The 72089-nt window shown below is 45.3% G+C and overlaps 2 protein-coding genes across 5 annotated transcripts; one reads left to right on the top strand and one right to left on the bottom strand.

Annotated features, from left to right (window-relative positions):
• Positions 1 to 31249: 31249 nt before the first annotated feature.
• LOC100285001 (nucleolar GTP-binding protein 1) lies at positions 31250 to 38189 on the bottom strand. 3 transcript variants are annotated; one of them, XM_035963081.1, is made up of 14 exons: positions 37944 to 38189; positions 37386 to 37468; positions 36936 to 37053; positions 36755 to 36819; positions 36569 to 36682; positions 36328 to 36402; positions 35405 to 35443; positions 35195 to 35266; positions 34954 to 35067; positions 34467 to 34538; positions 34332 to 34368; positions 32105 to 32217; positions 31616 to 31810; positions 31250 to 31494 (listed from the first exon to the last, which is right to left on the bottom strand). In XM_035963081.1, the coding sequence occupies exons 1-14, from the start codon at positions 38095 to 38097 to the stop codon at positions 31390 to 31392; spliced, it is 1356 nt and encodes a 451-aa protein (XP_035818974.1). In that variant the 5' UTR covers positions 38098 to 38189; the 3' UTR covers positions 31250 to 31389. The 3 variants fall into 3 exon arrangements, with proteins under 3 accessions (XP_035818974.1, XP_020400688.1, NP_001357618.1); XM_020545099.3 differs by having other exon boundaries at positions 37386 to 37611; positions 37944 to 38174; NM_001370689.1 differs by having other exon boundaries at positions 31264 to 31494; positions 37386 to 37501; positions 37944 to 38155.
• A 1219-nt stretch (positions 38190 to 39408) lies between these two features.
• On the top strand, positions 39409 to 44547 carry LOC100282280 (Putative MYB DNA-binding domain superfamily protein). 2 transcript variants are annotated; one of them, XM_008663702.4, is made up of 2 exons: positions 39409 to 40526; positions 44184 to 44547. In XM_008663702.4, exon 1 carries the CDS (start codon positions 39549 to 39551, stop codon positions 40500 to 40502), a length of 954 nt encoding a protein of 317 aa, XP_008661924.1. In that variant the 5' UTR covers positions 39409 to 39548; the 3' UTR covers positions 40503 to 40526; positions 44184 to 44547. The 2 variants fall into 2 exon arrangements, with proteins under 2 accessions (XP_008661924.1, XP_008661925.1); XM_008663703.4 differs by having other exon boundaries at positions 39462 to 40521.
• The last annotated feature ends 27542 nt before the right edge of the window (positions 44548 to 72089 follow it).

Here is a 72089-nt window from a genome sequence, read left to right as displayed (position 1 = left end):
CTAGCTTGCACACATAGTTCATTTGAATACCTTTGATCATATCTCTTTTATATACTATGACTAATGTGTTTTCAAGTCTATTTCAAACCAAGTCATAGATATATTGAAAGGGAATTGGAGTCTTCGGCGAAGACAAAGGCTTCCACTCCGTAACTCATCCTTCACCATCACTCCAAGCAACTCTCTATTCTTTGGGGAGAAATGAGCATCAAAGAAAAGGACTTCGTCTTTGGTATAATCCTAACTCATTTACTTATGACCAAAGGGGAAGATAGTACTCGAGGGCTCTAATGATTCCGTTTTTGGCGATTCATGCCAAAAAGGGGGAGAAATGAGCCCAAAGCAAAAGGACCGCACCGCAAAAGGACCGCACCACCACCAATTTCAAAAACTTAGTGCTTTCCAAAAGTATTTATCAATGGGTATCCTATTGTGTTCAAAAGGGGGAGAAAGTAGTATTTCAAAAATGGTATATCAAAACCCTCTTGAACACTAAGAGGTGGATCTCTTTTAGGGGGAGTTTTGTTTAGTCAAAGGAAAAGCATTTGAAACAGGGGGAGGAAATTTCAAATCTTGAAAATGCTTTTGCAAACTCTTATTCATTTACCTTTGACTATTTGCAAAAGATCTTTGAAATGGATTTACAAAAGGATTTGCAAAAACAAAACATGTGGTGCAAACGTGGTCCAAAATGCTAAATAAGAAAGAAACATTCCATGCATATCTTGTAAGTAGTTTTATTGGCTCAATTCCAAGCAACCTTTACACTTACATTATGCAAACTAGTTCAATTATGCACTTCTATATTTGCTTTGGTTTGTGTTGGCATCAATCACCAAAAAGGGGGAGATTGAAAGGGAATTAGGCTTACAACTAGTTCCTATATAATTTTGGTGGTTGAATTGCCCAACACAAATCTTTGGACTAACTAGTTTGCCCAAGTGTGTAGATTATACAGGTGTAAAAGGTTCACCCTCAGCCAATAAAAAGACCAAGTGTTGGATTCAACAAAGAAGCAACGAGGCATCCGAGGGCACCTCTGGCTGGAGGCACCGGACTGTCCGGTGTGCACCGGACAGTGTCCGGTGCGCCCAGAGGACACCAACTCAAACTCTTCGCCCTCGGGAATTCTCGGAAGCCGGCGCGCTATAATTCACCGGACTGTCCGGTGTGCACCGGACATGTCCGGTGCTCCAAGGAAGCGCGGTCTCCGGAACTCGTCAGCCTCGGGTTCGCGCGGCAGCCGCTCCGCTAAAATTCACCGGACTGTCCGGTGTGCACCGGACTGTCCGGTGTGCCAGCGGAGCAACGGCTCCCTACGGCGCCAACGGCTCCCTGCGGTGCATTTAATGCGCGCGCAGCGCGCGCAGATGTCAGGCACGCCCATACCGGTGCACCGGACATCAAACAGTACATGTCCGGTGTGCACCGGACACCCAGGCGGGCCCACAAGTCAGAAGCTCCAACGGCTAGAATCCAACGGCAGTGATGACGTGGCAGGGGCACCGGACTGTCCGGTGTGCACCGGACTGTCCGGTGCGCCATCGAACAGACAGCTCCACCAACGGCCACATTTGGTGGTTGGGGCTATAAATACCTCAACCACCCCACCATTCATTGCATCCAAGTTTTTCCACTTCCCAACTACTACAAGAGCTAGGCATTCAATTCTAGACACATTCAAAGAGATCAAATCCTCTCCAATTCCACACAAAACCCTAGTGACTAGTGAGAGTGATTTGCCGTGTTCATTTGAGCTCTTGCGCTTGGATTGCTTCTTTTCTTTCTCACTTGTTCTTGTGATCAAAACTCCACTGTAATCAAGGCAAGAGGCACCAATTCTGTGGTGGCCCTTGCGGGGAAGTTTTGTTCCCGGCTTTGATTTGAGAAGAGAAGCTCACTCGGTCCGAGGGACCGTTTGAGAGAGGGAAGGGTTGAAAGAGACCCGGCCTTTGTGGCCTCCTCAACGGGGAGTAGGTTTGCAAGAACCGAACCTCGGTAAAACAAATCTCCGTGTCTCACTTGCTTATTCGCTTGGGATTTGTTTTGCGGCCTCTCTTGCGGACTCGTTTCTTATTACTAACGCTAACCCCGGCTTGTAGTTGTGTTTATATTTGTAAATTTCAGTTTCGCCCTATTCACCCCCCCTCTAGGCGACTATCAGAAAGCTCTGCCTCCCAAAGGCAGGGGTACCCCTCGAAGCATCACGCCGCGACTTCCCGATTCGTGCGGGAAGCCTCGGTCCACACCGGGCGCACACGCAACACGGCGCCTGCGGCCCCGGGTCGCCTCGGCAACGAGCACCACCACCGCAACTGTCAAGCCCACCTCGACGAGAGGGTGCGCCGAGGCTACCACCCCAGGCGTGGGGGACGCTACGACAGCGGGGAGGATTGGAGCCCCTCGTCCGAACCACCCGGTCTGCAGGCTTTCAGCCGGGCCATATGACGGGCGTCGTTCCCGACCCGGTTCCGAACCCCGACTACCATCACAAAGTACTCGGGGGAGACGAGGCCGGAACTGTGGCTCGCGGACTACCGACTGGCTTGCCAGCTGGGTGGAACGGACGATGACAACCTCATCATCCGCAACCTCCCCCTATTCCTCTCCGACATCGCTCGAGCCTGGCTGGAGCATCTGCCTCCGGGGCAGATCTCCAACTGGGACGACCTGGTCCAAGCCTTCGCCGGCAACTTCCAGGGCACGTACGTGCGCCCTGGGAACTCCTGGGATCTCCGAAGCTGCCGCCAGCACCCGGGAGAGTCTCTCCGGGACTACATCCGGTGATTCTCGAAGCAGCGCACCGAGCTGCCCAACGTCACCGACCCGGACATCATCGGCGCGTTCCCCGCCGGCACCACCTTCCGCGACCTAGTGAGCAAGCTGGGTCGCAAGACCCCCACCAGGGCGAGCGAGCTGATGGACATCACCACCAAGTTCGCCTCTGGCCAGGAGGCGGTTGAGGCCATTTTCTGGAAGGACAAGCAGCCCCAGGGCCGCCAGCCGGAAGACGTCCCCGAGGCGTCCGCTCAGCGCGGCACCAAGAAGAAGAACAAGAAGAAGTCGCAAGCGAAACGCGACGCCGCCGACGCGGACCTTGTCGCCGCCGCTGAGTACAAGAACCCTCGGAAACCTCCTGGAGGTGCCAAGCTCTTCGATAAGATGCTCAAGGAGCCGTGCCCCTATCATCAGGGGCCCATCAAGCACACCCTTGAGGAGTGCGTCATGCTTCGACGGCACTTTCACAAGGCCGGGCCACCGGCGGAAGGTGGCAGGGCCCACAACAACGACAAGAAGGAGGATCACAAGACAGAGGAGTTCCCCGAGGTCCACGACTGCTTCATGATCTACGGTGGGCAAGTGGCGAACGCCTCGGCTCGGCACCGCAAGCAAGAGCGTCGGGAGGTCTGCTCGGTAAAGATGGCGGCGCCAGTCTACCTAGACTGGTCCGACAATCCCATCACCTTCGACCAGGGCGACCACCCCGACCGCGTGCCGAGCCCGGGGAAATATCCGCTCGTTGTCGACCCCGTCATCGGCAACATCAGGCTCACCAAGGTCCTCATGGACGGAGGTAGCAGCCTCAACATCATCTACGCCGAGACCCTCGGGCTCCTGCGGATCGATCTGTCCTCGATCCGGACAGGCGCGGTGCATTTTCACGGGATCATCCCCAGGAAACGCGTCCAACCCCTCGGACAACTCGATCTGCCCGTCTGCTTCGGGACTCCCTCCAACTTCCGAAGGGAAACCCTCATGTTCGAGGTGGTCGGGTTCCGAGGAACCTACCACGCAGCACTGGGGAGGCCATCCTACACCAACTTCATGGCCATCCCCAACTACGCCTACCTCAAGCTCAAAATGTCGGGCCCCAACGGGGTCATCACCGTCGGCCCCATGTACCGACACGCGTACGAATGCGACATGGAGTGCGTGGAGTACACCAAGGCCCTCGCCGAATCTGAGGCCCTCATCACCGACCTGGAGAGCCTCTCCAAGGAGGCGCCAGATGCGAAGCGCCACGCCGGCAACTTCGAGCCAGCAGAGACGGTTAAGTCCGTCCCTCTCGACCCCAGCAATGACGCCTCCAAGCAGATCCGGATCGGCTCCAAGCTCGACCCCAAATAGGAAGCTGCGCTCGTCGACTTTCTCCGCGCGAACGCCGAAGTCTTTGCGTGGAGTCCCTCGGACATGCCTGGCATACCGAGGGATGTCGCCGAGCCCTCGCTGGATATCCGAGCTGGAGCCCGACCCGTGAAGCATCCTCTGCGCTGTTTCGACGAAGAGAAGCGCAGAGCCATAGACGAGGAGATCCACAAGCTGATGACCGCAGGGTTCATCAAAGAGGTATTCCATCCCGAATGGCTTGCCAACCCTGTGCTTGTGAGAAAGAAAGGAGGGAAATGGCGGATGTGTGTAGACTACACTGGTCTAAACAAAGCATGTCCGAAGGTTCCCTACCTTCTGCCTCGCATCGATCAAATCATGGATTCCACTGCTGGGTGCGAAACCCTGTCTTTCCTCGATGCCTACTCAGGGTATCACCAAATCAGGATGAAAGAGTCCGACCAGCTCGTGACTTCTTTCATCACGCCCTTTGGCATGTACTGCTACGTTACTATGCCATTTGGTTTGAGGAATGCGGGTGCGACGTACCAAAGGACCAAAGGTGCATGAACCACGTGTTCGGAGAGCACATTGGTCGAACGGTCGAGGCTTACGTCGATGACATCATAGTCAAGACGAGGAAAGCCTCCGATCTCCTCTCCGACCTTGAAACGACATTCTGGTGTCTCAAGGCGAAAGGTGTGAAACTCAATCCCGAGAAGTGTGTCTTTGGAGTCCCCCGAGGCATGCTCCTGGGGTTCATCGTCTCCGAGTGGGGCATCGAGGCCAACCCGGAGAAAATCGCGGCCATCACCAACATGGGGCCCATCAAGGACTTGAAAGGCATACAGAGGGTCATGGAATGCCTTGCGGCTCTGAGCCGCTTCATCTCGCGCCTCGGCAAAAGAGGCCTACCTCTGTATCGCCTCTTAAGAAAGACCGAGTGCTTGACTTGGACCCCCGAGGCCGAGGAAGCCCTCGGGAACCTGAAGGCGCTCCTTACGAACGCACCCATCCTGGTGCCTCCCGCTGCCGGAGAAGCCCTCTTGATCTACGTCGCCGCTACCACTCAGGTGGTCAGCGCCGTGATCGTGGTTGAAAGACGAGAAGAAGGACATGCATTGCCCGTCCAGAGGCCGGTCTACTTCATCAGTGAGGTACTGTCCGAGACCAAGATCCGCTACCCACAAATTCAGAAGCTGTTGTACGCGGTGAGTCTGACGCGGCGGAAGTTGCGACACTACTTCGAGTCTCATCCGGTGACTGTGGTGTCATCCTTCCCCCTGGGGGAGATCATCCAGTGCCGAGAGGCCTCGGGTAGGATTGCAAAGTGGGCGGTGGAAATCATGGGCGAGACAATCTCGTTCGCCCCTCGGAGGGCCATCAAGTCCCAAGTCTTGGCGGACTTTGTGGCTGAATGGGTCGACACCCAGCTCCCGGCAGCTCCGATCCAACCGGAACTCTGGACCATGTTTTTCGACGGGTCGCTGATGAAAACAGGGGCAGGCGCGGGCCTGCTCTTCATCTCGCCCCTCGGGAAGCACCTCCGCTACGTGCTGTGCCTCCATTTCCCGGCGTCCAACAACGTGGCTGAGTACGAGGCTCTGGTCAACGGGTTGCACATCGCCATCGAGCTAGGGGTCCGATGCCTCGACGCTCGCGGTGACTCGCAGCTTGTCATCGACCAAGTCATGAAGAACTCCCACTGCCGCGACCCGAAGATGGAAGCCTACTGCGACGAGGTTCGACGCCTGGAGGACAAGTTCTACGGGCTCGAGGTCAACTACGTCGTCCGGCGGTACAACGAGACTGCGGACAAGCTGGCGAAGATAGCTTCGGCACGAACAACGATTCCCCCGAACGTCTTCTCCCGGGACCTACATCAACCCTCAGTCAAGACAAACGACACGCCCGAGCCCGAGAAGGCCTCCGCCCGGCCCGAGGCACCCTCGGCCTCGCCCGAGGCACCCTCGGCTACCGAGGGTGAGGCTCTGCGCATCGAGGAAGAGCGGAATGGGTCACGCCTAATCGAAACTGGCAGACCCCATACCTGCAATATCTCCACCGAGGAGAGCTACCCCTCGACAGAGCCGAAGCTCGGCGACCGGCGCGGCGCGCCAAGTCATTCGTCTTGCTGGGTGACGGGAAGGAGCTCTACCACCGCAGCCCCTCCGGCATCCTCCAGCGATGCATATCCATCGCCGAAGGCCAGGAGCTCTTACAAGAAATACACTCGGGGGCTTGCGGTCATCACGCAGCGCCTCGAGCCCTTGTTGGAAACGCTTTCCGACAAGGTTTCTACTGGCCGACCGCGGTGGCCGACGCCACTAGAATTGTCCGCACCTGCCAAGGGTGTCAATTCTACGCAAGGCAGACGCACCTACCCGTTCAGGCTCTGCAAACAATACCCATCACCTGCCGTTTGCTGTGTGGGGTCTGGACCTCGTCGGTCCCTTGCAGAAGGCACTCGGGGGCTACACGCACCTACTGGTTGCCATCGACAAATTCTCCAAGTGGATCGAGGTCCGACCCCTAAACAGCATCAGGTCCGAACAGGCGGTGGCGTTCTTCACCAACATCATCCATCGCTTTGGGGTCCCGAACTCCATCATCACCGACAACGGCACCCAGTTCACCGGCAGAAAGTTCCTGGACTTCTGCGAAGACCACCACATCCGGGTGGACTGGGCCGCCGTGGCACACCCCATGACGAATGGGCAGGTAGAACGTGCCAACGACATGATTCTGCAAGGACTTAAGCCGAGGATCTACAACGACCTCCACAAGTTCGGCAGGCGATGGATGAAGGAACTCCCCTTGGTGGTCTGGAGCCTGAGGACAACGCCAAGTCGAGCCACGGGTTTCACGTCGTTCTTTCTAGTCTATGGAGCCAAGGCCATCTTGCCCACAGACTTAGAATACGGTTCCCCAAGGACGAGTGCCTACGATGACCGACGCAACCAGACCAACCGAGAAGACTCACTGGACCAGCTGAAAGAGGCTCGGGACGTGGCCTTACTACACTCGGCGCGGTATCAGCAGTCCCTGCGACGCTACCACGCCCGAGGGGTTCGGTCCCGAGACCTCCAGGTGGGCGACTTGGTGCTTCGACTACGACAAGACGCCCGAGGGCGGCACAAGCTCACGCCTCCTTGAGAAGGGCCATTCGTCATCACCAAGGTTTTGAAGCCCGGGACGTACAAGCTAGCCAACAGTCAAGGCGAGGTCTACAGCAACGCTTGGAACATCCGACAGCTACGTCGCTTCTACCTTAAGATGTTTTCAAGTCGTTCATATACCTCGTTTACATATGAAGTCTAACCATCAAGGAAGGGTCAGCCTTGCCTCGGCAAAGCCCGACCCTCCCTCGGGGGCTAGAAGGGGGAACCCCCTCCGTGTCAAAATTTTCCTCGAAAAAAGTCTTTCTGCCAGAATATCTTTCGTGCTTTTCGACTACTTCGGTAGTGGGATCATGAAAACGACGGAGTAGACGTAAGCAGGCAAGGCCGACCGAGCCGAGGGACTCCTATGCCTCCGGGATACGGATACCTCACTCATCACCTTCTGCGAGAAGTAACTCGCGTTCGGATGAGCGATCCTGCTGACCGAACAAGCCTTAACGCTCAAAAGACTTTCTGCCGAAACGGTTTTTCGGGTTTTCTCGGCTACGTCGATAATAGAATCCCGCGGATGAGCAAGAGTACATGTAAGCGGCAAGGCCGACCAAGCCGAGAGATTCCTACGCCTCCGGGATACGGATACCTCACTCATCACCTTCCGTGAGAAGTAACTCTAGCTCGGATAAACGATTCTGCTACCGACGAGCAAGCCCTGATACTCGAAACAAGAGGAAAAGAAACGCAGCTTTACAACGCGACGACAGTATGTTTGGGCCTCGGCGGCCGCAAAAAACATATGCATACTACAGGTGAACCGATCCTACAGGCTCAGACGTCGATGGAGGGGGAGCAGCAGCACCCTCGGCGTCAACTCCACCTTCGGCGAAGTCCGACCGAGCCTCGGACGGCAACACGGTCGGAGGATCTCCGCTCCGAAGGACGACGTCAGCACCACGCCCGGGCCATCGCCGTCAGGGTCTCCTCCAAGAACCTCGCCCGAGCAGACGGCTCGGCCGGCCGCCCCGAAGCCTCAGCCAGCTGTCCCCCGAGGACACCAGCCCGGCTCGTGGCCTCGGCAACTCGACTCCTGCGTTGGTCCCGCCAGTGGACGACCCGGCCAGGCCCCGGCCGACGAAGCTTCCTTTTTCGAGCCAACTCCGCCTCTATCCATGCTGACACCGCTGCCCTCGGCCCCGGCTCACCGCAGAGCGGCCGAGGGTTTCTTCGACTAAGCAAGTGAAGCCTCGGGCGGCAAGGCCGACCGAGCCGAGGGATTCCTACGCCTCCGGGATACGGATACCTCACTCGTCACCTTCCGCACAGAGCAACTCACATTTGGTTAAGCGGTTCGGCTAGCCGACAGGCGAGTTCCAGTGCTCGAAAATGAGGAAAAAACACGGTATTACACCCAAAAATACCTACATGTTCAGGCCCCGACAGCCACGATGAACAGACATCGGCACTCAAGGTGCCATTACAAAGGAACTCCGGTTCCGCCCCCCGCAGGTACGAACAACCCCCCACATTAGAGGGCCTGCGGGACGACAAAACCCCAGGTGGCTCGCCACCGCCCACTCCGGCAGCAGCGACAACGACCTCCGCTCTGGGTGGCCAAACAGCAGCAGCGATGACCTCAGGGTAGATGCTGCTGCGATAAGGCCCTCGGCCACGTCCCCACTCGAGGGGCGAGGACAAGCAGAAGGCCGTAGAGTCGGAGGTCAGTCCGTGGGTGGCTCCGACTATCTCGTCGGTGAAGAAACCTCTTCCGGCTGCCTCGGTGGGAGGTGGCACCGGAAGCAGCGCCGAAGCCGCTTAGGCCGGAGAGCCATGCAGGAACCCGAAGATAAAATTCTTGATGCCACACATCCCCTTTGCGGTTTCGGAGGAAGGCAGATTGTAGCACTCGGCAAAATCTCAATGTCAGTAGCCTTCGGATTTATCAATAACACAAGGACTGAACAAATTGTGTTTGACATTGTTGACATGGAATATCCTTACAATGCAGTCATTGGTCGTGGTACTCTTAATACCTTCGAAGCAATTCTGCATCCAGCTTATCTTTGCATGAAGATACCTTCGGACCAAGGGCCTATTGCTATTCATGGAAGTCAAGAAGCTGCCAGAAGGGCCGAAGGAAATTGGACAGATTCAAAAGCAATCCATAATATAGATGGAACTGAAGCTTGTGAGCAATACAAGTTCAGAAGGGAAAAAGCTGCTTCGGCTGACTAGTCGAAACCCATGCTCCTATGTGAGGATATAGCAGAGCAGAAGGTGCTATTGGGATCTCAATTGTCCGAAGAGCAGGAGAAAACCTTGATAAGGTTTCTGTTCAACAATAAATATGTTTTTGCTTGGTCAGCTAAGGATCTTTGTGGAGTTAACAGGGATGTTATTGAGCATTCGCTCAATGTTGATCCATCCTTCAGGCCCAGAAAGCAGAGGCTTCGGAAAATATCTGATGACAAGACCGAAGGTGCTCGGAATGAAGTGAAAAGACTCCTCAGTGCCGGAGTTATTAGAGAAGTAAAATACCCAGAATGGTTGGCTAACACTGTTATGGTGAAGAAGGCCAATGGTAAATGGAGAATGTGTATCGATTTTACTGACCTTAATAAAGCCTGTCCGAAGGACGAGTTTCCATTGCCAAGGATAGATTCCTTAGTTGATGCAGCAGCTTCATCAAAGCTTATGAGTTTGCTGGATTGCTATTCAGGCTATCATCAAATATGGATGAAGAAGGAGGATGAACCGAAAACCAGCTTCATAACCCCTAGTGGGACATATTGCTACCTTCGGATGCCTGAGGGGCTTAAGAATGTCGGAGGAAGTTTCAGCAGAATGACAGCGAAGGTCCTTCATTCTCAGATAGGAAGGAATGTGCTAACTTATGTTGATGATATCATTGTAAAAAGCACGAAGCAAGATAACCACATTGCTGATTTGCAGGAGACCTTCGCTAATTTTAGACAGGCTGGTCTAACATTGAATCCAGAAAAATGTGTCTTCGGAGTAAAGAAGGGAAAATTTCTCGGTTGCCTAGTCTCAACAAAGGGAATCGAGGCTAACCCAAGCAAAATCGAAGCTATACTTCGAATGGAACCACCAAGTACAAAAAAGGGGGCTCAAAGATTGACAGGAAGGCTAGCGTCTCTCAACAGATTCATATCTAGATCAGCAGAGAGAAACTTACCATTCTTCGAAGTGCTGAAGACAGCCAAAGTCTTTCAATGGGGACCAATCCAGCAGAAGGCCTTCGAAGAGCTGAAGCAGTATTTGATAGATCTAACAACATTAACTCCACCTACGCCAGGGGCTCCTTTGTTATTATATGTGGCAGCTTCGCACTCCGCGGTAAGTGCAGCACTTGTTCAGGAGAAGCTTGAAGGCCAAGTTAAGAGGCAGGCCCCAATATATTTTGTATCCGAGGTTCTTAGTTTATCAAAGAAAAATTATACAGAGTTGGAGAAGGTACTGTATGTTGTTTTGATGGCCTCCAGGAAGCTTCGGCACTATTTTCAAGCTTACAACATAATTGTTCCTTCTTCACAACCTCTGAAGGATATTATGAGGAACCGAGAAGCTACTGGAAGGATTGGAAAATGGGCTGCAGAGCTCAATGAATTTTGTATTGATTATGTTCATAGATCTTCGATTCAGTCCCAGGCGTTAGCAGACTTCATTGCTGACTGGACGCCAGGGGCTCAGGAGGAAGAAACAAATAAAGATGCCGAAGCATGGACAGTGTTTTGCGATGGGTCTTGGGGAACCTTCGGAGCAGGAGCGGCTGTTGTGTTGGTTTCACCTTCCAAAGTTAAAACTTGTTATGCGGCAAGACTTGATTTTAGTTGCACAAATAACATCGCTGAGTATGAAGCTCTGCTTTTGGGTCTTCGGAAATTAAAGGCAATGGGAATCAGAAGGGCCATTCTTAAAACTGATTCTCAAGTTATCTCCGGTCATATTGACAAAAGCTACAAAGCAAGAGACCCGAAGCTTGAAAAGTATCTAGATACAGTCCGAAGGATTGAGGCTTCCTTCGAAGGTTTCTCTGTCAAAAATATTCCTCGTGGAGAAAATGAATACGCTGATCTATTGGCTAAGTCAGCAGCCCAGGGGCTGCCTATACCTTCGGAAGTATTTTTTGAAACAATAAAAGCACCTTCGGTCGAGCTTCTTGAAAGAGCAATCCTTAACATATCCCCTGTTTATAGTGAAGATTGGAGAACTGAGATCATCTCTTTCCTTTAGGGTAATTTTCTTTCAGACGACGAAGCTTATAACAGGAGAATAGAAGCAAGAGCTCGACCATATGTCATAATAGAAGGGGAGTTATACAAGCATGGGGTCTGTTCCCCATTGCTCAAGTGTTTATCCAGATCCGAAGGTATAGAATTAATGAAGGACATACATGCAGGTCTGTGTGGATCTCACATTGGATCTAGGCCCTTGCTTGGAAAAGTTTTTCGTCAAGGATTTTATTGGCCAAAGGCAGCTTCGGATGCAGCGGATTTAGTTCAAAAGTGCGAAGGTTGTCAGAAATGTGCAAAAGATCAAAAACAACCTTCGTCTTTAACTCAATTAATACAACCCACTTGGCCGTTGCAAAGGTGGGGTCTTGATTTGCTAGGTCCATTGCCACCAGCACAGGGGAACTTAAGATATGTGGTGGTGGCAGTGGAATATTTTTCTAAATGGATTGAGGCAAAGCCCTTAGCCACAATAACTTCATTTATTATTCAAAAGTTTTTCTGGCAAAACATTGTTTGTCGCTTCGGAGTGCCGAAGGCTATTACTGTGGATAATGGGACACAGTTTGATTCTGAAGCCTTCAGAGAATTTTGTGATCAAATCGGCACAAAGATCCATTTTGCATCAGTCCGACACCCAGAGTCAAATGGACTTGTTGAAAGAGCCAGTGAGATCATAATGACAGGAATAATGAAGTCAATCTTCAATCAGCCCAGGGGAAAGTGGCCAGACGAGTTAATCAAAGTGGTGTGGAGTTATAACACAACCATGTCAAGATCAACAGGCTTTACACCCTTTAAACTATTGTTCGGTGACGAAGCAATAACCCCAGAAGAGGCCAAAACAGGATCAATAAGGACAGCAGCTTCGGCAGAAGGCGAAAACGAAGCTGATTGCTCTGTAGAAAAAGATGCTATTGAAGGGATCAGACTTCAAGCTGTGGAAAACATTAATAAATATCAAGCTGAAACAATAAAATGGCGTGACAGAAAGGTTAAGCTGAAGAACATTGAACCAGGACACTTGGTACTTCGAAGAGTAGCCAATCCTGAGACAGTAGGCAAACTACAGCTGAAATGGGAAGGCCCCTTTTTAGTAGTATCTTCGTTAAGACCCGGTTCCTACAGATTGAAGGATATGGACGGTAACGACATTCCTAGATCGTGGAATGCGGATGAGCTTCGGCGATATTATGTTTAGTTTGATGTAATTTTTATATTCTTTTTTGTGGCACCCTTTTCCTTTCCAAAGGGGGAGAAAGGTTTTTAATGGGGCCACAACATGTAATTTTCCTTATTTCAATTCTATGAGAATGACATCCCCCAAAAATGTAAATGTAAACGCAAAGGAAAAAAGAAAAGGAAACAGGGAGAAGCTCAAAAGCCGTTCCTAAGGGAATGCAGAGCTTACAGCGAAAAATAAACGCTGATTCCGCTGAAAGTAAAAGGCGAAGAAGCTCCTAAGGGAGGCTTACAGCGAAAAATAAACGCTGATTCCGCTGAAAGTAAAAGGCGAAGAAGCTCCCAAGGGAGGCTTACACCGAAAAGTCAACGCTGATACACCAAAAAGTAAACGGTGAAGCCGAAAAGTAAACGGCAAAAAGATTTCTATCATTCCTAAGGGGATGAAGGGTTGTGCTTATGGTTTTTGAACATGTGTCCCAATATTCATTGGCACAGTACATTTCATCATGTCATTTGCATTCATAAACATTCATTTAGACATATATAGAATCATCATCATGTTACACAAAGAAGACAGATGCTTCAGAAATGAGAAAAAACTTCGAAGGAAAATTTTTATGCTTCGTTGTGTACGAAAAGAAGGGAAGGTGTTTTTCGCCTTCGGCTCAAAAAAGAAGTTTCGTCCACAGCAAAGCAGAATGTATGCGCATAAGGGAGACAGAATATATTACAAGGTATGTACAAATTGACATAAGTTGTTTCATAGCCATATTACAAGAGTTTCTCCAGAATTTTTGCAGGAAAGCATATTGTAAACAACTTTAAGCTTCAGCTTAGGCTTCGTCTTCAGCTTCGTTAAACTTCAGCTTCATCAATCTTCAGCTTCGTCATCCTGTGTATATCAAACAACAGAGTAAGAAAGGTGCAAATTTCAAAGGAGAAGGTAAAAGTAACAAACATAAGTTTCTTACCGGCTTAAGATGGCTTCGAGCTTCGTCGCCTGCCATTTTTCGCCCGCCACTTACCCAGATCTGGGTCATGAATCTATTTCCAATGCTTCGGGCTAGGCTTGGGATATCTATCAAATCTGAAGCTGACAAGCTGAAGTTTGGTCTGTTCACAATGTTTCCATGCGTGTAGCCAGCCTTCAAAAAAGCAGTAGCTGTGCCCCGCGAAGCTACCAGGGCGCAGAAGTCGGCGTGCCCACCAATAACTTCATCAAGGGCATCAACTTCGCCTTCAATATATTCTAATGTTCTCGGCAGATTTTCAGCTGAAGGGGTAAATTTCGCAGAGCTAGCTCCAACAGAGTGAAATACATCCTTCAGCCGCTGCACGCATCGGTTGCCGAAGCTTAAGCATTTCTCCTGAAGTTCCTTAAAGGATTTCTGCAAATTTGAGTATTTATCCACTTCAGTCTTCAGGCTTGCTTCAAGATATTTCTTTTCTTGCTCGAATTTTTCTGACTGTCGGAGCAATTCATCCTTTAATTTGTTATTCTCAGTTTGGACTTCAGCCAAAGAACCCTCCATGGTCTGAATAACAAAATCTTTCTTTTCTAATGCACCTTCGTGCTCTTTGACCATGATTTCAAGGTCTTGGATTGTGAAGTCTTTCTTTTTCAGATTGGCTTTGTAATTTTCAACTTTCTCAGCCAAATCTTGAACGACGGCTTTGTTTTTCTCTTCTTCCAGATCTTGTTGCATTTTTAGAACCTTGCTTAATAATATGCTCTGTCGAAACGATCTTCGTTAAAACACGACCTAAAAGATAATAATAATAATAGTAATAAAATAACAAAAATATTTGTTACCTTGAAGTTAGCATAAAGCAAGCTTCCGGCGATATGGTGTCGTTGATAACGGCACAGGTCCGCTTCTAGCTTCGGCAAGCCAATGTTTTTGCAGAGAGTTCTAACAATTTTGGCTTCGCTGCGGTTTCGAAGGCACCTCAGTTTTCCTTCGTTAACACCGCCGAACAGTGTAGCCCCTGGCTTATATCCGCAGGCTATAGCACATTTTTTAAGTTCTGCTTTTTCAGCGTCTGTCAGTCCTTGCCCAAGTAAATCTTGAAATTCAAAATCTTCTTCCTCCAACATGTCCTTAGCTTGTTCTTTCCCCTTCTCAATAGCTGTGCTTGCCGCAGCCACAACAGATTCCTCCTCAGTCATTTTTAGGAGTATGTTATCAATAACTTCAAGTGTTTCTTCTAGGTTTGGATCTTCTGTGACCCCGATTTCAGCCTCGGCAGCTTCGGCTGTGCCAGTATCAGCTTCGAAAATTTCCGCTCTGGTGGCTTGATAGTCGCCTAGAGGGGGGGGTGAATAGGGCGAAACTGAAATTTACAAATATAAACACAACTACAAGCCGGGGTTAGCGTTAGTAATAATAAATGAGTCCGCAAGAGAGGGCGCAAAACAAATCGCAAGCAAATAAGGAGAGTGACACGCGGATTTGTTTTACCGAGGTTCGGTTCTTGCAAACCTACTCCCCGTTGAGGAGGCCACAAAGGCTGGGTCTCTTTCAACCCTTCCCTCTCTCAAACGGTCCCTCGGACCGAGTGAGCTTTCCTTCTTCTCAATCAACCGGGAACAAAACTTCCCCGCAAGGGCCACCACACAATCGGTGCCTCTTGCCTCGGTTACAATTGAGTGTTGATCACAAGAGCAAAAGAGAAAGAAAGAATGCGATCCAAGCACAAGAGCTCAAAAGAACACGGCAAATCTCTCTCGCTAGTCACTAAAGGCTTGAGTGGAATTGGAGAGGATTTGATCTCTTTGTATGTGTCTAGAATTGAATGCCTAGCTCTTGTAAGTGATTAGAAGTTGGAAAACTTGGATGCAATGAATGGTGGGGTGGTTGGGGTATTTATAGCCCCAACCACCAAAGGTGACCGTTGCTGGCAGCCTCTGTTCGATGGCGCACCGGACAGTCCGGTGCCTCTGCCACGTCACCATTGCCGTTGGATTCCGACCGTTGGAGCTTCTGACTTGTGGGCCCGCCTGGGTGTCCGGTGCACACCAGACATGTACTGTTTGATGTCCGGTGCACCGGTATGGGCGATTCTGCCTTCTGCGCGCGCTGCGCGCGCATTTAATGCACCGCAGGGAGCCATTGGCGCCGCAGGGAGCCGTTGCTCCGCTGGCACACCGGACAGTCCGGTGCACACCGGACAGTCCGGTGAATTATAGCGGAGCGGCTGCCGCTCGAACCCGAGGCTGGCGAGTTCAGGAGGCCGAGCTTCCTTGGAGCACCGGACATGTCCGGTGCACACCGGACAGTCCGGTGAATTATAGCGCGCCGGCTTCCGAGAATTCCCGAGAGTGAAGAGTTGGAGTCTGAGTCCCCTGGTGCACCGGACAGGTACTGTTCACTGTCCGGTGGCACACCGGACAGTCCGGTGCGCCAGACCAGGGGTGCCCTCGGTTGCCCCTTTGCTCCTTTATTGAATCCAAAACTTGGTCTTTTTATTGGCTGAGTGTGAGCCTTTTACACCTGTATAATCTATACACTTGGGCAAACTAGTTAGTCCAAAGATTTGTGTTGGGCAATTCAACCACCAAAATTATATAGGAACTAGGTGTAAGCCTAATTCCCTTTCAATCTCCCCCTTTTTGGTGATTGATGCCAACACAAACCAAAGCAAATATAGAAGTGCATAATTGAACTAGTTTGCATAATGTAAGTGTAAAGGTTGCTTGGAATTGAGCCAATAAAACTACTTACAAGATATGCATGGAATGTTTCTTTCTTATTTAACATTTTGGACCACGTTTGCACCACATGTTTTGTTTTTGCAAATTCTTTTTGTAAATCCATTTCATAGATCTTTTGCAAATAGTCAAAGGTAAATAAATAAGAGTTTGCAAAAGCATTTTCAAGATTTGAAATTTCCTCCCCCTGTTTCAAATGCTTTTCCTTTGACTAAACAAAACTCCCCCTAAAAGAGATCCACCTCTTAGTGTTCAAGAGGGTTTTGATATACCATTTTTGAAATACTACTTTCTCCCCCTTTTGAACACAATAGGATACCAAATGATAAAGACTTTTGGAAAGCACTAAGTTTTTGAATTTGGTGGTGGTGGTGCGGTCCTTTTGCTTTGGGCTCATTTCTCCCCCTTTTTGGCATGAATCGCCAAAAACGGAATCATTAGAGCCCTTGAAGTAAGTTCCTCCCCTTTGGTCATAAGTAAATGAGTTAAGATTATACCAAAGACGAGGTCCGGTCCTTTTGCTTTTGAGCTTTTACTCTCTCCCCCAAGAATAGAGTCCGTTTTTTTTTCTTTTGATGCTCATTTCTCCCAAGGAATAGAGAGTTGCTTGGAGTGATGGCGAAGCATGAGTTACGGAGTGGAAGCCTTTGTCTTCGCCGAAGACTCTAATTCCCTTTCAATATACCTATGACTTGGTTTGAAATAGACTTGAAAACACATTAGTCATAGCATATAGAAGAGATATGATCAAAGGTATTCAAATGAGCTATGTGTGCAAGCTTAGCAAAAGAAATTTCTAGAATCAAGAATATTGAGCTCATGCCTAAGTCTGGTAAAAGATTCTTCATCAAGTGGCTTGGTAAAGATATCGGCTAATTGATCTTTAGTATTAATGTAAGAAATCTCGATATCCCCCTTTTGTTGGTGATCCCTAAGAAAATGATACCGAATGGCTATGTGCTTAGTGCGGCTATGCTCGACAGGATTGTCGGCCATTTTAATTGCACTCTCATTATCACATAGCAAAGGGACTTTGGTTAATTTGTAACCGTAGTCCCGCAGAGTTTGCCTCATCCAAAGCAATTGCGCGCAACAATGTCCTGCGGCAATGTACTCGGCTTCGGCGGTGGAAAGAGCGACCGAATTTTGCTTCTTTGAAGCCCAAGACACCAAGGATCTTCCCAAGAACTGGCAAGTCCCCGATGTGCTCTTCCTATTGATTTTGCACCCCGCCCAATCGGCATCCGAATAACCAAGTAAATCAAATGTGGATCCCCGAGGGTACCAAAGCCCAAACTTAGGGGTATAAGCCAAATATCTCAAGATTCGTTTTACGGCCGTAAGGTGGGATTCCTTAGGGTCGGATTGGAATCTTGCACACATGCAAACGGAAAGCATAATGTCCGGTCGAGATGCACATAAATAAAGCAATGAACCAATCATCGACCGGTATACCTTTTGATCCACGGACTTACCTCCCGTGTCGAGGTCGAGATGCCCATTAGTTCCCATGGGTGTCTTGATGGGTTTGGCATCCTTCATCCCAAACTTAGCAAGAATGTCTTGAGTGTACTTCGTTTGGCTAATGAAGGTGCCCTCTTGGAGTTGCTTGACTTGGAATCCTAGAATATACTTCAACTCCCCCATCATCGACATCTCGAATTTCTGTGTCATGATCCTACTAAACTCTTCACATGTAGACTCGTTAGTAGACCCAAATATAATATCATCAACATAAATTTGGCATACAAACAAGTCATTTTCAAGAGTTTTAGTAAAGAGTGTAGGATCGGCCTTGCCAACTTTGAAGCCATTAGCAATAAGGAAATCTCTTAGGCATTCATACCATGCTCTTGGGGCTTGCTTGAGCCCATAAAGCGCCTTAGAGAGCCTATAGACATGGTTAGGGTACTCACTGTCTTCAAAGCCGGGAGGTTGCTCAACATAGACCTCTTCCTTGATTGGTCCGTTGAGGAAGGCACTTTTCACGTCCATTTGATAGAGCTTAAAGCCATGGTAAGTAGCATAGGCCAATAATATGCGAATTGACTCAAGCCTAGCTACGGGTGCATAGGTTTCACCAAAATCCAAACCTTCGACTTGTGAATACCCTTTGGCCACGAGTCGAGCTTTGTTCCTTGTCACCACACCATGCTCATCTTGCTTGTTGCGGAAGACCCATTTGGTTCCTACAACATTTTGGTTAGGACGTGGAACTAAATGCCATACCTCATTCCTCGTGAAATTGTTGAGCTCCTCTTGCATCGCCACCACCCAATCCGAATCTTGGAGAGCTTCCTCTACCCTGTGTGGCTCAATAGAGGAAACAAAAGAGTAATGTTCACAAAAATGAGCAACCCGAGATCGAGTAGTTACCCCCTTATGAATGTCGCCGAGGATGGTGTCGACGGGGTGATCTCGTTGGATTGCTTGGTGGACTCTTGGGTGTGGCGGTCTTGGTTCTTCCTCATCCTCCTTTTCTTGATCATTTGTATCTCCCCCTTGATCATTGCTATCATCTTGAGGTGGCTCGTCTTCTTGATTTTGCTCTTCATCATTTTGAGCCTCATCCTCATTTTGAGTTGGTGGAGATGCTTGCATGGAGGAGGATGGTTGATCTTGTGTACTTGGAGGCTCTTCGGATTCCTTAGGACACACATCCCCGATGGACATGTTCCTTAGCGCGATGCATGGAGCCTGTTCTTCACCTATCTCATCAAGATCAACTTGCTCTACTTGAGAGCCGTTAGTTTCATCAAACACAACGTCACAAGAGACTTCAACTAGTCCAGTGGACTTGTTAAAGACCCTATATGCCCTTGTGTTTGAGTCATAACCAAGTAAAAAGCCTTCTACAGTTTTAGGAGCAAATTTAGATTTTCTACCTCTTTTAATAAGAATGAAGCATTTGCTACCAAAAACTCTAAAATATGAAATGTTGGGCTTTTTACCGGTTAGGAGTTCATATGATGTCTTCTTGAGGATTCGGTGAAGATATAACCGGTTGATGGCGTAGCAGGCGGTGTTGACGGCTTCGGCCCAAAACCGGTCCGGTGTCTTGTACTCATCAAGCATGGTTCTTGCCATGTCCAATAGAGTTCGATTCTTCCTCTCTACTACACCATTTTGTTGGGGCGTGTAGGGAGAGGAGAACTCATGCTTGATGCCCTCCTCCTCAAGGAAGCCTTCAATTTGAGAGTTCTTGAACTCCGTCCCGTTGTCGCTTCTTATTTTCTTGATCCTTAAGCCGAACTCATTTTGAGCTCGTCTCAAGAATCCCTTTAAGGTCTCTTGGGTTTGAGATTTTTCCTGTAAAAAGAATACCCAAGTGAAGCGAGAATAGTCATCCACAATTACAAGGCAATACTTACTACCGCCGATGCTTATGTAAGCGATCGGGCCGAATAAGTCCATGTGTAGTAGCTCCAGCGGCCTGTCGGTAGTCATGACATTTTTGTGTGGATGATGGATGCCAACTTGCTTCCCAGCTTGGCATGCGCTACAAATCCTGTCTTTCTCAAAATGAATATTGGTTAGTCCCAAAATGTGTTCTCCCTTTAGAAGCTTGTGAAGATTCTTCATTCCAACATGGGCTAGTCGGCGGTGCCAAAGCCAACCCAAGTTAGTCTTAGCAACTAAGCAAGTGTCGAGTTCAGCTCTTTCAAAATCTACCAAGTATAGCTGACCCTCTAACACTCCCTTAAAAGCTATTGAATCGTCACTTCTTCTAAAGACAGTAACACCAGTATCAGTAAAAAGACAGTTGTAGCCCATTTTACATAATTGGGATACGGAAAGCAAATTGTAATCTAAAGAATCTACAAGAAAAACATTGGAAATAGTATGGTCAGGTGATATAGCAATTTTACCCAAACCTTTGACCAAACCTTGATTTCCATCCCCGAATGTGATAGCTCGTTGGGGATCTTGGTTTTTCTCATATGAGGAGAACATCTTTTTCTCCCCTGTCATATGGTTTGTGCACCCACTGTCGAGTATCCAACTTGAGCCCCCGGATGCATAAACCTACAAAACAAGTTTAGTTCTTTGTTTTAGGTACCCAAACGGTTTTGGGTCCTTTGGCATTAGAAATGAGAACTTTGGGTACCCAAACACAAGTCTTGGAACCCTTGTGCTTGCCCCCAACAAATTTGGCAACTACCTTGCCGGATTTGCTAGTAAGCACATAAGATGCATCAAAAGTTTTAAATGAAATGGCATGATCATTTGATGCATTAGGAGTTTTCTTTCTAGGCAACTTGGCACGGGTTGGTTGCCTAGAGCTAGATGTCTCACCCTTATACATAAAAGCATGGTTAGGGCCAGAGTGAGACTTCCTAGAGTGAATTCTCCTAATTTTGCTCTCGGGATAACCGGCAGGGTACAAAATGTAACCCTCGTTATCCTGAGGCATGGGAGCCTTGCCCTTAACAAAGTTAGACAAATTTTTAGGTGGGGCATTAAGTTTGACATTGTCTTCCCTTTGGAAGCCAATGCCATCCTTGATGCCAGGACGTCTCCCATTATAGAGCATGCTTCTAGCCAATTTAAATTTTTCATTTTCTAAGTCATGCTCTCTAATCTTAGCATTTAGTTGAGCTATGTGATCATTTTGTTTTTTAATTAAGGCTAGGTGATCATGGATAGCATCAACATTAATATCTCTACATCTAGTACAAATGGAAATATGCTCAACATTAGATGTAGAGGGTTTGCAAGATTTTAGTTCAACAACCTTAGCATGCAACATATCATTTTTAGTTCTAAGGTCGGAAATAGTAGCATTGCAAACATCAAAATCCTTAGCCTTAGCAATTAGTTTCTCATTCTCATTTCTAAGGCTAGCAATGGAAACATTTAACTCATCAATCCTAGCAAGTAAATCAACATTATCATTTCTAGGATCAATGCAAACATGAGAATCTACCTTAGCAATTAATTTAGCATTTTCACTTCTAAGGTTGGCAATAGTGTCATGGCACATGCTTAGCTCACTAGATAATTTGTTACATTTTTCTACTTCTAGAGCATAAGCATTTTTAACCTTAACATGTTTCTTATTCTCCTTGATTAGGAAGTCCTCTTGGGAGTCCAAGAGATCATCCTTTTCATGGATGGCACTAATTAGTTCATTTAATTTTTCCTTTTGTTCCATGTTAAGGTTAGCAAAAAGAATGCGCAAGTTATCCTCCTCATTTTTGTCATCATCCTCATCACTAGATGTTTCATATTTAGTGGAGGACCTTGATTTTACCTTCTTTTTGCCGTCCTTGGCCATGAGACACTTGTGGCCGACGTTGGGGAAGAGAAGGCCCTTGGTGACGGCGATGTTGGCGGCGTCCTCGTCGTCGGAGGAGTCGCTTGAGCTTTCGTCGGAGTCCCACTCCCGACAAACATGGGCATCGCCGCCCTTCTTCTTGTAGTATTTCTTCTTCTCCTTTCTTCTTCCCTTCTTGTCGTCGCCCCTGTCACTGTCACTAGACATAGGACATTTTGCAATGAAGTGACCGGGCTTACCACACTTGTAGCAAACCTTCTTGGAACGAGGTTTGTAGTCCTTCCCCTTCCGTTGCTTGAGGATTTGCCTAAAGCTTTTGATGATTAGGGCCATCTCCTCATTGTCGAGCTTGGAGGCGTCAATTGGTTGTCTACTTGGTGTAGACTCCTCCTTCTTCTCCTCCGTTGCCTTAAAGGCCACTGGTTGCGCCTCGGAGGTGGAAGGCTCGTCAAGCTCGTTGATCTTCTTGGAGCCCTTAATCATGCATTCAAAACTCACAAAATTCCCGATAACTTCCTCGGGGGTCATTAGTGGATATCTAGGATTCCCACGAATTAATTGTACTTGAGTGGGGTTAAGGAAAATAAGAGCTCTTAGAATAACCTTAACCACTTCGTGGTCATCCCATTTTGTGCTCCCGAGGTTGCGCACTTGGTTCACCAAGGTCTTGAGCCGGTTGTACATGTCTTGTGGCTCCTCCCCTTGGCGAAGACGGAAGCGACCGAGCTCCCCCTCGATCGTTTCCCGCTTGGTGATCTTGGTGAGTTCATCACCCTCGTGCGCCGTCTTGAGTAGGTCCCAAATCTCCTTGGCGTTCTTCAATCCTTGTACTTTGTTGTATTCCTCCTTGCTTAGGGAGGCAAGGAGGATGGTTGCGGCTTGGGAGTTGAAGTGCTCGATTTGGGCCACTTCGTCCGTGTCATAGTCCTCATCCCCTATTGATGGTACCTATACACCATACTCAACAACATCCCATATTCTTTTGTGGAGAGAGGTTAGATGAAATCGCATCAAATTACTCCACATAGCATAATCTTCACCATTAAAAGTTGGTGGTTTGCCTAATGGGACGGAAAGTAAAGGTGTATGTTTAGGAATGCGAGGGTAGCGTAGGGGGATCTTACTATACTTCTTGCGCTCTTGGCGCTTAGAAGTGACGGAGGGCGCATCGGAGTCGGAGGTAGAAGTTGATGAAGTGTCGGTCTCGTAGTAGACCACCTTCCTCATCCTCTTGTGCTTATCGCCTTTCCGATGCGGCTTGTGGGAAGAAGATTTTTCCTTCTTCTCTTTGTGGTGAGAAGAAGATTTCTTCTCCTTCCCTTTGTTGGAGGAGCTCTTCTTCTTCTCCCTCCTTTTGGTGCGGGACTCTTCCGATGAAGTGCTCCCGTAGCTTGTAGTGGGCTTTTCGCCGGTCTCCATCTCCTTCTTGGCGTGATCTCCCGACATCACTTCGAGCGGTTAGGCTCTAATGAAGAACCTGGCTTTGATACCAATTGATAGTCGCCTAGAGGGGGGGGTGAATAGGGCGAAACTGAAATTTACAAATATAAACACAACTACAAGCCGGGGTTAGCGTTAGTAATAATAAATGAGTCCGCAAGAGAGGGCGCAAAACAAATCGCAAGCAAATAAGGAGAGTGACACGCGGATTTGTTTTACCGAGGTTCGGTTCTTGCAAACCTACTCCCCGTTGAGGAGGCCACAAAGGCCGGGTCTCTTTCAACCCTTCCCTCTCTCAAACGGTCCCTCGGACCGAGTGAGCTTTCCTTCTTCTCAATCAACCGGGAACAAAACTTCCCCGCAAGGGCCACCACACAATCGGTGCCTCTTGCCTCGGTTACAATTGAGTGTTGATCACAAGAGCAAAAGAGAAAGAAAGAATGCGATCCAAGCACAAGAGCTCAAAAGAACACGGCAAATCTCTCTCGCTAGTCACTAAAGGCTTGAGTGGAATTGGAGAGGATTTGATCTCTTTGTATGTGTCTAGAATTGAATGCCTAGCTCTTGTAAGTGATTAGAAGTTGGAAAACTTGGATGCAATGAATGGTGGGGTGGTTGGGGTATTTATAGCCCCAACCACCAAAGGTGACCGTTGCTGGCAGCCTCTGTTCGATGGCGCACCGGACAGTCCGGTGCCTCTGCCACGTCACCATTGCCGTTGGATTCCGACCGTTGGAGCTTCTGACTTGTGGGCCCGCCTGGGTGTCCGGTGCACACCGGACATGTACTGTTTGATGTCCGGTGCACCGGTATGGGCGATTCTGCCTTCTGCGCGCGCTGCGCGCGCATTTAATGCACCGCAGGGAGCCGTTGCTCCGCTGGCACACCGGACAGTCCGGTGCACACCGGACAGTCCGGTGAATTATAGCGGAGCGGCTGCCGCTCGAACCCGAGGCTGGCGAGTTCAGGAGGCCGAGCTTCCTTGGAGCACCGGACATGTCCGGTGCACACCGGACAGTCCGGTGAATTATAGCGCGCCGGCTTCCGAGAATTCCCGAGAGTGAAGAGTTGGAGTCTGAGTCCCCTGGTGCACCGGACAGGTACTGTTCACTGTCCGGTGGCACACCGGACAGTCCGGTGCGCCAGACCAGGGGTGCCCTCGGTTGCCCCTTTGCTCCTTTATTGAATCCAAAACTTGGTCTTTTTATTGGCTGAGTGTGAGCCTTTTACACCTGTATAATCTATACACTTGGGCAAACTAGTTAGTCCAAAGATTTGTGTTGGGCAATTCAACCACCAAAATTATATAGGAACTAGGTGTAAGCCTAATTCCCTTTCATGGCTTCGGCTGCGGCGCCTTCAGTTTCGGCAGTTTGGTCAATGGCAATTTTTGATGCTGGTGTTGGAGACGGTGTCCCATGAATTACATCTGCTATTTGAATAATCCTTCGTTTTTTCGGCAGTGCAGGACCTTCGTCTGCCGAAGCTGCCTTGTCCTTCTAAAAAAACTTTGTCAGTTCCAGCGCCAGCGGACTTAGCCTGATAGGCAAGGGTTCAGTCATTACCTTCATAATCTCTTCTACTTCAACAGCAGAAGGAGAAGCAGGAGTATCTTCTTCTCGGACCGGCGTTTCCGGCTCTGGAGATGCACTTTTTCTCTTTCTTGTAGTGGCCACCTTCGGCTCAGGGTTTAACTCTTCAGGGCTAAGTTTTTCAGAATCTTTCTTTTTCTTTTTGGCTACCTTGGCGATTTCTTCGTCAGTAGCGCTGGCAATCCTTTTTCGCTTCGGGCCTCCAGCATCTCCGCTCAGTCGACCATAGTCAGCATATTCAAATCCTATGGCATCAAGCACCCTGTTCAGCCTTCGCTTCGGCCGAGTGCCGAAGGCCGCTGTCATCAGTTGGTCCTCTTTTTTGGAGTAATTCCCAAGAATTTCATTACTCATTATTTCAATTGTATCAAGCCATTCTTGGCAGGGTGCTTTAAAATATTTCTTAAACTTATAATAATAGGGCAGTCGGACGAGTTCCCCCTCTTTCTTTTCCCCTTTAAGCTTCGGCATAGTCCACTCTTTCATAGTTGGAAATACCCCGAAGGCCAGAAATTCTTGCACTAAATCTCTAGTGCCAATATGTTCTGCAATAATTTTGAATTCGCCCAGTGCAGCCCAAGTTGGACCTTCTACTGCCATTTTGCATCGGGGTCTTGTTTCTCCGAAGATTAGTTCAAGAGGGCTCTGAACTAGCTTCTCTTTGTCTTCGTCAACTTTGACATAAAACCATTCTGACTTCCAGCCTGCCGGCCATTTGCTTCGGTAGCTGATCGCAGGAAATTTTGTGGTCTTCCGATAGGCAAAATTATAGCAACCAAAATTTTCATGCAATCCATCTTTTCTGGCCTTAGTCTGGTAATGCAGCTCATGAACTCGACAGAAGCTGTCGGCAAACGGCTCCACCGCCTGGCTTCGGAGGGCCCAGATATAAACACTAAGCCTGACAATGGCGTTAGGAGTCAGCTGATGAAAATAGATCTCAAACCTTTGCAGCACATCAGAAATCATTCTATTCAAAGGAAATCTCAACCCAGCTTTCAGAAAACTCTTGAAAATAACTATTTCATCCTTTTCTGGCTTCGGGGTAGTTTCTTCCCCCCCCCCGAAGCGAAGCAGCTTCTTCTCATTTTCACTGAAATAGCCCGACTTCACCATTTTGGAGAAATCAGCCTTGGAGACAGTCGACTTTCCGAAGTCCAAATGGCTGGGCTTACTTGGTACGACAATATGGTAATCATCATCGGAATCAGCTTCCTCAATATCTCCTTCCTCTGCTTCGGCAGCAACTTGTTCTGTATCGGCAACAGTCTGTTCTGTCTCGGCAGTACGGATTCCTTCCGAGGTCACCAGTCCGGATCGTTGCATCACTTCGGAGATAGGAACAGTCTCCGCCCCTTCGGCTTCGCCTCCTTCACGCTCAACTCTAGCGGTAGAGCGCACTCTGGCCATTTAATTCTGAATTTCTTGAAATACTTCTTGGGAACTAAATAACTTCTTCTCCCGAAGCTTTTCTTCTGACGAAGTAGGCTCTAAGCTGAAGCTTCGTCTGATTGCGAGAGTCAAGCTTCGGCTATGGTTAAAAATTTCGGCAGCAAAACAGTGCAATAGCAATGAATGTTGTGGTAACTTCACACCTACCCGTCTGTTTATATAGTACTGTAGGTAAGAAGGTGAATCGTCAGGATTTCTACACCAGGCAAACAGCTGCTCACACCCGCTGCACGGTGGGCCGCAAAGACCAAATAGTAAACCTGCAGGGTGGGACCGCTACGCGCTCGGAAACTGTATCGTTTCTCGACAACGAGCTCAGGGAAGGTGTTTTTCGGACCTTCGGCTTCCTGAAGCCTAAGAGACTTTTTTCACGGATCAAGCTCGTTACGAAAAACGATCTAGTACCGCGAAGGGGCTACTGTTGGGTTCATGCTTCGTCGCCGAAGGTCCTGCAGAAAGAGACAGCTTCGGCTGAAGCTGCCCGTACGTGACGTCGAAGGTATCATTCATGAAGCTTCGGTATTACAACATATCCGAAGGTGAAGGGACGAACCGACTTAAAGATAGAATGACCTTTTAGTCCATAAAGGTCTGAGTCAATGTTGTAAACTTTTATGAGGGGCATGATTGTAATTCCTCACAGGCTGTGTCCTGTGCCTATAAATAGTGAACAATATTCCTTTACTGTTCACGCATTCCTGTAATTGCAATCGCATCACTCGAAAATTATTCTTTGCCAAGGCAGAGGTATAAATGTATCTAATATTTGAATACATCAAGCTTATATAATACGAAAATGATGTTGTTCATTTATAATTTACTTGTCTTTAATGCTTCATATCTCGCATTGTTTTATATAATCTCTGAGAGTTCAATTACGAAGATTCAACCTTCGTAATTGTTCCGTTTTTAACCTTCGTCCGAAGTTCATTAAATCCTTGAGGAAATAATGCTTCAGCGGACGAAGGGCATTGACATTTAACATTTTATGTTGCCTTGTTCTTAATTCATAGCATTTGAGAACAAGTCTCCAACAAGACCTCCTCCCATCTTTGTGGGAAACAATTTTCCATATTTGAAAATTCATATCATATGGAAGCATAACTTGGGGCATTTGACATAGGAGTTTATAGAGCTTCCACTTAAGGGCTCCCAAAACCTAAGGATTCCACCAATTTAATTGATGATGTAATTTACTATAAGAAATTGAACACTAAGGCCAAAACACCCTTTTAGATGCTTTTGTAAGGACGTTTTCAATAGAGTACATAACCATAAGGATGTTCATGCTCTTTGGTTGGAAATATGTGCGCTTCATGAGGGAACTATGAACAAGCATGAGGAACATTATCATTTTGTAATGAAGATTTAAACTTTTTTTAAATGCTTTCTAATGAGAATACAAATGATATTACTCATGACTAAATGTTCTTATAGAAGAAGTTAATGGATGTGGGCTCACACAAGTTACACAACTAGATGTTGTGAGAAATATCCCGAGTGTTCTCCCAACTAACAAGTAGGCCACATTGTTACCGTGCTTCATCAAATTGGTATATCCACCTCTACTACAACTCAAATCATTTGACCATTACGAATAAAATTTGATGGTTACATAGGAAGGTTCTAGATAGGGAAATAGGGTATCAGATTGGTTCGATAAAAGGTGTTAGACCGCATGAGCATACCCAACAGTCAGTAATGGCTAGTGATGAAATAGTACTAACACAGTAGTCATTGTGATGCATCAGACCATGCTCAATGGTCCAACAATGCTACCATCGGCGGATGGTCCGATGGTGTGTAATGGCGCCTATTGTAGTACTCATTGGGGCTATAAATAGGACTATAAACTAGATATTTGAGATGTGTGAGAGCTAAGAAACATCACAAGATTGTTGGGTCTCATGTCTAGTAGCTCTAGATAACCAAGTGCTTAAAGATCACTTGGTGATTAGCATATGTACTTTATGAAGTGCTTAGGTTAGTTAGACTACTTCTATTAGTGCTTGCTCTAGGACTAGTCCTAGTGTTAGAAGTTAGGATTAAACACTTCTACCCCTTGGTTCTTGCACACATTGGTATTGAGTTGTACTAGGAGGGGCTTGTAGTCTTGCGAGACCACACAAACTGTGTTTGTGGTGTGGCCATAATTGTCAACAATATGTCCAGAAACTCATAGTGGAGACGATGGATGGAGAATATAAGACATAACACAACTGGAGCACCACTTGAATGCTATCTATGGAGTTACCCGACCGGAAGTTTAGCCCTCACATGGGATTTCTTTGCGTGGAGCTCCAACGAGGATTACAAGGAAGCTTGCATGCTTCTTTATACCTCAATAAAAATAATAGAGTCATTGATGGTATTTTGTATCTAACGTATTTAAACTTTCACATTTATATTGTGTTATATTGGTTGCATGCTTTACCTTTCTAGCTTAGCTATCAGTTAGTGGTAGGTTTGTAAGGTTGTATTACTCTTTGCGGTGGAGATAGCAACACTTAGTAAAAACCATAGTTACACATAAGACAGTTTATTTATTGCATAAGTTTTGGCTAAAAGAAAAGTAGAGATCATAGTTTAGAGAGAAACTAGAGTGTCTAATCACCATCGTCTTAAGCATCATTGTTCCTTTCATCCTTGATGACAAGGGGGGAGGTCAAGAGTTTGTAAGATTGGGGGATCGGGGGAGAGGGGGTGTAAGAGATACACTTTGGAATTATTTGCTATTTTCTCTATGTGTGGAACTTTTATGTGCACTTAATTTTACATTCTCATGCATTATATGATACACTTTATGTTATTGCATATGTAGGATATGGTTGTGATGTCATTATTTTCTTTTTTGTGAAAGATGTCATTATTGTCTTGTTTTTACTTCACATTCTATAACCTATCACATACGATTGTTTATGCCTATTCACTTTATATCTATTATAAACAAGGTTCCATTAAAAAAATCATTTCTTTTACATACTTGATATGACGCTTTCATCAATCACCAAAGGGAGGGAGGTTGAAAGCATTGGGCCCTCTATGGTTTTGATGATTTATGACAACAAAATATTATTGTGTATAACATATGTTTTTGTAAAGGTAATTAAAGTTATGTCATAATGACAAAGATTATTTGGGCAATCAATGGTTATCCATGCCCTTGATTATTGATTTTGTTTTGATTTTCAAGGAATGGATGATACGGTTAAGGATGGACAAGTTCTAAGTATCACTTGGAGTTAAGAGACACTTAGAATAGTTTAGGACATTGTTTTTTTCCTTTAACCGTACTATAAAGGGGTGTTAACTAGTAGCTTGACCTAGGAAAGTCTAATGAGTTTAGTATGGTGCACATAATTGTCTTTAGCTCTAAGTAGTTCAAATGAGGCCTAAAATAAGTTTGGATCAAAATCCATTTACATTGCTTTCAAAGCTAAAACTGTAAGAATGGTTTTTGAGGCATTGAACCCTAAAGTTTCAGGGTCATCGAACCAATGTTAACGGTCCGATGTCTCCACGTATACAACCCAAGAGAGCATGATCGTCGAGCCATGCGAATAGTTAAGCATCATACCAATGGTTATGGGTCCGATGGTCTATGTAAAGAAAGCAGAGAGTTCCAAGATGTGTCAAACTAGTTTGACGGTGAGCATAGGACCTGTGACGCAACTATTAAGTTTAGGGTTCTTTCTACATGATCATCACACCTAGGGATGGAAGCGAGCCAAGCTGAGCTCGGCTTGGTACAACTCGGTGACTGAACGAGCTCGGTTCGGTTCGTCCACTTGGCGAGCTGGAGAAAGAGGCTCGGCTCGACATTGGCTCATGAGCCATTTCCTGATACTTATTTTTGCATTATTTAGTAAATTAACATTATATAAATTTAAAATATGGAATCATCATTCAACATTATGAGTAATTTAAATTATAAATTGTAATATATTCACCATCAAAGATTAAGAAACGAGCTATTATCCATAAAATTATCTAATATTAATTATTATTCTATAAATTGATTAATTTGGCGTGGCTCGCGAGCTAGAACGAGTCGAGTCGACTCACTGGAAAAACGAGCTCGAAAAATGGGCTCAACTTGGCTCGTTCGAGGCTCACGAGTCTCAAGCTTATTTTCTAGCCCTAATCACACCATATGATATGAACAGTGGCAGTGTCAGACCAATGAGTTTGGGTCCGGCAACCTATGTTAAGTGATAAAATAGAGTTTTGCGGGTATTAAACTGGTCCGATGGTGAGTGTCGGTCTATATGCTCACAACAATAATTCAAACGACATTGAGGGTGAGGTGATCCAACAATCATAATTTTTTCAAAGTTACTATAATGACGGCTGGTTGGGTCTATAAATATCCCACCAACCTACCCATATAAGTGCTCTTGTTTAATTTAATAGGTGAAGCAACCCATTTAAATTGTAAGAAAGTGCCTTTGCCTAGTGAGCGACTTAAAAGCTAGTATTGGATTGATTTGTGACCTCAGTAATGCATAAAAGAGTAATTAGTGTGCACCCATAAATCTCATAAAGCTTGGTAAAGTTAAGTGAGAATTTGTGCTTGTTACTTTTGATGATCATTATCACCTAGACAGTTCGGTGACGATCGAGACAACAATGATCACCCAGAGATTTTATATGTGATACAAGGTTATAAGTGACTCATTATACCAAGACGATAAAGAATCATCCAATAAAGAGCACTTAGTTCTTGCATAGGTCAAGAATGAGCAACACATATATATAGATGCCCCAACGAGGATTAGTAAAAAGTCTCTCCAAGATCTCTACAAAACATCAAAATATCTTTATTGTACACATTTACATTTGAACAATTTACTTTTTTTAATATATGGTTGAGAACTAGGGTGCAAAACATTGTCATATTAGGTTAGGTACTCGGGTGAAACTGGGCTAGCAATTAGGATTTAGTTTACGCAAAGAAAAATAGAAAAGCTCATTTCAATCTCCTATTAGACATCTTGATCATTTAAATGATTTTTTGTTTCAATAATCTTTTCCCGAGCTCTATCGACAATCTTTCTACCATGGAGAAGACGAACGATAATCTTTTTTTTTTCGGACAGGTGGTGGTACCCTACTAAAGAACGCATAATGGGCAATTTTGACCACCCTTTCCAAATGGACAAAAGGACAACTGATGGAATGTGTTACCATCATCGACATTGAATGTTTACGCGGACACCCAGCATGATATTCGAATCCTTATTATTGTCAAACTTCAGTAAACAACACTAGTCCCTACTTCATGTGTTTCATGCTCCGCCTTGCTAGATTTGATCCGAGCCATCTGAGAGGTCAGCAGCTCATGCACTCTTTCCTTAAGCTGGAGAGACAGAAGCATATTAGCCTAGATTCTTAAGGGCCTGTAAGTCGCTATGATAAGCAATAAGTAGACTCAACAAGCAGTCGCTGCTCAGTATCAGGCTAGCACGAGAATAGCTAACCTGTTTGACGCCGATTTCGGTCTGCACAGATACTTGGAGGGCGCCTTCTGGCCCCAATCTTCTGTACCGTGCTACATCTTCATCAGCATCGTGAAAACTTATGGGCTCTTTCTTTCCCAAAAGATCGCATTTGGAAATAACATCAAGCCATAGGCGGTCACCGAATCTGTCCTTAATATGCTTGTACGTGATGTACTGCCAAAAAACCCACCACGTTAAGTGCAAGCCCTTTGGAGAGAGGGATGTGAAACATGTGATTTGGCACATCTGAACACAAGGTGAAGGACTTTCTTCTAGTATTTCTGGTGTGAAACTTGTGATTTGGCACATCAGAACACAAGATGAAGGATTTTCTTCTAGGGCGTGTTTGGGATCAAGGGAATTAGAGAGGTTTGAGAGGGCTAAAATCCTCAACCCCCTTCCAATGCCCTTGCTCCCAAAACAATCCCTAGTATTTCTGGTGTCCCCTAGAACAAGTAAAACATGTACCTGATCGGCCACTGAGGTCCCACAGTCTTCGGATAGATCATGCACATACAGGACAGCGATAGGTAGATAAGAAAGGACAGCTAGTGTCAATCGCTCTATGTTATTTCTGTCATCTGCAAAAATGCCGAAACAAAAATAGATCAAAGCCTTTTGGTGCAGCAGTATGTGTGTTTTAACGAGCAAAAAAGTAAAACATAAAAAAGGGACACCCTACATAAATGACGATCACTTTCGACTTTAGTACAACCCATATTTGCTACAGTGTTGCTTTATCAAGCACAAAGGAAAATTAATTGTCTGAACATAATAACAAAAATATCATAAATTTAGGGGGGTCCGTTTGGTAGGGCTCTAGCTTTTCATGAAAAGCAGCCTTTTTGGTAGAGCTGAAGCCATTTTACAAATCGTTTGGTAGAAACGGCTTACCCTAGAGAGCTAGAGCCATTTTTCTGTATTAAAGTGCCAGAGCTAGAGCCGGTGAAGCTACTATTTGTGGTTTCTTCTCTATAGTACAAAAATGACTCTTACTTCTAGGTGCTTTTCACAATAAGCCGTTTTTTTTTAAAAAAAAGTGTTTGGTAGGCTCTGGCTTTTTCTAGAAGAAAAGACAGAGCCGAAGCCCTACTGAACGAGCTCTTACACATGAAAGCTACACCATGGTTGTTACGACGGTAAGGCGATCTACGATGGTATGTAACCTTTTTACCATTTAAGCGCCTAAGGCTTGGGGCGAGACGACTACAGAGACATAACAAAGGTGAATAAAAGCATAAAAATGCAATATAATAGATAGATGATATAGGTCAGAATAGGTAGGTTATAGATATATAGATCATAGATGAAATAGGACATAAGTCCTAATGCATAGCATAGTTCACAAAATAATATAGTTTTGCACCGGTGCACCCTAATGCATAGTTCACAAACTAACAACTCCACAAAAGAACACATGATAACATAGCTTTGCACCGGTGCACCCTAATGCGGGCGTCGGAGGGGGTCCGGTAGAATCAAATGAACTAGGCTGCTAGTCCGAGCTCGATTAGGGTCTCCGACTCGACTAGAGCAACTAGGTAGTGATTAGTCGTCCTAGTCGCCGACTAATCGCGATTAGTCGTCCGACTAAGGGTTATGGTCGACTAGTTATGCCTGTCTTGGGCCACTAATCCGGCCTCTATTATGTGGGTCGGCCCACCATCTGTACACAACACAAACACTGTTTTTCCCTACGCCCCGGCCTGTACCAATATGGTACGCACTGTTGCACGTGCGCCCTTCCCCAATGTCGCCACCCCTTCTCCTCTCTTGCCGCCCTCCTCTCTTGCCGCCCTGTTGTGCTCAGGCAGCCCTCTGCTCGAGCAGCAGCTGTGCCCCCTCCATCGAGCGACAGTTGTAGTCTGCAGAGGCCCCCTCCAGCGTGCTCCTGTCCTCCTATGTTGTTTGTTCAGCCGAGACGAGGACCTCTTTAGACAGTAATTGCTCTGATATTTTGGTTGTTCAGTGTTCTTTGTTCACTTACTGAGCAGTATTGTGCCCGCCTTGGCCTCCTCTTGAGTTGTGCTTCACTTGATTGTTGTGCCACTACAGATGAGAATAGGAGGTGGCATAATAATGTTGAAGTCATCTTCCCAGAATCTGTGTTGCCCCAGACCCAGAACTTTGGCAGTGGCACTGGTACAGTCTTGTAGTCCAGCTAGGCAGCTACAACCATATATATTCATATATATATATATATTGATATATATATATATACACACACACACACACACACACAAACATATGGTCCTGTTATAGGTGGACGACTAGGAGTCGACTAGGCTCGACTAATCGAGCAAATCGACGACTAATCACGATTAGTCACCTTATCGGTGCTCAGACGACTAGAGTCGACTAGCCAACTTTAAAACCTTGCCATGGACGATTCAAGAACCAGGAGCGGATCTAGACAAAATAGCTATTGGTGTTATCTCCATTAAGTTATAGTATCATCAACTTATTTAAGCACTAACAAGTATACATTTTAATGGAGATTACTAAAATCTATTGGTGTCACAGGACTCCACAAAAATACCCTGGATCCGCCCCTGTCAAGAATGCCATAGGCCTAAGATCTATGGTATCTGATATGGCGTCCTAGCTGCAGCCATGAGCTACACTTAGAGGACGCCATAACCACCATGAGCTACACTGCCTCTTAGGGAGTGGTTTGAGAACCAGTCTGACTCACCATCATGCCTTGTCAGGAGTCCTGGAGTGTCCGTAACCTTCAGTTGTGACAAAAAACAAAGGAAGCAAAATTGGTGTCAAGTCTAGTGGTTTTATGATCATGTTAAGCAGAAGGCAATTGGTTATTTGGTTCAACCTGAAAACGTTCCTGATTAGATACAATGTGACCCATTAGAATCCCTCTTGTTGTGAATGGGTAGCTGCAGACCTGCAGAAACACAGTAGGATGAGACACAAGAAATTTAGCAATCAGCAAACTGTATATTACAGATAACCATCCACCAATGCTTAAATGATGACATGGAACAAATTCATCATTCAGAACCCATAGTCAGGCATTTTTCCAAGAACGTATTTTCAAAAAACAGAAGGTTATGCTACTAAGTCAAACCACTCATAGATGTTAACTTAAGGTCACTGATGAAGAAGAAACATGTTTTTTACACAGGAACACATTGGATGAAGCATGAACATTAACAAACTACTGATTGGTAAGAACTAGTAACTAATAGTCAACAAATGAAACAAGAGGATCAAAAGTACTTATTACACAGTAGCAATAGAAAATTCCTTGTGAAACTGTGTCTACCATCTACCAACATACAAACTGTGCTGAGCATTACCTCAGGTTTTCCAGATGATAATATCCGGACTAAAGATGACTTCCCTACATTGGGTGATCCAACTAGACATAGTGTTGGAATATGTAGATCAACAACAGGCATAGAACGCAAAGCCTGTAGCAACTCAAAAATTAACCATAAATCAAATTAAAATATTTAGAAGCCTGAATAACAGCAGCAGAAAAAGAGAGACCGAAATCATTTTTCTTATTCTCCAACTTGAAAGAAAGATAGTTAAAACCTTTGCTACATTTACTAAATCATCAATGGCGTGCTTCCCATGCTGGAAAGCCTCTTCGAGTTTCTTTCTGCCCTGGGAAAGTAGATAAGAGGCAACCAAAGCATTAGCAATGCAACTACAAAGTCACTTCCAAAACAATTTTGTCGAGGACAAGACAATGACAAAGGATCAACAACAGCGATTGTTTTATGAGTTGGAACCTGAACAAACCTCAGTGAGGCGCTCCTCTGCTTCACGTTTTGTTGTTGACTGTCAAGGTTAAATATATACATCAGCAATAAAATTCCATACTACAATATGACAAATAAAACAAATATTGCCAATTTTTTCAGCTATGGGAACAATGCCAAGATTGTCCAGAAATAAAATGATACTTCCTCCGTCCCAAATTAAAACTCATTTTAGATTTTTAATGGATTCATACAATAATTGATGTATGGTTTTGTATGTGTCTAGATTCATCCATTTGAATATAGACACAAAAACTAAGAGTTAAAGTGAATACTAATTTGGGACGGAGGGAGTAGTTATTTAATAAATACTCCCTCTGTTCCAAAATAAAATTCGTTTTAGCAAATTAGTGGGTTCATACAACACTTGATGTATATGCGTCTAGATTCATCATCATTCATTTGAATATAGACATAAAACCAAGAGCTAAAACGGCTACTATTTTGAGACGGATGGAGTATTACATATCAAAATATTAGATTTTATCCCCTGTTTTCCTAGAAAATGTTTAATGTGATGTACGTATACTGAGAATAACTTCTATAATTTTATTAGTCACAATTGAGGAAAAAAAACTGGTAGCAATCATATTTTGAAACTGAAACCATGTTCTTGTAACTTTGCCAAGTGAGATCAGACCAAGTAACTAACCCATTGGACTGAAAATGTGGTGAGATGGTTTGAGACAGCATAACTTTTATGTGTCATGACTCATGAGTTTCAAGTATGCACACACAAGAGAGTTCCGGAGGAAATATCTTGACTTGAACGTGGGAGTCAAATTTGATCTTTTTGCTTGTTAAAAACATTATTGTACATCTTATCTCTGTGTGCAGTAAGCCAGTATGCATTCCCATAAGTTGGAGATGTAAATCAATATAAATAAATTGGTATACATTCACCTTAGCACAGACTGAAGCATGTTGCTTTCCAACAGAAGTAATCCTTTTCCTGAGAGTATCTACACGTCCTAGAACCTGGCAGGGTACTACCAACAACATCATAATAACTCAACGAGTAGAAGGGAAAAGTATCATATTAATATATTATTATTCATGCCAAGTTGATAATTTGTTTCTGTACCATTATGAATATCGCATACTAATACTCAATACCAAGAAAACAAAATTCTTAGAACTATACCTGCTCATAATAACCCTCGCCAAAAGTCAACTCAATGAGAGACCTCTCATAAGGATGCAAATCTCTCCTCTTTGGGAAGTTTTCTGTGTATGTTCTCAGCGGTACAGAAAGTTCCTGAGAAACAAAACAGTTCTCAATATCAAATAAATGAACCTACTCAGCAGAAAGACAACATGATCCACTTACTTTCATTAAGGCATCAAGCTGTTTCGCACCTTTGTTCCTTTCACGCTTAGCAATATTTGCTATACCTACATTAGATATGAATCATAAAGCAAACGTTTGGTCATGCTAAAACAAAATGTTAAGAGAACAATATTCCCTCATTTAGCAGAGTGTGAATAATAAATGGTCAGATGAATCATACCCTTTGTTGGTGGCACGTTTCTAGATTTCCTTTGTGCTGACATTAGTATATCAGTTGCAGGCATCACCATTGGTATTTTCTGAAACGCACCAACTGTTTCTAGCTTTCTCTGTTCTCCCTGGAATTAGGTAAAGCAGTAGCAGAATAGGTAAGCATGATAATGAAGTAATATGCTAATAGATCTAGATTTTTTCCAAGAAAATACAGTATTTGTGAGATGATTAAATTAAACAACTTACAAGTGCATCATAAGGTCAGTGCTTGAGGCGTGAAAATTAGTTAACTGCTAAGGGTGAGAACTCCCCTTTTCCTTTTTTTCAAGTAAGTCATCAGTTTTACAATGATTCCCATCTTTTAGTAAACCAGAACATGGGTTTCAACGTCAGGCCCTGTTGGCCTGTTGAACATGTGAAATGGACTTGCTAATAAAATGTTCATAAAAGAATTTACCTGTGTATCATCTAGCTCTCCCTGTAACTTGTCATCCAAAGAATAGCTACATGTTGCATGAGCACGCCGACACAAAGAGACTCCTGAAATCCTCGGTTCTAGAGTTGATAAGAAACCTGAGTTGAAGGCATCCCCGGTGGAAAATGTTAAAAACAGTGTATCAAAATTGAAGAGACAATGAAAACCCCAATAATAATGCTTGTGGGTGCAGCAGAGTTTTGGTTCCCTGCAATAAAAATAGAGCTGAGAAGCGTGACTGGAAATAGGCATTTCATCAAACACCTTGCAGTTATAGCCAACCACTTTCATTGCTTGGGTAAGGCAAATACGATACGGGAACTAGTAGGTAAATAAATAATCCTACGCAGTAGGCAGACAGTCCCGCGTGAACAGAACGCAGGCCTCAATAGAAACTAAGCTAAGTCAAATCTATCGCGCATAGAAGAACCCAAAGAGCGTGCCCGTGACTAAATGTATCTAAGGCGTCGGCGGCGGGCGTTCCGTCGAACACCCTCCGTGCGAAGGGGCGGGGGTGGCGGCGAAGTTGGTAAGGCATACCTTTGGGGAGGCAACGGTGGTCGGCTCGCCTCGCTGGCGCGGAGCGGGAGAGGTGCGTGGTGGCAGCAGGAGGAAGAGCTCGCCATGGCGGGCGCGGGCGGAGGTGTTGGAGGTGGAACACCGCACGGCCTCCTGCGGTGGCCGTGGCTCGCATCCCTTCAGTTGGCAGCAGCAACAACAGCGAGCGAGCGCTTCTGTAATCTGTAGTCTTCTGCAACGGATATGTTCCACGGACCCAACGGCCCACGGAAAATAATCGCTTGGACCAAGAGGCCAAGAGGCCAAGACCTAAAATTCGTTGTAAACACCCAATTTTTTTATTTTGTTTTTTCCGCACAAAAATTGCACAAGAATTTTATGGATGAATTTGTATAGTACCGCATCAGTCAGTTTCTCACGCCCACCATTACAGACATGATGTTGAGCAGCTGATTTGTCATCTTAGTATGATCGAACGGTCAGACAAGGCTATCCGGCTATATGTTTCGGACTGTCTGCGCTTAGGACGGTTCGAGGTCATAACCTCGAAGTTATAGTTTAGAAGGTCTGTGATTAGATTAATTTAGGATATATTTTTTATTTTGTGTGCTTATCCAACTAATCGTACGTGAATCTATTACATCTAGAAATGGATTTAGACCTCTACCCTATATACGAGAAGTACGACCGACTGAAGCATTGATCAAATCAATTTATTATCAATACCTTTGCATTCTTGCTCTAGGAGTAACGATAACTTAGCTTAGATTAGTCTTCTCCATCTCCAATCTTCACCCATTCTCGAGTTGACATTGTTTATATTCGTTTTTAAGCGGCTTGCAAATCTCAAGACAACCTTAGGATCTTTTCTTCTTGACGGGTCTCTTTCGAGAACGAGATCCAGATTATGAAGGAGATTATCGTAGCCTCTGCGCACGCGTGAATGGTTTGGCCGTTCTGAGCGGACGGTCTGCCGCCCTGCAGAGAAGAGCGACATCCTCTATGTAAGTCGTGAACGATCCAAACGCCTAGAGCGGACAGTCCACGCTCGTATGAAGAGTACTCGAGTTCTAGTTCCCCATGAGCTAAATCATGATGCATTAGGTGATTGGCCAAAGAACGCTAACACATGGCATCTAAATGCCAATCGAGCACACGATTTTTCTTTTAGCCACTGATGTATGACAAGTTCAATAAGAAAATAGGCTTTAAACTAAAAAATGACTGAACTTTTATATTTGTCAATCTCTATTATATACGCAAAATAGCTAAATTTAATCTAAAAATTATGTATAAAAGAGATCCAAATTACCAATGCTTGCTCTAAACTTACATTCTACTCATCCAACCAACTAAACACATATACCTATGTTTTATACTCTATACTTATAAATAAAATCATAGTAGCGTATAGTATACAATGTGCTTTGCTACTTTATGATTGAACCTATAAATTATAGATACAGACAATCTCACAAATCAAAGAATCATAGACACATGTGACATAATAATAAACCGACAACATTTGCCGATTGCAAAAATGCAAGGGAGGACCATTAACCACTGACCCTGTATTTCGTGTCACCTAGCGACTCCGACGAGCCCCAATCCCGCGCGCCGGTGACCATGGAGTTCATCGACCCCTGGGACTCCCAGTCCCGCGCTCGCGTCGTCCATTCCGGCGCCAACTCCACTTCGTTCTCCTCCTCCACCGCCAAAGCACCCCTCTCCCTCCGCCACGCCGCATCTTGCGCCGCCGCGGCCGTCGCACTTCTCGCCGCCGCGTTCTACCTCCTCCCGACCTACCAGATCCTCTCCTCCCTCCTCATATGGATCGCTTCGTCCCTGCTCCTCGCCCCCTTCGCGCCCTTGTCGGCCACTGGCGGCGACATCTCCGTCGGCCGAGGCCGCGTCGTTCCGGCTCCAGAACCGGCCCCAGAACCCACACCGGAACCCACGCCCGCCCCCCGCCGCGGCCGTCGCCAGAACCCAGTCCCGACGCCCACAAAACCCTCAGATCCGGGCACTCCCCCCGTCCAATCGGCCGCATCACTGCATCCGTTGCAGAAGGCGACAACTGCGGATGGAGCCGTGGTGGACGGCGGCGAGAGGGAGGAGGACGCCGGCGAGTGGACTGACCAAGAGCTGGAGCTGCTCCGGCGGCAGATGGTGAAGCACCCGGCGGGTGAGCCCCAGCGCTGGGAGAAGATCGCCGCGGTGTTTGGCGGCCGCCGCACGCCGGAGAATGTCATCCGGGCGGCAAAGTCGGGCGCTCCCGCGGCGGGAGGAAGCTCGTTCGAGCAGTTCCTACGCAAGCGGAAGCCGCTCGATCCGAGGGCCGAGGCTGCTGTCACTGCGGACGATGCGGGAGGCGCCGAGAGTGCGGACGCCGCTTGGAGCGCCGGGGATGACCGGGCCTTGCTGAACGCTCTTAAGGAGTTCCCGAAGGACACTGCAATGAGGTGGGAGAAGGTGGCGGCCTCTGTACCCGGGAAGACAAAGGCCGTGTGCATGAAGAGGATCACCGAGCTCAAGCGAGACTTCAGGAGCACCAAGACGGCATCGGAAGCAGCATCATAGGCGAAACCTGATAATTTTGGTAGGGTAAGATTCCTGCAGCCTTTTCTTCTCTTCATTCTGACACATCAGTGGAGCCATATGTTGCTAATTGTTGATCTCGATAGTTGTTAACTTTTCCAGTTATGAACAATGCTGCAATGATGTATCAATGTCGTGTTTCATTAGGAACTTAGGTGAAATTTAAGAGTTCACCCTTAGGTGGCTGCTTAGGCTATTAGAAGTCTGAAACATCAGAATTGTACTGTTTCCTCCGATTTTATTTCATTGAAACAAAGCAGTTGAAATTTGTTGCAGCATAGCGTATTATAGGCATGCATTTTTGGACATTGACATGGTGCAATTTCACTGAATTTAGCCTATTGATAGAAACAGTATGGATGCAATTCATTGGTGTTGTGTCCGGTTACCTACTACATTCCCAGAATACATTGTACAACGGGGTAATTACAGAATAGTGACACCTTCCCAATGACACCGTGCTTTGCACCCATGTAGGAGACTGACAAGCGGGCCCATCTGGCCCAGCCGGGGATGGGGACCCAGCTTGCCTTAGCCCCCTCGTGCTCGGCCCCCATTTTGAGTCCTGGTCACCTCCGTTCTGGGGGTATTCGTCGTTGGGCCCCCGCTCCCATTGCGGTGAGGTATTGGATGGTGGCCTGGGACGTGTCCGGGCCTAGCAGCGAAGGGGGTTTGTTGGGCTTTGCGCCTCCTTGGGGGTCTGCTCAGATCGGATGTCTCTATCAACAGCGAAGTCTTTGGGCCCTCGCCGTCGGGGCCAGCGGCCTTCGTCTTATGCTGGTGCAACCCCCGTTGTCCTCCGGTGTTCGCACTGTCTCCGGGTGCTACCTTCGAGGTCCCCTATGCCGAGGGCACCCTCTCCTATGTCTTCGGGTGCTAACTTGTGGTTAGCAGTTGATGAATATCGAGAGCGATTGAGGTCCAGCTCGGCCCTCGTCCTAACAATTAGGATGAGATATTATATTGGCTTAAAAAATTAAAGATCTAGTGGACGTTACAAAGATATTTTAGATTGGTGTTCCATACCCCATAACCAGGTTAAGGGCTGTCCCGAACTTTTTATGATCCCTGTGCCAAATTCAAATCTAGGTCCCCGTTTGTCAAAAAAAAGGGGATTTTAGTCCATAAACCACTACAAGTTAGGGCCTGTTTTGACATTAACACTAAAAATTAGCAGCTAAAATTAGTATTTGTGGATCCAAATAGACCTGCTAATTATTAGCTAGGGGCCTGCTAACTACTAGTTCCATTAGCTGGTTTGGGGTTGCTAATAGGTGTTAATAGTTCATATGCACCTTCAACTCATTATCCAACCATCTATCCGCAGGTGGATCCAAACGGACTCCTAAAAATCAGCTAGCTAAAAAATAGCAGCTATTAGCTATTAGCTAGCTAATTTTAGTGCTAATGGATCCAAACAGACCCTTAACATCAAAGCATCAACCTAATGACATCAATGTTACTACTATTGTTAGCTTCTTGACATTTTTGCTACCAACATGAACTTCCTACACAAACATTTTGTGTCCCTAATTATCTTTTGTCTCATCATCGTGGTCACATCCAACATTGGATACATCAATGCAAGTTTGGTAATTGGTATCATGCTATTAGTTGATGTTGGTCAGATTAATGGGAAAGAGTATGTGCTTAAGTACATAATAAATAAATTGATGATCATGATAGTTGTTAACTTTTCTCAAGTCATGAAAAATGATGCAATGATATATCAATGTCTTGTTTCATTAGGAACTTAGGTAAAATTTAAGAGTTGACCCTTAGGTGGCTGCCTAGCCCTGTGTAGCACTCTGTCCACTCCCTAGCCAGCGGTACTTACCCCTTACAGCCATATAGCATCATAGATCATCCTCACGGACCAACTCGAGTCTTTGGTGCACATTTTGTCCTCACTCATGCGCACCCGAGAAGTCTTCTCGGTCGGTTACACATCTCAAGATTGCTCTAGGCCGAACACGCTTAACCTAGTTATTCTTTCGAGATAGGCTTCCGAAAAAGAAGACGCACCTTGTTGGTATATGTATTCTATCAATTTTATTAAGCCTTGGGTTAGTAGGATATCACAATCCTCCGGTGTCAGGATATCACAGCCTGCTATTAGAAGTTTAAACTCTAAAGCCTCAGAATGGTGTTGTGTGATTTGCCAAATGTTCAACTTTTATTTCTTTTAAGAATTTGAATTTGTTACATATATTCTAGGAGTGTCCGTCATTCATTTGTGGACTTTGACATGGTGCAATTTCAGTGAATTTACCAGATGGATAGCCCATCGATAGAAATAATATGGATACAATTCATTGAGATGAGATGTTATCTTGGCTTAAAAGATTTAAGATATACTGGACTTTCTAAAGATATTTTAGATTGGTGTTCCATACACCATAATGATTCTCGGTTTGCATTTCACTGATCTGCGAGTATGGCACTTGTTAACCTTACCAAGATAGCCAGCGAGGTTTATGTCAAGATAGTTAACCAATATAGTCAATATGCCTGCATTTTGCTTTGTTTCAATATCGGTTCCTGCTCATGGTATATTGCCCCCACAAAAAGTCCTTCATGATTAGAAGCTACATACAAAGAAATAGCTTATCTACTACATAGGCTGCTTGCTGAAACCAACGGGGCAGTTAATCTGAATATGTTGCAGAACAGCGTTTGTCTATTTGGATGCCGATATTGGAGGGCAAGGAATTGAACTGGGTTCAATACCAAATCAACCATGGTATTGAAATGAGATGTAATTCCAATTCTATTGTTTGGTTGTCACTGAATTGGAGTTTGGAATTATGCGGTCTAATTCCACGCAATACCGAGGGGTGATGCTCTGGATTGGAAAGCTGAGTTTCTAGTTATAGTCCAATTCCTTGGGTCTCTGATTCCAAATCTCAATTCTATGCGCAACCAAACAACAGAATTTTGGAAAGCTGATTTCAATTCCTAATTTTGTGCTCCAATATCTACATCATCCAAACGGGGTACAATTGGTGAATTTGTTGTATCACCACCATTTTCTTGGTCCACATTTTGAAAACATCACTGTAAGTAGGATTGTGTAGTAAAATTACTCTGCCCGTCTGGCAGGTGAAAGGTGTATCTTTCTTGGACTACTGTAGCTATTGTAGTCTGGGTCAGGGATAGAACCGATTTGCAGAACATAGTGTGGCCTGCACTTCCTATTTCAAGCAATCACATGTTTATAAAGGAAAATAACTAGATATCATTAGATCATGCAAGAACAAGAACTATAAAGGAGTAAGGGCTACCGATGTGAACTGCTACTATGTGCAGTAAAGAGAAAGAGCTACAGATATGAACTGCTAATGTGCTGCGTATATTGCCAACTGCCAGCTTTTTCCCCTCTTGAGTTTGCAATCGGCTTTGAGCTGCTGAACGGTCACGCCAAAAAAAAACCCTGGAAAGTAATTTCTGCTGTACATCGGTGAGGCAAATTGAGAAGCACACCAGATCTTCTGATGATTCAATATCAATATATGCATTATACTGTACATAATATTATATTCTGAATGTAAAGTAGCTAAATCTACATGTCTGGTCTCCGTTGTGTAACCTCTGTTCTGTATCATGAGTTCGTCGTGATCATTAGTTCTTTACACAGTGAACTTATCCTGCGACACCTTTCAGGTGCCGGACTGAATGACATGCGCTGCACTGGTTTGGCTAGCGAGGAAGAACTTTACATGGCTAGCTCCAGTGAACCATGGAAACGGCAGAGGATTAACTACACTACGGAGAGGGCCGGAGCTATAGAACAGATCATGTAATTTTCCTATTGAACTAGAGACAGGGTATCCCTTGATATAGGAGAAACTTTGACTTACTACTGGACACATGGCATGAGACAGGAAGAACCTGTTCTTGTTTCAAACTAAAGCATGTTTTCATTGCAATCTTTTGTAGGGGTCCTATTGCTAGTCGGTTAAATGTTTTTGTGTACTGCTTCGAATTCCTCGTTTGAGAGTGGGAAACCAAGCAGCGTTTTTTTTTATGGTCTGCGCGCTTAGGCCATCTCAGAGGAATCATATTTGACTTCTACAGGAATCAGTTCAATAGCGGTCGGTACTGCCTGTTAACATGGTGGCGTAGGTGGTTGGTATCGACTGGCTTGGTTAATTCGGCCAATCGATCGGTGAGTCCGTCGATCGATCAATTTGGTCAGTACTCCGATCACGGGTCGGTACTGACTAGTTCGTTAGAGAATGAATACACCCTATAAATATTATTTGTCATCTCCTATCGACTGGCTTGGTAAATAAACAGGGACGGAGCCAGCCCTTTTTTGGGGTCAGCTGACCCCGGTAAATTTCTGAATATCTAATGGAAAATGGTAGCTGACCCCGGTAAATTTCTGAATATCTAATGGAAAATGGTGTTAATAACAATAGTTCTATAGTGAAGATCTAGTAGAAAATACTGATGACCCCGATAAAATTTTTGCTAGCTTCGCTACTGTAAATGAATCCACCCTATAAACAGAGGGGATCTCACTCTCTAATTTATTTGTCATCTCAGCCTCTCACTTTTTGTTTCAATATAGATCGCAGGAGTTCGAACTTTGATACTTTCACTAACTTGCTCAACGATTAAACTTCACAACATCTTGACCCCTGCCGTTGTGGGGGCAAGCCTTACTCTATGGTCTTTCTCCCATCCATCATCCGTGGAAGGATCCTTCTTCTATGTCCTGACCGATTCTTGTGGTTCTTGCACTTCTTGACCAAATGCCCATTCTCACCGGAAGCAAAGTACACAACCTCATCCATGTTCATCTTCTTCTTCCTTTTGAATTGAGTATTCTGATTGGGCTTATAGTTCTTCTTTCCAGCATGTTGCATCATGTTGGCGCTAGACTACCCTTCGGGTGCTTTTGGACCATCTTTTGCCCACGCCTTCTTTTCCACATCAAGATTAGTCGACAAATCCTCAACGGAAATCAGAGTTGTAGCTAAGTTCCTCCTTGATGAAGACAACTTGGCAATTATGCCACCCGCTACAAACTTATCAGGCAAGACATGTCCATGTTATTCGAGTTCCCTTACAATAAGTTGGAACCCATCAGCCTATTCCACGACATAACTACCATCAACCATTATAAAGTCATGGTACTCGTCCATCACATACAGCTCGCGCCCAGCGTCTGAGGCAGAGAACTTGTGTTCGAGCGCCTCCCAATATATTGTAGAATTTATGGCTGGACTTGTATCAAAATTCTTCAGAGCTAATTCTTAACTATCATTTCATCAAGTACCCGAAAAAGGTCCAAGCTATAACACTAAAGAATTTACTGATAATTTGCAGAATCCGCACAACGTGGAGACAGCTTTCAAACTATAACATATCAGGACAATGTGGATATAATTTGCAGCCAGGGAGCGGAATCTGTCACGGACATACTGCAAGAGGCAGTTCCCCAAGCTTGACAGGTACTGTGTGGACAGCACCAAGGACGTGAACTCCTGGACCTTCACCCTCTTCCAAGGACAGTTGTTTTTATAGCATCCTTATGATCATGTGATAAATTTTGTATGGTGTTCACAAATCTGGTTGGTGAGCACACCGGTATCCTTGTGGTCCTGCAAAAGAAGAAGAGAAATGTGCAAAGATTAGCTCAAGCATTTTGTTGTTACAAGGCTAAATAATTTTATGTTGGTTTGGTGCGTCTGTCGTGCTTTAGCATAGAGAACCACCAATCCTGGGATGGCCTGATACCGATTGTGTATGCAACAGAAATTTTTATCCAAGATTTATATCACTAAATTTGTAAAGATTAAACAGAGATCAACATCTGTGCCTTGTAGGCTGCTGGATAACAACCTGGTGCAGAGCACAAGCCCACTTGCATTGCATCCCTACTTGTACTACCAATCAACTCACGCACTAGTTTCTTCAGATAAACTCGAGAGACCATGGTGACTGCATTTTGGACGTGACACTCGTGTGGGACCGTTTCCGTTCCAAATTGACCCTGGCCTCATCCACTGACCACTGGAACTGAGATGCTCGGACTCGTCTCTTACTGTGTCTCCATTAGTCCATCCCTCTCACGCACGCACACATCTATCAGACGATTCGGGCCCGACTCTACCTTTGGGCTTATCTGTAAAAGCAAAGCTCAAAATAGCTCAATTGATGTAGTGAGGCCCTGTACTAAGCCCAATTAGTTGATGGGCTCAAGTAACTTATGGCCCGCAACTACTGCGCAGCATCCGGATTATCTCCGAGACGAATCAGGAACAAGCGAAAACCAAATGGGCGAAGAATAATCTAGAGAAGAGGTCAAGGAGAATCAAGATGCTTTCAGAGGAATAATAAAGGACAGTATATAATCGAGTCGTTGTTACCTCAAAAATGGAAACAGAATAATTATACTCCCTCCGCTTTTTCATATATATACGACGTTTTCTAGTTCAAAAATGAATTATTGGAACTGACGACTGCTTTAACTATTTTTTTGCCAGATATCTCTATATAGTTAGAAATTTATATCAAACAACATTCATGATTGATCTTAACCACATGCAAAGCATTAATTAGTTTGTAGACGATGAAACGGACAGTTTATTGTATGATCTATTTCTGTCTGTATGTTCGATTTTAGATTTTTACATAGACGACATATGTACTACATGTTGGTTCATTAAATATAGAAGTTTCTAAATTTAAATCTCAAATCTAACATGCTGATCCATGCCTTTCGATTCTTGCCATCAATCATCTACAAAGTTTCTAACTTGTCATTATTGTCCCCAGGACCGGACGTCTTTTGATCCGTGTCGTCTCAAGCTTGTCAGGCGGATACGCGGCGGCATTCTTCTTCTAACCGGACGTCTCAAGCTTGTCAGACATGCATGGTTGCTTATAGTTACTTGATATATGAGCGAAAATTCTAGAGTGATCGATCGTCGGACATCAATTCTTTTACTATATGTGTTTTATATTCTTGAAGAGAACTTGCTAGAACTGTTGTTAAAGTATCTAGTGTAGAGAAATCTTAGGTACGTAGTTTAATTATACAAGGAATGGAAGAAGCTGCATGTGTTGCTGCCAAGATACACTCGGGAATCCTTTGGTCAGCTCATATGCAAGGGTATCGGATCTGGGGATGCATGGATGAACTCTTTTGGGGCTAAGCAACGATGTTGTGTGTGTGATTTGCTATGAGACTAAGAGGCTCACCAGCATGGCTGTCATGTACTGAACTTTGGGTGTTTCAACATGCACTACACCATGACACAATATTGCCTACGGACTGTCTGATGGTAAAATACCTAAATAGCGTCGCAAAGTCTGTCGGTAAAGAGTTTTAGCGACAGACAATGTGTGTCGGCGAAAGTCCTGTCAGCAAAAAGATTTACCGGCAGACATAGATCTACCGACATACTATCTATCAGTAATGTTTATGTTTTTGCCGACAGACATATCTTTGCTGTCGGACAGACTTTTGCCAACATATTTTTGTGTCGACGCCTTGTGTGTCGCTAAAAGTCTATATGCCGACAGATTGTCTGATGTTATTTCCTATGTGCAGTTAAAAAAAGAATACATGCATACAAATATATGCTAATGAAACAAATAATAAACTGATTATGATGCACATTGTAGGACAACTTGAATAATATGTAGCTTAGAATATATGAAATTTGATTACTAAAAGAAGATCAATCTTTGACTTTGGATTCCAACATATATTTGTTTAGAACACGCTTTCTGTGATGAACATATAAAAATAATAGCATACATGTTTCCTAAATTTTGAAGTGATCTTTCAGTTCTATTACATGCAAAAGTATAAAGATTCATCTAGCAAACTAAATTCTCTCCATCGGCTCGGTGTTACGCCAACAACTAGCATGCATGCGAGTAATCATTTTTTCACACTTCAAGCAATCTGATCCTTGCTTCCAGCTCCTCTTCCTACAATATATTTTGATAATATGTCAATTACTGTATCAGCAGGTCCATAAACTCCCAACAGAAAATACAAACTGAAAGTGCAATAAAGGTTTATTAATACATATATTTATGTACTGAATGCACATGATTACAAAGAAATAGAACATGAAAACATGCTCCAAAAAAATGAAAACAGGGCAAGAATGAAATAATTAATGTACATAGCACTATAGCAATAGTAAACTGTAAACCACATCCCCATGTGGCCATGTTGCACAGTCTCACGGCAAACGGGCAAAGGCATGCAACAGTAAAACAAAAAATGAAACTATATCACCTAAAAGCAAGTTTGGCTGCTGCTATAGTGCAATAGTATGAGGCGGTGCAAATAAAAGCTGAATTAATTAGTTTCGGTGATAAAAGCTGGATTGTGACTGAGCTGCTCAAAGCTGGATTGCACTATAGCAGCAACTGCCAGTTATGCTGAATTATATTTGCACCGCCAAGTCACAATTCAGTTTGAGAAGCTTAGTTTCACACAGCAACAACAATCACATGTTTCATAATTCATAGAATACATAGAATGATCCATTACAAACACAATTACATATTAGAGACAAGAATTGTCTACAAAATCAGAGAATGATTCAGATGCACAGTTATGAAATAGTACCATTCACTCTGTTTTTAATCCATCTCTACACTTATACACAACTATATATGAAGAAAATATTTACCTGCTGTTGTTGTAGAACCTTGGGTCAATGTTTATTTTTTTGTTACGACTCATCTAAAAATACAGAACCTTAGAAGCGTGTTCTATTAATTACATAAATAAAATACAAGGTTGTAGTTTACCTTGTTCGTTGGCCATGCAACGGGCATAAAAAGAGCATCCCCCATACTCTCTACACCTAAGTATGGTCGTGGTAGAGTACTTTCCCTTTTTAGCACACGAGTCACAAAAACCTGTGTAAACTCCCTTCCAAGAGGAACATCTCCAACCTTAGTGGTTGGGTCGGTTGAGATAATATTTGCTATTGCAATAAGAACTTCTGATCTCATCATAGAATATAATATGACTTCTTTACCAACCTAATAAAATATGCGAAGTAAGATTACAAAGTTCGAATAATGAAACATAAATATGAAGTGATAGATGAGAAATTACATGATTATCATCTGTATTTTGAGGTGATCCATGATTTCTTTGAGGTACCATTGTTGCAATGTCTCACCTGCGACTTTGCTCTTCAATAGTATTAACATCTTCACGATTCCTTGGACGGCCCATAGTGCTTGCAACTCGCCTAGTAAGCTGCAAGTCATCTTCAACCATATTTTGTGAATGGTCATTACCACTGTAATCATGTGCCACCTCATCTGACCGATGCACCCTTGAGTTCTAAAGAAAAATAAAAAGGGAAAAAGTGTTAGTGAGATAAAGGAAACAAACCTAATTAACAGGATAGACGGCGAACTGCTCGATATATGCTACACTGGCTAAACATATGCAATATTATATCACCTGTCGAGAATTAGACCCATGTTGTGATGGACTTTCTATATGTTGCACCCCTTGAGCTGCTACCATCATTTGATAAATTTGATCCATTTTTTCTTTCATTTGATTCATATCCTGTCTTAAGGCTCTAACATCTTGCTCAGACTGACTGCGAGCTTGCAATGCCATTTGAAGCTTTGTTGATATTTTCATTTGAGTTCCAGGGGTGCCTACATCTTGTGGAGTTGGTCCTAAGCCTAAACCACGAATACAACCTCTTGGTTCTTTCTCTCCAAAAACATGTGCATATAAATCACCATCTTCAATACTTCTGTCCTTCAGTTCTGGGTTCTCAGCAACAACTTCTTCAAATTGATTCTTAAGAGGACCACACATATATTATCTTTTGTTCACTTATATTTTAATTATTACATAAATCAAAAATATGTGTGTACTCACATTAAATATTTCTGCTCCAGATAGAGGCACAATATCCCCTTCTTTGTTCTTACGCGTGTGTGTTCTAACATATATTTCATCTCTTCTCGCAGGGCGTCCTTGTTGCTCGGCCTACAAGAAAAAATGATTTGGTCCAGTAATTGACTAGATTTTTCATAAATTAAACTAATGATTATACAAACTAGTGATTATAATTTTTTTACCGGTTTATGCCCCACACGAGCATAACTCTTGCTGCCAGCTGCATGCGACATAGTCAGCTTTGAACGGTTATCTTTACCTCTGTTTGTACGAACTTACAACATAAATATGAATCTATCAAAACAATAATACAAATTCATTCATACAATAATTTAATGAAGGTTTATATCTCAAAAAAGCAATTCAAAACAAATCAGCATGTACCTCGGCTTCTAGAGACATCCAATAAGTTATCAATCACTCCCAATCATATTCTTTCACCCTTTCATCCCTTTTAGCAATAAGCTCTTCAAAACTCAATGTTTCATTAAAATATTTGTTCTTTAGGTCAGCCTTATACTCTCTCCACTTTTTTGCTGCAGATGTTATAACATAATCTATACCGGATTCATCCACTTCATAGTATTCCTATTTCAACAAAAATGTAGTTGGTTACCAAATCTACTCACAATAGGCTAAGCCAAATTATCTCACTAAATCAGATTACCTTCACTTTTGTCCATAACTCAAACTTCTTTTTAGAATCAACTAGTCTCCAATCCTCACAAGAAACCGGGATATTTTTCCTCACCAAAGTTCCTATCAAATTACCAAACTCTTTGCTGTTCCTACCAACTAGTTGTCCATATTCATTAAGGGTAATGCAGATTTTAGGCCCACCACTACTTGAATATATGTTCTTCTTCAAGGTTGGGCCCCTTCCTTTCCTTATATTTTGATGCCCAATAGGTTGCTCTGCTTATTACAGGAGATAAAATAGATGAAAACCTTTCTTGATAACTATTTTCAAAATTGCTACAATAAATTTAAAGTTTGTTTGATTTTTACCTTCATCATTGATGGGATTTTCAGATTCTTCATAACTATTTTCAGAAGTACTATCCTCATGGTTATCATCAACAATATCCCTTTCAGTCCTTGATCGCAAAGTAGGACCATTAGTTGAATCTACTAATGTCCTTGTCTACACTCAAAGAAATGAAAACATTACTAATCGTCAAGACCTGAGGAGTACATGCCCGAGTAATAATGAGAGAATCAATAGATCTAGCATGCGAAATTGTATGTAAATAGATCTAGTATGCGAAATTTAAATCCATTGCTTACGAAAGTAAGAAATCAAGACAGGAAACTGCATGGAACACAACCTTGGGGCTCCTAGCACCTAGAACCTCTAAATGCTAGTGCAGTTCATGATGTTTCAGGAGTTGCTGTGTAACGCCCTAAAAAAGTAAACCATATTTATAATCCAAAAATGGTGTGACCTATGGATGATTGGAGGCCGTAGATGTATAGATCTCATCAAGATGATTCCGATCAATCACTAGTTTACCTTGTTTGGAGTCCGGATGAGTCTTTTCGAGTGCCGGTTGATCTGAGCCATTAGATATTAGGATTGTGGAAGTTTTCTTCTATTTATACCTCTCTAACCCTAGAAGCCACGTCCTCCCACCCTTAGCAGCCATCACCCTTGTGTGCCTTGCCCCATGAGAAGAGAGGAAGAAAAAGGGAAGGAAGAGAGGGGAGATGGGGGCATACCGTCGCCCATCGTCGTCATTCCTCTCCAAGAATTGGTTGGATTTCCTTTCCTCTCTCACTTTTCTTCACTTTATGAATGCTTTCCCTTGTTTTGGATGAGTTTTAGGCCCTGCAATTAGCCTTTCTTGGTTGGATTAGATGGGGGATGAGATTTTGATCTCGAAATTAGTCCGTGCAGGGTGGCAGATTCAACAGTTTCTGTTCATGCCAGTTTTTCGTGGTCTTAGTGGCCTCAAAAAAATTGAAATGTCTATCTATGAGTCGTAGATAATTTGTAGATCTTTCTGTGGACGCAAAGAACACCTCAATCGGACATCAGATCAGAGAGTTATTGCAGTTTGATTATAGCAGTTTTTCAGTCTCATAACTCTATGCATAATCTGTTCTCTTAAGATTTAGGAAACTTTATCAACAGAATTAAACTTTGGGTTTGTAAGAGAAGTTGCAGATAATTTCATAAGCTTTCCAGATTAATAAAGAGTGTATTCATATAAATTTTGAAACTCCAGTTATGTTTGTTTTACTGTGGCTGTTTCTGTTTGCCTCACAAAAATGAGCGGGTCTGTTCACTGGTGGGGTTCATCTAGTACATGGCCAAATTGGCTCTTCTAACTATGGGAACTTTTGTAGATGGATAAAATTTCTTACTTCCAACAGAATTTCATAATTTTTGGTTGAGTAGTTTTGGAGATATCGCATTTTGAAGTTAATTATGCTGATGTCTGAAACAGATTCAGTCAGTTATCTTGTCAGATGTTTTAGAACTTATAGATGACAAAATTTAATTATCCATTGAATACTGAAGTTGTAGAGTATTTTGTGTAGATACTTCTAGAGTATTTGTTTGATATCATCACAGTTATAATTTTAAATATAAAAAATTAACAAACAGCGCTGCTGCTGTTTGGCATGTGGTTCAGGGTGGGAGTCTTTCCACCCGGTCTTGGTTTCAAGTGTAGGAGCGATTTGTTGATTGTTGGCAAATGTTTGTGAAATATTTGTACTAAGTTTTTGCCCGCTAGCAGGTGGCTACACTCCGGATCATGCCTAGTACATTCTTCTTCTTCGATGAAATCAAGTGAATGTAGCGGTGGTTGCTATCGTTTTGACTTGATATTTTTATCGCCTACACTCTAATATTCAGAATTATTGAATTCTTTCATAATTGAACTCTATGATGATGCTGTACTTGATTGTATTATATTGATGCTCAATCATATATTGAGGATGATTATGGTTCGAGTATGACCCATGAGATCAATTCACGTATCCGAAGGAAGATGAAGTATTATTTGAGGTTTGTATTGTATCTGAATGAAGGTAAAGTATTATTTGAGATTTGTATTGTATCTGAAGGAAGATGAAGTATTATTTGAGGTTTGTATTGTATGTGAAGGAAGTGAAGTATATTGATAAATGCAGCATGCCACATGCATTGCATGATTCATTTGCATCTAAAGTTTTGTCGTGACCTATGGTCTGACCGTACCGGTACAACTTAGCATCGTACGTTGCCCGAGGAGGGGTACGATGCGGCTTCATACCCTCAGAGGTATGAAGGCAGAGGACATATGCATTGCATTCACATGCATTCATTGAAGTGATATTTGCAGATATTGTTGACGCAGTGAAGTGTTATACAAACTATTGTGGTTGCTCGAGGAAATGAAATGGTATTGGTTATATTGGGACTATTGAGTTCTATATCTACAAGTATTTCAGTTTTTAATTGTGATTCCTGTAAAATGTTGATTAATTCATCTTGTGGTTTAAATATCTCGTCAAAACAATTTGCTTGCTGAGATATTTCATCTCACTATTGCATTACTCAATGCAGGTGCTTGATGCTTATCAAGGTGAGTGGGAAGTAGCGGCACGTTGCACACATTGCTTAAAGAACCAAATAATTAGCTTGGGTTATTGACTTTTAAGGTTCATACTTTAGAGTATGATGTAGGCATAAACTGGTTCATTCGTGGTTAATTGTCCTTGATGAGAATTATATCATACTAGTATGATTCATTTTGTATTGATATATATCTTTTGCTTCTGTGATGCTTATAATTACAAAGGAGGCACTGCCAAATGTTATTTTGCTTAGTGTTCGACTGTTGGTACTGAAGTCTGGTAGCATCTCGGGGTGTTTGTGGATCTTGGGGTGTTACAGTTGGTATCAAAGCATAGGCTTTAGATTCTAGGGCAATATGAAGATAAATTTGACACACTTGCACATATAGGAAGGGTATGGGTTCGTATATCTTTCATATTAGTATTTTAATGTATAGATGACTAGAATTTCCTTACTCCAAATTCCTTTATGGTTTGATGGGGTATGTGGTTAACGAATTAATGCTTGATATGATATGTTACTATTATTTAATATTGGTTTCTTGATGTGGTTGTTATTGAAGTTATTATGCAAGTGAAGCTACTAATGTACTTGTTTTATATACATATCGTCATGATGTTTTTTGGATGCAATGTTTTGAATTATTTGAGCTATTACTATCATATATTTCTATATGCTTGACTATGGATGTTTTTTTCAAAAGGATTTTTGGGTTCTAGTACTTGTAGGACCGATTGTTTATTGAGCTTGTGTATAGTGGGTCTAATCCGACTTGGTGTGGTGTGAAAACACTATATAATGTAGTTTTATGGTGTTGTTGAGTTTGATTGACAGTTGGGTTACAACCCAACTTATCAATGTAATATTTCCATGGATGCAATGCTTTGTGCCTCACCCCTTTTTGGCTAGTGTGGCTACTTGCTAACTTGATCTTAGTATACAATTGGTTTGTCTCTATAGAGCAAAGGCAATGTTGTATTGTCTATGAAATCTTGAGACTGGTAGAACTCAAGTGAATTTGTAAGATGACGTGGATAGATAAGTCCAACCATGTTTACCTGATAGGTTTTCTTATTGTGTGCAACCTTATTTTTAACAATAAATAGGGTGGTTTCAAGTGGACTTTATGTCTATATTATAGTTGAAGAGGCGTGCATGTTTTCCTTCTATGGTTTGTTTCAATAGCCATAAAGGCTATGTATAATTTTTAGTTGCTGCATGCTAGTCATGTGCACGATATTGACAACCCATTTTATATTTTTTATTCGCCGACGATATATGGTAATTTGATTTTTTTATGATCAGTTTCTCTATGCATGCTTGTTGAATCATTATTTGGACCTCTTTATCTTAAACGAAGTCAATGCTTAACTAGGAGTTGCTTATGTTTGTTAGTCATCTATCTCTATAATGATGTGGTTGTTGCATCAGATTGAGTTTTTTTCATATGAATGATGGTTTGATAGATCATGTAAGTCTACTACTTTGAATGCATCCTGTGATATCACGAGGTACAAATTGTTCAAGTGCAGTAATAGGAGGTTTTGTTGCATGTGAGGTTAATCAAGGTAGTTTGGTTATGTGGATTGTCTTATTGAAGTCCAATTACTCATGTTAAGCATAGTATCGTGTTATTATTTTAGTGTTGAAAGTAATAATTAAGAAGCTTTTGCATGAGTCTGTGTCAAGAAGTACATTAGTTTTTCTTGTTGTTATCCCTTCATTGCTTTATGAGTCTTGCAAATTTTATCTCTTTTGAGAGGAGAAAAAGACGTTATATGACATGAACACCATTTGCTTCATGTCAATAGAATAGTTTGGAGGTCTCTAGTAGTTGGATTCTAATGTAATAACAACCATGTTTTATAGTGCTTGAGAGCGGTATGTGAGGTGTTTCATACATTGACAATATATGGATGTTTGGCCTTAATGGCATTAACAAACGAGGTTGTTGAATTCGATGATTGTTGTGCTTAGTGTTCTAACGTACTTGGTGAAGTGTTGTTTAAAGACTGGGGAGCTGCATCCAAATTTGATGATAGGAAATCCTAGTGTTGATTGCACCTATGACAATGCCTTGGGTTTCATTTTATATTGTTTTATGATTGTTGTCAAGGTGTATTGTTTTCTTTGATAAATTAGTCTGAGTTAGACGTTGTTTCAGGAAAACTTTTTTTCAAGATGGCATCAATGCTACTAGTATATTATATGAGTCTATTTAGGGAGTTTGACTGAGTTTTACCGTTGGTGATTGTCTTGATTTGTAGAAATGGTAGAATTCGAGGACGAATTCTTTTAAGGGGGTAGAATGTAACGCCCTAAAAAAGTAAACCATATTTATAATCCAAAAATGGTGTGTCCTATGGATGATTGGAGGCTGTAGATGTATAGATCTCATCAAGATGATTCCGATCAATCACTAGTTTGCCTTGTTTGGAGTCCGGATGAGTCTTTTCGAGTGCCGGTTGATCTGAGCCATTAGATATTAGGATTGTGGAAGTTTTCTTCTATTTATACTTCTCTAACCCTAGAAGCCACGTCCTCCCACCCTTAGCAGCCATCACCCTTGTGTGCCTTGCCCCAAGAGAAGAGAGGAAGAAAAAGGGAAGGAAGAGAGGGGAGATGGGGGCATACCGTCGCCCATCGTCGTCGTTCCTCTCCAAGAATTGGTTGGATTTCCTTTCCTCTCTCTTTTCTTTACTTTATGAATGCTTTCCCTTGTTTTGGATGAGTTTTGGGCCCTTCAATTAGCCTTACTTGGTTGGATTAGATGGGGGATTAAATTTTGATCTCGAAATTAGTCCCTGCAGGGTGGCAGATTCGACAGTTTCTGTTCATGCCAGTTTTTCGTGGTCTTATTGGCCTCAAAAAAATAAAACGTCTGTCTATGAATCGTAGATAATTTGTAGATATTTCTGTGGCCGCAACGAACACCTCAATCGGACATCAGATCAGAGAGTTATTGCAGTTTGATTATAGCAGTTTTTCAGTCTCATAATTCTGTGCAGAATCTGTTCTTTTAAGATTTAGGAAACTTTATCAACAGAATTAAACTTTGGGTTTGTAAGAGAAGTTGCAGATACTTTCATAAGCTTTCCAGATTGATAAAGAGTGTATTCATATAAATTTTGAAACTCCAGTTATGTTTGTTTTACTGTGGCTGTTTCTATTTGCCTGACAAAAATGAGCGGGTCTGTTCACTGGTGGGGTTCATCTAGTACATGGCCGAATTGGCTCTTCTAACTATGAAAACTTTTGTAGAGGAATAAAAGTTCTTACTTCCAGCAGAATTTCATAATTTTTGGTTGAGTAGTTTGGGAGATATCGCATTTGAAGTTAACTATGCTGCTGTCTGAAACAGATTCAGTCAGTTATCTTATCAGATATTTTAGAACTTATAGATGACAAAATTTAATTATCCATTGAATACCGAAGCTGTAGAGTATTTTGTTTAGATACTTCTATAGTATTTGTTTGATATCATCACTGTTATAGTTTTAAAGATACAAAATTAACAAACAGCGTTGCTGCTGTTTGGCATGTGGTTCAGGGTGGGAGTCTTTCCACCCGGTCTTGGTTTCAAGTGTAGGAGCGATTTGTTGATTGTTGGCAAATGTTTGTGAAATATTTGTACTATGTTTTATGCCCGCTAGCAGGTGGTTACACTCCGGATCATGCCTAGTACATTCTTCTTCTTCGATGAAAGCAAGTGAATGTAGCGGTGGTTGCTACCGTTTTGACTTGTTATTTTTATCGCCTACACTCTAATATTCAGAATTATTGAATTCTTTCATAATTGAACTCTATGATGATGCTATACTTGATTGTATTATATTGATGCTCAATCATATATTGAGGATGATTATGGTTCGAGTATGACCCATGAGATCAATTCACGTATCCGAAGGAAGATGAAGTATTATTTGAGGTTTGTATTGTATATGAATGAAGGTAAAGTATTATTTGAGATTTGTATTGTATCTGAAGGAAGATGAAATATTATTTGAGGTTTGTATTGTATGTGAAGGAAGTGAAGTATATTGATAAATGCAGCATGCCACATGCATTGCATGATTCATTTGCATCTAAAGTTTTGTCGTGACCTATGGTCTGACCGTACCGGTACAACTTAGCATCGTACGTTGCCCGAGGAGGGGTACGATGCGGCTTCATACCCTCAGAGGTATGAAGGCAGAGGACATATGCATTGCATTCACATGCATTCATTGAAGTGATATTTGCAGATATTGTTGACGCAGTGAAGTGTTATACAAACTATTGTGGTTGCTCGAGGAAATGAAATGGTATTGGTTATATTGGGACTATTGAGTTCTATATCTACAAGGATTTCAGTTTTTAATTGTGATTCCTGTAAAATGTTGATTAATTCATCTTGTGGTTTAAATATCTTGTCAAAACAATTTGCTTGCTGAGATGTTTCATCTCACTCTTGCATTACTCAATGCAGGTGCTTGATGCTTATCAAGGTGAGTGGGAAGTAGCGGCACGTTGCACACATTGCTTAAAGAACCAAATAATTAGCTTGGGTTATTGACTTTTAAGGTTGATACTTTAGAGTATGATGTAGGCATAAACTGGTTCAGTCGTGGTTAATTGTCCTTGATGAGAATTATATCATACTAGTATGATTCATTTTGTATTGATATATATCTTTTGCTTCTGTGATGCTTATAATTAAAAAGGAGGCACTGCCAAATTTTATTTTGCTTAGTGTTCGGCTGTTGGTGATGAAGTCTGGTAACATCTCGGGGTGTTTGTGGATCCTAGGGTGTTACATGCTGCAATTAATCAATCAGGGCCACTTGCTGGGGTATGTTCGGAGACTAAGAAGGCATTGAGTACCGCACTAGCACCTGTCCCATGCGACAGCGAGGAAAAGGAGGATGACTCTGAATTTTGTGTGATTACGATAGATGATCTGTTCCCTGAAGATGCAAAGCAACCAGAAACTGTGGATACCAAGGCAAAGCAACCACAAACCACGGGTCTGAAGGCAAATCTGCCAGAAAACGCAGATCCCAAGGTAATGCAACAAGAAACCATGGATCCCAAATCAAAGCAGCAGATACACTAGCGGTTGAGATAGTATATCCGAACATGCTAGAGTTTGATCAATATGTTGCTTCTCAAGGAGGGCACTTAAACATGGATGATCTGAATAAAAGCAAGTGTTATCTATTTGATTTTTTATGTTTCAGTTTTATGTAGAGCTCAGAGTCATGCGGATTGCAAATTCATTTTTTATTCCTCTTATGTGGCTTGCAACAGCTGCAAATATGATGTTATAGTCAAGGCAACATAGTGCTGATTGGCCAAAATAAGACCTATAAAAGCGGGAGTAGAATATTTGGTTTCTAATGCATGTCATTTGATTTATTCTTTATTTTCCCATTTTGCTAAAAAATTCTCAGTCCAAAACCACAAGAATTTGCTGCACCAAGACTCTAAACTGATCACTAACACTGAAATTCAGTCTCTGCTAGATACTATTTCGAGTCTGAAAATTCAGACTACACTAACTGCGCTGAACTTCTTCAGTTCGACTGCAGAGCCAGATTCATCTTTCTTTTGCTCCCATTTTTTTATAGGGACAGAGCTACCTCCCTACATCAAACTTGCACACTAATATATGTTCTTCAACTCTGCTTATAAAGATATGGCTTAATACTCCAAGGATCAAGCACTAGAGAGCTCCAAAGTTGAGCCAAACACACAATGTTTGTGTGCTGAAACAAGACTAAGTCCGAATTTAGATTTAGCACATTGAATCTTTGAACTACTGTTACTGTCAGTTCCAACTAGTTTTAGTGGCATTACCCTTAATTCAACTTGCACACCAAAGTATGGGCTTCCACTTTGGTACAACACTCATAGCCCAGAACTACATGGATCAGCCCTTAAGGAGTATCCCAAATCTGCTTCAGACTGAAAAATCAGCAGGACTGAATTTTTATCTTAAGTCTGATTTTCCAAACTGAACACTGCATCTTTAGGCTCCTTTTTATACCAATTCCATATAGATTTAGAGCTTCAACACTTAATAAAATTTGTTCTCATATAGTTACTCTACAAGTTTATTATAGCAACATTTTGCCAAAAGCCCCTAGATTAAAAAATACAGGGGTCCAGAAATAGGTAAAGCAAACTGTTTTTAGCTGAACCAAAACTCTATCAAGTTGGAAATCTGCAATTTACTCCAAATTTCTTTTCAAAACTTGAAAATCTCAACACATGAAAGTTGCTTGGTTTTGGAAACTCTATAACTGTACTATTAAATTAAATGTAAAAAACATGAACTTATTAAATAGGGAAATACATTAACCTTATGTTTCTTATTGGCTCGATGTGATCCATTTGCTTCTTCATTAACCATAGTACTAGGTACATGGAGATTAAGAGATCTCATCCTCTTCACATTTTCTTTTATGTTGGTAGCCCTTTGTAGTTCATATTCATTGACCTCCGTTTCTTTACCCATTCCTCTTCCTCTTACAAACTTTCCTCGTGAATCAAGACATAAAGAGATTACAATCAAGACAAAGAGATTACAACGTAAAATGAAACCTTTTTGCGTAAACAGATATAAACATATCTTACTTGGTAGGTTGGTTTTCGACAATCATTATTCCATCTATATCAGTCCTAACACAACTACCACCAATAGATACATTAACTTGTGTGTTTGCATCCAAATCTGGCAAGAAAGAACCTATTTCTGTACTATTGTCTAGCCTTTCTTCCATATCATACATGTCACGTTGTTTTGACTTTAAAACAGCAAACCAATCAACATCAATAGGATCTTGCACATAGTAAACTTGAGTTGCCTGAGATGCAAAAATAAATGGCTCATCTAATTCCTTGTCACCGGTATTGAATAAATGCTTGAAGTTGACCATTGTCACCCCAAACTTGTCTATTTTGACCCATTTGTCTCGTACTCGATTATCAATCCAATCACATTTGAACAATACTATTTTTCCCTGGTGATGGTAGTTCAGCTCAAGAATGTCTTTTATAACACCATAATAAGTTTTGCTCATTCATACTGGGTTATTATTGTTTGTCCCATCAAAACTTGTTGCATGTGCAACTAGGGCTACACCACTACACTGCACTGACCTACCCACATCATAAGAATGTGTATGGAAATTTATCCCATTTATAGAATAACTATCATAAGAATGTGCAACCATGTTAGGCTCCTTAGCTAATATTGTTATCTCCTCAGGTACTTCCTCACTCGTTGTTTCCACCTGATGATATTGAAGATTGTTATTGCACTAAAAAAATAATGTGGAACTATATTCTATATAAACATTTTCCTAGATACTTACGTGTGACTTAAACCACTCGTGAAAAGTCTCATAGTGTAAACGACTGATTGCTCTTTGATTTTGATGACCAGCAGAGTAAAGGTATTCTATATGTTTACTAAACAAACATTATAATTTAGTAATCATGAAATAAATGGATGATATTGATTATAAAATATAATGTTTAACTTACTTCAAGTAAGTCTCTATATGGTCATAGTTGAACAAGACATATCTATGTGCTTGAAGCCATGTTTTGTGGTCTAATGTGACACTACGCTTACCAACCAATCCATGACCTATGTTATGGAAGAAAAGGGTGTAGTATTGATTAAATCAACATCCAAGCCATCATCATTTCTTTTTTTTCCGGTTAAATCTAGTTTCACCATGTAAATAGCGAGAACAGAATGTGAGACTCTCATCAAATAGATAACTTTCTGCAATTGACCCCTCTGGGTGACTCCTAGTGCGAACATGGCACTTACATCTCATTAAAAACCTATAAAGGAGAAATGGCATATATGTTAAACCTTACTTTGAGTAAAACTAAGTTTAATTTATTGCTAAAATATATTAAAATTTACCTCTCCACTGGGTACATATTACAAAATTGAACAGGGCCAGCAATTCTGACTTGAGTAAAGAGATGAACCATTAAGTGTACCATAATATCAAAAAAGGATGGCAAGAATATAGTCTCAAGAATGCTTAGAGTCTCAGCTATTTCTGACTCTAGCTTATGCATCGAATAACTGGCGAATAGATTTGCTTGAAAAAATTGCTCACACGAATCAGTGCAGCACTAACTATTTCTGGTAAAATCCTTCTCACAGCAAGTGGGAGTAAATACTGTAACAGAACATGGTTATCATGGCTCTTTAGCCCAACAAGCTTCTTCTCTTTCACATCCACATTGTTTCTTATATCTGATGCATATCCATCTGGAAATTTTACTCCTTTCAGTACCTCACAAAATAATGTCTTCTCAGATGCACTCATTGTATATGATGCTGGTGGTAAATATAACTTGTCACCCACTGGAATAGGATGAAGCTCAGTTCGAATGCCTAGGGACTGAAGATCCAAACGATATTTCAAGTTATCCTTGGACTTCCGTTGAATGCCTAGGAGGGTGTTGACAATGTTATCACACACATTCTTCTCGATATGCATGACATCTAAATTATGTCATAATATTAAATCCTTCCAATATGGAAGCCTAAAAAATAGACCTCCTTTTCCATATGATAGTAGGCTCCCCTTCCTTCTTTTTTGCTTTCTTTTTATGTTGGCAACCTTTCCATGCACTGTGTGCATATTCTCTGTTTGCAATAAAACTTCCTCTCCAGAAAGTGGTCTAGGCGCTGGTCTGTCCTCAATTTTACCATCAAACGAATCTAGATCAAATCTATATGGATGGTTTGGGCCCATGAATCTACGGTGTCCCATATAACAATTTTGTGTACCTTGTTTCAATCGTAGAGAACATGTATATGAGTGGCATTCAATACATGCTACTTCACCTGATGTAGTACATGCTGCAATGTACCCTAGGCCTAGATAATCAGATATGGTCCATATTGTTGCAGCACGTAATTGAAAATACTCATGCTTTGCATAATCATATGTTCTCACCCCTTCAACAAGCATATCTAGCAGATCATCAATTAGTGGCTCAAAATAAACATCTATATCACTACCAGGAGATCTACGACCTAGAATGAGCAATGAGATAATGAAATTCGTTTGCTTCATACACAACGATGGTGCAAAGTATATGGGATGAGAATAACAGGCCAAATGCTATAGCTAACATTCATGGACCTAAACGAGTTAAAACCATCTATAGCTAAAGCAAGTCTAATGTTGCGACTGTCAGAAGCAAACACTGGGTGCTTTTGGTCAAAATCCTTCCAGAGAGGTGAATCTGCAGGATGCCTTAGTAATCCATCTTGTATACGCTCCTCATCATGCCACCTCATGTCACTTGCTATCTTAGATGACAGAAATAACCTCTGAAGCCTTCTTTTTATTGGAAAATAATGAAGAACATTGCATGGAACCTTGTGTACACGTTTTCCATTTAAACTTATCCTTTTTGATTTCCAGCGTGACCTTTCACATGTGGGACATGCATCATACTTACCATACTCCTTCCTAAACAAAATACAATCATTTTCACATGCATCAATCTTGATATACCCGAGTCCTAGACACTTAATTACTTTCTTTGCTTCATTGAAATTTTTTGGCAATGCCAAGCCATCAGGGAAAGCCTCCATTAGTAGATCTAGTAGCATATCAAAACTTTTATCTGTCCACCCTCCAAGCAATTTCAAGTGAAGAATTCTTATTAAGAAATGCAACTTTGAGAACTTCTTACACCCTGGGTATAGCTCTTGGGTATTATATATCGCTAACTGATTGATGGCTTCTAAATCTACATCAGTTTCATCTAAACCATCAGATACTTCAAAATCCCCTTTATCATTTAGACCACTAGCTAAGTCATGAACCAAATTGGCTATGTCATCTTCATCTAAATTGTTTACAGCCTCTGTATCAGTGTAGTCATGACTATTAATAGGCACAGAGTCTCTTTCCCCATGATAAGTCCACCTTTTGTATCCCTCTTGAAAGCCATCACATACCAAGTGCGCACGAACTTCATTTTCATCTTACCATAGTGTCGGGGACCATAATTAGGGGTACCCCCAAGACTCCTAATCTCAGCTGGTAACCCCCATCAGCACAAAGCTGCAAAGGCCTGATGGGTGCGATTAAGTCAAGGCTCGGTCCACTCAAGGGACACGATCTCGCCTCGCCCGAGCCCAGCCTCGGGCAAGGGCAGCCGACCCCGGAGGATTTGTGTCTCGCCCGAGGGCCCCCTCAAGCAACGGACACACCTTCGGCTCGCCCAAGGCCCAGTCTTCGCCAAGAAGCAACCTTGGCCAAATCGCCATGACGACCGACCGTATCGCAGGAGCATTTAATGCAAGGATGGCCTGACACCCTATCCTGACGCGCGCCCTTCAGTCGACAGAGCCGAAGTGACCGCAGTCACTTCGCCGCTCCACTGACCGGCCTGACAAGAGGACAGCGCCGCCTACGCCGCTCCGACTGCTGTGCCACTCGACAGAGTGAGGCTGACAGCAGCCAAGTTCGGCCACGGGCGCCATAGGAAGCTCCGCCTCGCCCGACCCCAGGGCTCGGACTCGGCCTCGGCCTCGGAAGACGACGAACTCCGCCTCGCCCGACCCCAGGGCTCGAGCTCGGCCTCGGCCCCGAAAGACGACGAACTCCGCATCGCCCGACCCTAGGGCTTGGACTCGGCCTCGGCCCCGGAAGACGACGAACTCCGCCTCGCCCGACCCCAGGGCTCGGACTCGGCCTCGGCCCCGGAAGACGATGAACTCCGCCTCGCCCGACCCTAGGGCTCGGACTCAGCCCTGGCCTCAGCCGACGATCTCCGCCTCGCTCGACCCAGGGGCTCGGACTCGACCTCGGCCTCAGAAGATAGACTCGACCTCGACCTCGGAGGAGCCTCCGCCTCGCCCAACCCAGGGCTCGGACCGACCACGTCACAGGAGGGGCCATCATTACCCTACCCCTAGCTAGCTCAGGCTACGGGGAACAAGACCGGCGTCCCATCTGGCTCGCCCCGGTAAACAAGTAATGATGGCGCCCCGCATGCTCCATGACGACGGTGGCTCTCAGCCCCCTTACGGAAGCAAGGAGACGTCAGCAAGGACTCGACAGCCCCGACAGCTGTCCTTCCGCCAGGCTCTAGCGCTCCTCCGACGGCCACGACATCACACGAACAGGGTGCCAAAACCTTTCCGGCTGCCACGACGACATGTACTTAGGGCACTAGCTCCTCTCTGCTAGACACGTTAGCACACTGCTACATCCCCCATTGTACACCTGGACCCTCTCCTTACGCCTATAAAAGGAAGGTCCAGGGCCCTCTTACAGAGGGTTGGCCGCGCGGGGAAGGACGGGACGGCGCGCGCATAAGCCTCTCGCTCCCTCTCGCGTGGACGCTTGTAACCCCCTACTGCAAGCGCACCCGACCTGGGCGCGGGACAAACACGAAGGCCGCGGGTTTCCCCTTTTACGCCTGTCTCCCTCCGGTTTCCCCCCCTTCGCGCTCCGTCTCGCGCCGACCCATCTGGGCTGGGGCACGCGACGACAATTTACTCGTCGGTCCAGGGACCCCCGGGGTCAAAACGCCGACAGTTAGCGCGCCAGGTAGGGGCCTGCTGCGTGTTGACGAACAGCTTCCCATCAAGCTCTAGATGGGTAGTCTCCAGCAACCTTTCTAGCCTGGGACGGTGCTCCGTTTCAGGAGTCTTGAGTTTATGTCCCTCGACGGCAGCTACGACATGATACTCCTTCCCCCGCCGCGCGACAGCGACGATGGCGGCCGACAACCCGCCCGCCGGCGGCAGAATCGACGACGTCTTCCCCACGTGGCAGAAGAACAACATTCGGGTTTGTCCCGTCGCCTCCCCCTCTGACAGAGGAGGAGGCGGGGCAACCAAGGCCAAGCAGGAGGCGGCACCTCGTCGGCTGTAGAGCGAGTCGATGGCGTCGGTGCCCCAACGGGGGACACATCGGGCATCGACCTCGCGTCTGAGACGAAGACGAGCGCCGTTTCCCCGCAACACGCCAACTCCAAGCGGACGGACGACTCCAGCACGCTCGCAAAGGACTTGCTGGGCGTCACCCTCGTACCTGAGACGACGGTGCAGTCTGCCCCTGACGTGACTTCGTCACCCCCCGTCGACCAAGAGGTACCGACCGATTCCCATCTCGTGCCTTTTGGATTCAGCCTCGACCCATCAAGCGACTTCGCTTCGGTGGACGCTTTCATAGAGGCGAGTCCAAACCCTCCGGGGTACGGTATGCGGTCACCCTGGGACCGGCTGACAGCCGTCTCGACCTACGGGCCCTCGGGTTCCGAGGAAGATGACGAGCCCAACTTTTGTTGGGATTTCTCCGGACTTGGTAACCCCAGTGCCATGCGGGACTTCATGACCGCATGCGACTACTGCCTCTCCGATTGTTCCGACAGTAGCCGCAGCTTTGGCGACGAGGACTGCGGCCCAAGTCGTGAATGTTTCCACGTCGATCTAGGGGGTCCCGGCGAAGGCAACAATCTTGGTATACCGGAAAACGGTGATCCCCCTAGGCCTGCGCCTCGCGTTGACATCCTTCGGGAGCTAGCTGTGGTCCCAGTCCCTGCGGGGGGTCAGGACTCACAGCTCGAGCAAATCCGCGAGATGCAGGCCAGGCTCGACGAGGGAGTAGGAACACTTGAGCCGTTCCGCCGGGACATCGGGCAGGAATGGGCAGGCCAACCTCCGGCTGGAGAAGCGCGTCATCTACCCCAGGGCATCTAGCACCGCATCGACGACGATGTTTGGGCAAGGCCGCCACCGGCTTCCAGTGGGGTCGGCCAGAACCTGGCTGCAGCGGCAATACTTCTTCGCGCGATGCCGGAACCATCAACCACCGAGGGGCGGCGTATCCAGGGAGAGCTCAAGAATCTCCTGGAAGATGCCGCGGTCCGACGGGCCGAAAGCTCTGCCTCCCGAAGGCAGGGGTACCCCTCGGAGCATCGCGCCGCGACTTCCCGATTCATGCGGTAAGCCTCGGTCCACACCGGGCGCACGTGCAACATAGTGCCTGCGGCCCAGGGTCGCCTCGGCAACGAGCACCATCACCGCAACCGTCGAGCCCACCTCGACGAGAAGGTGCGCCGAGGCAACCACCCCAGGCGTGGGGGACGCTACAACAGCGGGGAGGATCGGAGTCCCTCGCCCGAACCACCCGGTCCGCAGGCTTTCAGCCGGGCCATACGACGGGCGCTGTTCCCGACCCGGTTCCAAACCCCGACTACTATCACAAAGTACTCAGGGGAGACGAGGCCGGAACTGTGGCTCGCGGACTACCGGCTGGCCTGCCACCTGGGTGGAACGGACGATGACAACCTCATCATCCGCAACCTCCCGCTGTTCCTCTCCGACACCACTCGAGCCTGGCTGGAGCATTTGCCTCTGGGGCAGATCTCCAACTGGGACGACCTAGTCCAAGCCTTCGCCGGCAACTTCCAGGGCACGTACGTGCACCCTGAGAACTCCTAGGATCTCCGAAGCCGCCGCCAGCAGCCGGGAGAGTCTCTCTGGGACTACATCCGGCGATTCTCGAAGTAGCGCACCGAGCTGCCCAACGTCACCGACTCGGATGTCATCGGCGCGTTCCTCGCCGGCACCACCTGCCGCGACCTGGTGAGCAAGCTGGGTCGCAAGACCCCCACCAGGGCGAGCGAGCTGATGGACATCGCCACCAAGTTCGCCTCTGGCCAGGAGGCGGTTGAGGCCATCTTCCGGAAGGATAAGCAGCCCCAGGGCCGCCAGCCGGAAGATGTCCCCGAGGCGTCCACTCAGCGCGGCACCAAGAAGAAAGGCAAGAAGAAGTCGCACGCGAAACGCGATGCCACCGACGCGGACCTTGTCGCCGCCGCTGAGTACAAGAACCCTCGGAAACCTCCCGGAGGCGCCAATCTCTTCGACAAGATGCTCAAGGAGCCGTGCCCCTATCATCAGGGGCCCGTCAAGAACACCCTTGAGGAGTGCGCCATGCTTCGGTGCCACTTTTACAAGGCCGGGCCACCTGCGGAGGGTGGCAGGGCTCGCGACGATGATAAGAAGGAAGATCACAAGGCAAGAGAGTTCCCCGAGGTCCACGACTGCTTCATGATCTATGGTGGGCAAGTGGCGAACGCCTCGGCTCAGCACCGCAAGCAAGAGCGTCGGGAGGTCTGCTCGGTAAAGGTGGCGGCGCCAGTCTACCTAGACTGGTCCGACAAGCCCATCACCTTCAACTAGGGCGACCATCCCGACCACGTGCCGAGCCCGGGGAAATACCCGCTCGTTGTCGACCCCGTCATCGGCAACGTCAGGCTCACCAAGGTCCTCATGGACGGAGGCAGCAGCCTCAACATCATCTATGTCGAGACCCTTGGGCTCCCGCGGATCGATCTGTCCTCGGTCCGGGCAGGCGCGGTGCCTTTCCACGGGATCATCCCCGGGAAACGCGTCCAGCCCCTCGGACAACTCGATCTACCCGTCTGCTTCGGGACTCCCTCCAACTTCCGAAGGGAAACCCTCACGTTCGAGGTGGTCGGGTTCCGAGGAACCTACCACGCAGTGTTGCGGAGGCCATGCTACGCTAAGTTCATGGTCGTCCCCAACTTCACCTACCTCAAGCTCAAGATGTCGGGCCCCAACGGGGTCATCACCGTCGGCCCCGCGTACCGACACGCGTACGAGTGCGACGTGGAGTGCATGGAGTACGCCGAGGCCCTCGCCGAATCCGAGGCCCTCATCGCCGACCTAGAGAGCCTCTCCAAGGAGGCGCCCGACGTAAAGCGCCATGCCGGCAACTTCGAGCCAGCGGAGACGGTTAAGTCCGTCCCTCTCGACCCCAGCAACGACGCCTCCAAGCAGATCCGGATCGGCTCCGAGCTCGATCCCAAATAGGAAGCAGTGCTCGTCAACTTTCTCCGCGCAAACGCCGACGTTTTCGCGTGGAGTCCCTCGGACATGCCCGACATACCGAGGGATGTCGCCGAGCACTCGCTGGATATCCGAGCTGGAGCCCGACCCGTGATGCAGCCTCTGCGCTGATTCGACGAAGAAAAGCGCAGAGCCATAGGCGAGGAGATCCACAAGCTAATGGCGGCGGGGTTCATCAAAGAGGTATTCCATCCCGAATGGCTTGCCAACCCTGTGCTTGTGAGAAAGAAAGGAGGGAAATGGCGGATGTGTGTAGACTACACTGGTCTAAACAAAGCATGTCCAAAAGTTCCCTACCCTCTGCCTCGCATCGATCAAATCGTGGATTCCACAGCTGGGTGCGAAACCCTGTCTTTCCTCGATGCCTACTCATGGTATCACCAAATCAGGATGAAAGAGTCCGACCAGCTCGCGACTTCTTTCATCACACCTTTCGGCATGTACTGCTATGTTACCATGCCGTTTGGTTTGAGGAATGCGGGTGCGACATACCAAAGGTGCATGAACCACGTGTTCGGCGAACACATTGGTCGAACGGTCGAGGCTTACGTCGATGACATCGTAGTCAAGACAAGGAAAGCCTCCGACCTCCTTTCCGACCATGAAGCGACATTCCGGTGTCTCAAGGCGAAAGGCGTAAAACTCAATCCTGAGAAGTGCGTCTTCGGAGTCCCCCGAGGCATGCTCTTGGGGTTCATCGTCTCCAAGCAGGGCATCGAGGCCAACCTGGAGAAAATCGCGGCCATCACCAACATGGGGCCCATCAAGGACTTGAAAGGCGTACAGAGGGTCACGGGATGCCTTGCGGCTCTTAGCCGTTTCATCTCGCGCCTCGGCGAAAGAGGCCTGCCTCTGTACCACCTCTTAAGAAAGGCCGAGTGCTTCGCTTGGAACCCTGAGGCCGAGGAAGCCCTCGGGAACCTGAAGGCGCTCCTCACGAACGCGCCCATCTTGGTGCCCTCCGCTGCCGGAGAAGCCCTCTTGATCTACGTTGCCGCTACCATTCAGGTGGTCAGCGCCGCGATCGTGGTTAAGAGACGAGAAGAGGGGCATGCATTGCCCGTCCAGAGGCCAGTCTACTTCATCAGTGAGGTACTGTCCGAGACCAAGATCCGCTACCCACAAATTCAGAAGCTGCTGTACACGGTGATCCTGACGCGGCGGAAGTTGCGACACTACTTCAAGTCTCATCCGGTGACTGTGGTGTCATCCTTCCCCCTGGGGGAGATCATCCAGTGCCGAGAGGCCTCGGGTAGGATTGCAAAGTGGGCAGTGGAAATCATGGGCGAGACAATCTCGTTCGCCCCTCGGAAGGCCATCAAGTCCCAAGTCTTGGCGGACTTTGTGGCTGAATGGGTCGATACCCAGCTCCCGACAGCTCCGATCCAACCGGAACTCTGGACCTTGTTTTTCGACGGGTCGCTGATGAAGACAGGGGCAGGCGCGGGCCTGCTCTTCATCTCGCCCCTCGAGAAGCACCTACGCTACGTGCTACGCCTCCACTTCCCGGCGTCCAACAATGTGGCCGAGTACGAGGCTCTGGTCAACGGGTTGCGCATCGCCATCGAGCTAGGGGTCTGACGCCTCGACGCTCGCGGTGACTCGCAGCTCGTCATTGACCAAGTCATGAAGAACTCCCACTACCGCGACCCGAAGATGGAAGCCTACTGCGATGAGGTTCGGCGCCTGGAGGACAAGTTCTACGGGCTCGAGCTCAACCACATCGCCCGATGATACAACGAGACTGCAGACGAGCTGGCTAAGATAGCCTCGGGACGAACAACGGTTCCCCCGGACGTCTTCTCCCGAGACCTGCATCAACCCTCCGTCAAGACCGACGACGCGCCCGAGCCCGAGAAGGCCTCAGCCCAGCCCGAGGCACCCTCGGCCCAGCCCGAGGCACCCTCGGCCCCCGAGGGTGAGGCACTACGCGTCGAGGAGGAGCGGAGCGGGGTCACGCCTAATCGAAACTGGCAGACCCCGTACCTGCAATACCTCCCCCGAGGAGAGCTACCCCTCGACCGAGCCAAAGCTCGGTGGTTGGCGCGGTGCGCCAAGTCATTCGTCTTGCTGGGGGACGGGAAGGAGCTCTACCACCGCAGCCCCTCAGGCATCCTCCAGCGATGCATATCCATCGCCGAAGGCCAGGAGCTCTTACAAGAAATACACTCGGGGGCTTGCGGTCATCACGCGGCGCCCCGAGCCCTTGATGGAAACGCCTTCCGACAAGGTTTCTACTGGCCGACCGCGGTGGCCGACGCCACTAGAATTGTCCGCACCTGCCAAGGGTGTCAATTCTATGCGAGGCAGACACACTTGCCCGCTCAGGCCCTACAGATGATACCCATCACCTGGCCGTTTGCTGTGTGGGGTCTGGACCTCGTCGGCCCCTTGCAAAAGGCACCCGGGGGCTACACGCACCTGTTGGTCGCCATCGACAAATTCTCCAAGTGGATCGAGGTCCGACCCCTACACAGCATCAGGTCCGAACAAGCGGTGGCATTCTTCACCAACATCATCCATCGTTTCGGGGTCCCGAACTCCATCATCACCGACAACGGCACCCAGTTCACCGGCAGAAAGTTCCTGGACTTCTGCGAGGATCACCACATCCGGGTGGACTGGGCCGCCGTGGCTCACCCCATGACGAATGGGCAAGTAGAGCGTGCCAACGGCATGATTCTGCAAGGACTCAAGCCGTGGATCTACAACGACCTCAACAAGTTCGGCAAGCGATGGATGAAGGAGCTCCCCTCGGTGGTCTGGAGTTTGAGGACAACGCCGAGCCGAGCCACGGGCTTCACACCGTTCTTTCTAGTCTATGGGGCCGAGGCCATCTTGCCCACAGACTTAGAATACGGTTCCCCGAGGACGAGTGCCTACGACGACCAAAGCAATCGAGCTAACCGAGAAGACTCACTGGACCAGCTGGAAGAGGCTCGGGACATGGCCTTACTACACTCGGCGCGGTATCAGCAGTCCCTGCGACGCTACCACGCCCGAGGGGTTCGGTCCCGAGACCTCCAGGTGGGCGACTTGGTGCTTCGGCTATGGCAAGACGCCCGGGGGCGGCACAAGCTCACGCCTCCCTGGGAAGGGCCGTTCGTCATCGCCAAAGTTCTGAAGCCCAGGACGTACAAGCTGGCCAACAGTCAAGGCGAG

This window comes from Zea mays, chromosome 10, assembly GCF_902167145.1.
Source record: "Zea mays cultivar B73 chromosome 10, Zm-B73-REFERENCE-NAM-5.0, whole genome shotgun sequence".
In the NCBI taxonomy this organism is placed as follows: domain Eukaryota; kingdom Viridiplantae; phylum Streptophyta; class Magnoliopsida; order Poales; family Poaceae; genus Zea; species Zea mays.
This window is presented reverse-complemented; position numbering and strand designations above follow the sequence as displayed.

Coding starts and splice junctions, on each gene's coding strand:
- LOC100285001 (XM_020545099.3), bottom strand. CDS start 38,029: ATGGCGAGCTCTTCCTCCTGCTGCCACCACGCACCTCTCCCGCTCCGC. Junction 36,820..36,935: donor AAACGTGCCACCAACAAAGG/GTATGATTCATC, acceptor TATCTAATGTAG/GTATAGCAAATATTGCTAAG. Junction 31,811..32,104: donor GGACCTCAGTGGCCGATCAG/GTACATGTTTTA, acceptor GTTTTTTGGCAG/TACATCACGTACAAGCATAT.
- LOC100282280 (XM_008663702.4), top strand. CDS start 39,549: ATGGAGTTCATCGACCCCTGGGACTCCCAGTCCCGCGCTCGCGTCGTC.